Consider the following 72,089-nt stretch of genomic DNA (forward strand, 5'->3'; position numbering starts at 1 on the left):
ATTGTTTCCGCATTAACGCCTATTCATAATAACAGTCCAGTTTTTGATGAAGAGGTGACCACCGAAAACCACAACATGACATCATGCCGCGATGGTCACCGCTCACAAAACCTTTTTTTTACATATTTTTACTGACCACTGCTTCGGTGGTTACCTCTTCACAGAAAACTGGACTGTGAATAAGCCTTTAAGGCCTATGTCACGAGCCGTGGTGAAGAGCAAACCACCGCCACCGCTCCAGCCCTTCTCTCTGTTTTACTCACCACCGCTCAACGTTATTTCAGCTCCGGTGGTCACCTCACCACCGGAGCAGTGGTCACCTCACCACCGAAAATCCAGACTTTGAATAGGCCTTAACCTAACCCTAAACTCAGAGGGAAGCCACGGGTGATGCACTCACTCCTTCTGATTGGAAGACACTACAAAGTCTGCTCTTCGCTGGACTCTAACCAGTGGATCAGATGTTATTTGAATGTCAGATGTAGCAGAGTAAGCATTGTAGTCAATAGACAACAAAGAAAATCACATACGTAGACTGCAAAGAGAACAATAGTGTGTCACAGTAACTTTCATCTGTATTCACCATAATTGGTGAATTTACGTTGTTCTTTTTAATGAATGTTAAATAGTTTACAAAGTGCTGTACAGAAGAATAAAACTAAAAATACACTGTAGCTAAACGCAGAGAACAGCAAACACACGAAAAATACAAAGCGGATACAAAACATGGACCGCATAGAAACTCAACCGGGGTTAAAAGCCAAGGTGTAGAGGTGGGTCTTTAGGTGGGATTTAAAGGTCTCAATGGAAGGGGGCCAGTTGGGGGGGGGGGGGGGGGGGGGGGGAGCGCATTCCATAATGTGGGGGCTATGATGGAAAAGGCTCTATCCCCTCTGGTATAGACATACAGTAGGTTTTCAGGTTGGGATACCAGTTTTATCCAATCGGGAGAGAGAGCTCACATAGGATCCAGGATAAACAAGTGTAAATGGATCTAAAGAAATAAAAACAAAAAGAGAGAAACATTGTGACGCTTTAAAATTTAAGCTGATAAATCATCGTTGTGGCATTCTCTCTCCTGATTGGATACAAACGGCATCCCGACCTGAAAATATATTTTCTGTTTACCAAAGAGCTGGAGAGATGGGGAGATCGACCCTGTTACCAAACAAACCCTCCATAGCAATTACTATTTGAATATAGTCTGGCTCCCGATAGCCACGTTCATAGAAAGAAATGTCAATGGAGTGAAACGAAATGAAAATTGCAGGCTGAGCTGAGTGAGTGTCAGGCTAATTTGAATATAAAGCTTTTAACTTTTAAACACATTACTAGGGTTATTATGCAATGTTGCCGTTTGCCGTTTTACACAAAGATCCTGTTTTTCTTTTCTTTTTTTTTATGAAATCTCTGCCAATCTCTTCTTTCTTCACTAATAAGACAAATTAATGTTTTCCCTGCATGGCCACCTTTGAAATCTTGGCAAATTAGGAATGTAGACGTGACATTCACAAAGGTTATTTTCTAGCGGGGACCACACTTGTTGCTATGGCGATGATCTTTATAATAATTGATTTAGCAATGCCTCTGGGGATATACTGTACTACACTATACTCAATGATGGCACCAACTGCTACCATTGATTGATTGATTCATTGATTGAATACTTTATTATAACAGTTAGCAGATTGTAGAGGTACGCAGATTACAACGATTGTTATGGATAACACAAGAAGCCTCCGGGACTTGTTTCCATTGATTGTGCACTGTGTTCCATTATGGTCCACCTGTCACCAACTGCTACCGAATGACCTCCGGTGACAGTTTGATTGTTTGAATGACATAGAAATGTACTTAAAAATGTGTCTACCTTATGTGGATATACAAAAGAGACAAAGATGTGCATGTGTGTGTGTGTGTGTGTGTGTGTGTGTGTGTGTGTGTGTGTGTGTGTGTGTGTGTGTGTGTGTGTGTGTGTGTGTGTGTGTGTGTGTGTGTGTGTGTGTGTGTGTGTGTGTGTGTGTGTGTGTGTGTGTGTGTGTGTGTGTGTCAATCCCAGGCCAGTTATTTTAATTTAAATTAAAGTCGTCTTCTTCTTCTTTCGGCTATTTTCCACGGGGCTCGCTTACAGCGGATCGTCTGTTTCCATCTGCTTCTTTTCTCCGTGATCCTCCAGCCACCTGCATGTCCTTCTCTCACAGCTCCATCTTCTGCATCCTTCTCCCAATGTACCCCTCCTCTTCTCTCCTCTGCACATGCCCCCCAAAACCACCTCAACTTCCCAATGTACCCCTCCTCTTCTCTCCTCTGCACATGCCCCCCCAAAACCACCTCAACCTCCCAATGTACCCCTCCTCTTCTCTCCTCTGCACATGCCCCCCAAAACCACCTCAACCTCCCAATGTACCCCTCCTCTTCTCTCCTCTGCACATGCCCCCCCAAAACCACCTCAACCTCCCAATGTACCCCTCCTCTTCTCTCCTCTGCACATGCCCCCCAAAACCACCTCAACCTCCCAATGTACCCCTCCTCTTCTCTCCTCTGCACATGCCCCCCAAAACCACCTCAACCTCCCAATGTACCCCTCCTCTTCTCTCCTCTGCACATGCCCCCCAAAACCACCTCAACCTCCCAATGTACCCCTCTTTATTTCTCCTCTGCACATGCCCCCCCAAAACCACCTCAACCTCCCAATGTACCCCTCCTTATTTCTCCTCTGCACATCCCCCCCCAAAACCACCTCAACCTCCCAATGTACCCCTCCTTATTTCTCCTCTGCCCAAACCACCTCAACATCGCCTCTCTTGTTTTATCCCCAAACCTTCTAACCACAACCTGGGCTGGTCCTCTAATGTAGTCCTTTCTGACCCTGTGTCAATCCTTATCACTCCTAAAGCAATCTGAGAACTCAGCAAATAAAGGAAAATTGACGTGAGTCAACAGTCTGTCTCGAGAGACTACTTCTATAGAGAATCGTAGAATCCTCAATTCTAAATTAGGCTTAAAGTGTTGGGGAAATAATGTGCGTTGCTTGTAGAAGATCTCAGAAGGCTGCATGGGTCCAGTTAAAGCCCATATCTAACAGTAACAGGTATACTGTCAATTAGAAGACTATATGCAGAAGGCTGGGTCCAGTTAAAAGCCATATCTAACAGGTAGGTCTGTAACTTGTTCTGAAGGATGCTAGGTTTTGACCTGCAGCACAAGGCCTGTTCCATCTCCCCCTTATTGATAGTGAATGGAAATGAAATAAACTGTCAAACTCTAAGTCTCAGCTGAACGTCACAGCGTTTTGGTTAGAGAGCGCATCTGACGTTGCTGTAAAAAGCATGGTTTATTTCCATGTTGCTAATATAATTCAAATATTATATATTTTATTTTATTTTTATTCAACCTTCATTTAATGCATTTTATGAGGGAGTCATGGCCAAGAATAACCGCGACAGAAAGTTTCAACAATAATATAACATAAAAACAGCATAAAACAACAACATACATAGGTTTGAGTAACCTTAAAATGACCCCATACTGTACCATTTGCACACAGACAACCCATGGATTCAGTAGATTTCCTGTTTTAAAATGATACAGTTGTTGAACATTAAAGGAGCATTTCACCCATTGGCCATATCTTCAACCGTATCTTCATATTATTGCTCCTCCATACTAATGCTCATTATAACATCTGGCATGGGCAGGTTTTTGAATTGCCCACAGAGCCCTCCTCTGAGACACAGACCAAATAGACTTGAAATGGTGCCATTAATGTAGCCTCCGCAACCACCCCGGTGGCGGAAATCACTGTGATTTCCGTGACTGCAGCGTGGTTGTAGGCTACCAGGCGGACATTAATGATCAGTGAGGATCAGTTATCTGAAGATATAGGAATGGGTGAAGTGATCCTTTACATTTTGTCTGCAGCAGCGTGCATGCAGCAAGGTGCGGAAAAGTGGCCTATAAGAACAGAGTGTTATTCCAAGTAGGAATTTATATAACCAAGAATGGTATGGAATGGCATTGTAAATTAAAACTTATAGAGGGTACGCACGTGACATTATCATCATACCCGGAAGTTATGCAGGAACGACTACTGAGTGCCAAAAGTGCCAAAAGGGTACTTTCTGGCCTTGACAGCCCATACTTCCAAACAGAAAAGTCCTATGCATTAAACAACGTTAAACAACATTAAACTCACTTTGTCAGTCGATTTGCCACTCACTTTATGCATGCGGCATGCACATATACCCTCTTGATTGGCATCCTGTACATAAAGCAGGACAGTCCACTTTTGAATAGTACACGCAGCGGTGACTAAGAGCTGTAGAGTTTGTAATGAATATACTGTCCTACATGTAAAGGCATTCATGTACACTACACATAGCACCATGATCAATGACAGGTAAAAAGGCCATTCGACTTCACTCATTTCTCTGTGACGTGAAAGGAAAAGCAAGACTTGTTTTGTATGATAAAATTCAAGCATTAAAAGATTAAAAGGTCTTCTATTAAAAACCTTAAATATTTAAAAGTAGATACCAAATCAGATTAATATTATGATATAATATCATAATTTGATATACTGTGTGGGTCAACGTAGGGTTGGAGGAATATCATAATTTAAAACGTTTCCCTCGATTACGATTAACAAACGATTGTTTATCTATTCAGTGAAAATAGCAGATCTCACAGCGCATTGCGATTCAACGCAGCGCGAGCTTGAAGTGCATGCCACCGTCGTGCAATATAAAAATAATGACGTATAAAAAGCTGCTTTTCAACCTTCATGAGCAAGATCAAGTCGGTTATTGGTTCTATAAATGTTATATTTGCCCATACTAAGGTCAAAGGTCTCATAGAGCCCCAGGTGAACAAGGACTACATAAAAGTGGTTTCCATGGCATCCAAGGGCTGATCAAGACAAACAGCAGGGCAGGCTGCACTCATCTTTGTGTTTACACACAACCTGTCCTACCATAGCTCTGGACATGTGATCGCCAAAGCACAACAACTTTGGAGGGAACTAGGCAAGACAGTGAAGACAGTGAAATTCAGTAGGGGTCTGATTTGATTTCACAGTGCTTCATTTTTCACTGTGTGTGCCTTCACGGCCAATTATCTTCTCCTCTGGCTCTCCACTCTCCATCTCCCTCTCTCCATCTATCTGTCTTTCTTCCTTTCTCCAAGGCAAGAAGTGTCAGTCAGTCAGTCAGTCAGTCAGTCAGTCTGTCTGTCTGTCTGTCTGTCTGTCTGTCTGTCTGTCTGTCTGTCTGTCTGTCTGTCTGTCTGTCTGTCTGTCTGTCTGTCTGTCTGTCTGTCTGTCTGTCTGTCTGTCTGTCTGTCTGTCTGTCTGTCTGTCTGTCTGTCTGTCTGACATCTCTCTCTCTCTCTCTCTCTCTCTCTCTCTCTCTCTCTCTCTCTCTCTCTCTCTCTCTCTCTCTCTCTCTCTCTCTCTCTCTCTCTCCCTCCCCCTGCCTGCCTCTATTCATGTTACTGGGCTGGACTAAACAGCAGGTGGTGCATGTTGGGAGCACAGGCTCAGCTGGATATGGGATTTACAAATCAACAACACTTCTTTGACTTCTGCACTGAAGACGGACGCTAGGCAACAGACCCAACATTAATCAAAAAAGAGTAAAGTAAGTCTTGTTCGTGAGATCTACTTTCTCCCTTTATTGTGAATGTTCAGATTAAAATCCTTACTGTTATTTATTTAACTGTGCGAGAGTACATGTGTACACTCTCAGAGACGCAAATGCATTCTGGTTTGGGTAAACTCTGATTTTGTACTTTGTACTTTGTACTGTAAATTAACTTTAATTTAGTGGTTAAATGCATTTCATATACCTACTGTGGATGAATTGATGTTGGTGCTTCTTTTGGTGTTTGATCAACCTGTGTGATTTCTTCCTAACTGTCTAGACAAGCTGATCTAATTTTGTTTGTAAAGCAGTCAAAAAGCAAAATTGCCCCTTGTTAAATATGATCAGCTTGTTGCATAGTGATATTTATAGATTAATGTATAAAATATTTGTACCGAATGCTGACATACAATGTATGTTCCTATAAACTAAAAAGATTATACTGGGCTCAAGCACTCTCAAATATGGCATGTTTATGCAAAATCACATTCAATTTAATGGAGATATCACCAAAATATGAGAAATATGATATTATGTAACAGTGTCATTGAACTTTGTTGAAACATATACCTATATAGCCTAGTAGCCAAAAAGTGAACCCGGACATGTTGAGTACACCAACGTTTTATGTTATAAATGTTTAGTATGGGTCCCCAGCATGTAGAAACTGATGTTATAAATGTTTAGTATGGGTCCCCCTCCCCAGCATGTAGAAACTGATGTTATAAATGTTTAGTATGGGTCCCCAGCATGTAGAAACTGCCGGATGCTAACTTGCATATGTTGAGCAATTTTCATAATTGGCATAATATGTGACCATACCATTAACAACCTATAGAAGGCAAAATATGATGACATTTGAATATTTTGCCTTCTATAGGTTGTAATTGGTATGGTCACATATTATGCCAATTATGAAAATGTACTCAACATGTCCGGGTTCACAATGGGGCTCTATGGGCTGGCTACTAGACTAATATTGTTTCGCAAGGGTATACAAATGGCATATTATGCAAAGCTTTTATGCAAATCCTCGTAGGCAAACTAGGCCTTCATATTATATTAGTAAAGATTTTCCTCGGGTTGAAATAAAGCTACAGGAGCTGGAAATAAAGGTCACGGTTTCCTTTGTTCAGCCACATTATTTGTGTAATCACCGGGAAGTCGATCTGAGAGTCTTGGATAAAGGTACCCAGGAAATGTGGGTCATATTAGACTGTCACGTAAATGAACATGAATGATATATTTCATTGAATTACTAAATCCTGAAACCCATTTGTGGCACGACAATACAGACTTTATCAATATAACGTGAAAGAAGGCATTTTATTAAAGATGAACGTGCATCGACCGGGGCCAAAACAGAGTTAAATGTTTTGTTTTGATAAAATACGTTTTCCCAGCATCACACCAATTAATACTAATGGGGTGTGGACACTGGACAGGCCTGTGTGCAGTGGTGGAAAAGGTACTTGCGTTTCTTACGTAATGCAATGCAGAAATACTCTGCATTGCATTACTTTATAATAATAATAATCACAATTTACAGTACAGAGTAACTAATAAATGTTCAAATAAATGTGGTTAAAAGTACAATATTTGCCTCTGAGAGAGTGGAGTAGAAGTAAAAGTAGGCTATTGGAAATTGGAAGTAAAGTAAAAATACTTTTAAATTGGGAAAAGTAGTGTACTTGTATGTAAATGTACTTAGTTACTTTCCATCAGTGCCTGTGTGTGACTGAGCAGGGGATTGGCTGAGGATTCTAAAGTGGCATTTCAATGCATCTGTTTAAGTCTGGCGCTTGAATTTTAATAATATACCTGCTTGCTGGTGGTCAACCTCTCCATTTTACACCCCTCTCACAGCTGTGCAATTATGTAACCCCAGTTCTCCTCATGAGCATCCGTATCCTCTTACATAACATCCCTTTTGATTCATACAAAATGTATTAAAAGGCATTGCACCTAATTCTTTAAGTAGGCCTACTCTCATGTTTGACATAAAAAGTATTAATACTGCAATGCAGAAATACTACTATATATTACAAGTAGAAGTCCAGAATTCAAAAATGCACTTGAGTAAAAGTATTGACATCAAAATGTACTTAAACTAAGTACCAAAAATAGAAAGTACTTACTATGCAGAATGTCATGCCATTTAGAGTTTTCAGATGTATACAGATATTTTGAAAATAGCAGATCTATAAGCTCACAATGCGTCACATTGCGATGCATTGTGAGCTTGTAGATTGGCTATTTTCAAATGGCCAAAATGTATATAGGGCTGAAGTGGCTAACGCATATGTTTTTTTATAATAATCAAAATTTACAAAGTAACTAAAGTTTTCAAATAATTGCCTCTGAAATGTAATGTAGAGTAGAAGTAAAAGTATTGAAAATTTGACATACTCAAGTAAAGTAGGCCTACAAATACCTCCAAATTGTACTTAAGTAAATGTACTTAGTTACTTTACAGTACACCACTGATAATGAATTAATCGTCTCTCTCCGCTTCACAGCTCAGGTGTCACAGCGGCGACAGCGTCACTGACGGAGGTTCGTTGAATAAGGATGCACATGGACTTGAGGAGACAAAGCAGCACTAGAGTCACGGCCTGTGCAAAACAAACCGCACAGAAAAGACGGAAGAAGTCCATCCCTTAATCTTCGGGTCCACAGCAGCAGCAGGTTCTGGTCTGGCAGCCTGGAGGATGTTAGTCTTAATCACATAAGAAGGACGAGGCTGTTTGAAAACATGGAGGAGGTGCTGGTGGTGGTGGGACTCGTCTCATCCAATTGCAGGTGTCTGTTGGGTTAGGTGAACCCTGACATTAGACAGCATGGGGTCAGACGCACCCTAAACTCTTCTTCGTCGAAATGACCTGACTTCTGTCAGCATGCAAACGCAGCATAAATGAGTCACCCTTTCGATACAGAGAATTGGGGACTACTAGTGCAATTCGAGTATGTGGCAGCTATAGGTGACCCGTATGTGACCTATGAGCCGGGACATTCCAAGAAAGGACACGCTAGCCATCATGGAAGTGCAGACATCCTCTTTGGTGTGGATTTATGCAAACGGCACAGAACAGGCAAACGCGTCGTACGGCTACAACAACACCCCGGAACTGACCGAGAACACGGACGTATATCAATATTACGTTATTAGCCTCTTCCTCTCGTGCCTCTACACCATCCTCCTCTTTCCGATCGGATTCATCGGTAACATCCTGATCCTTGTGGTGAACCTAAACCACAAAGGGAAGATGACCATTCCCGACCTCTACTTCGTCAACCTGGCCGTGGCCGACCTCATCCTCGTGGCCGACTCCCTCATCGAGGTCTTCAACCTGAACGAGAAGTACTACGACTACGCGGTGCTCTGCACCTTCATGTCGCTCTTCCTGCAGGTCAACATGTACAGCAGCATCTTCTTCCTCACGTGGATGAGCTTCGACCGCTACATGGCCATCGCCGGCTCCATCGGCAGCTGCCCACTGCGCACCCTGCAGCACGCCAAGGTCAGCTGCGGCCTCATCTGGATGGCGTCCATCCTGGCCACGCTGCTGCCCTTCGCCATCGTGCAGACGCAGCACCGCGGCGAGCTGCACTTCTGCTTCGCCAACGTCACCGAGATCCAGTGGCTGGAGGTGACCATCGGCTTCCTGGTGCCCTTCTCCGTCATCGGCGCGTGCTACTCGCTGATCGTGCGCATCCTCATGCGCTCGCGGAAGCACCGCGGCCTGTGGCCGCGCCGGCAGAAGGCGCTGCGCATGATCGTGGCAGTGGTGCTGGTCTTCTTCATCTGCTGGCTGCCGGAGAACGTGTTCATCAGCATCCAGCTGCTCCGGGACCCGTCAGCGCCGCAGACCGCCGCCACCACCACCACCACCACCCTGTGGCACGACTACCCGCTCACGGGCCACATCGTCAACCTGGCGGCCTTCTCCAACAGCTGTCTGAACCCCATCATCTACAGCTTCCTCGGGGAGACGTTCAGGGACAAGCTGCGGCTCTTCGTCAAGCAGAAGGCCAGCTGGTCGGTGCTGAACCGCCTGTGCCACCATGCCCTTGACTTACACATCCCTGTCAGGACTGGGATGAGTGAGGTGTCGGAGGTGTGACTGACTTGAGGCCTATTCATACTCCAGTTTTACGGTCATCACCTAAAACTGGAGTATGAATAGGCCTTTGCACATGCAGTACAGTATGAACCTTTATCTAAAGCACTGACTTACACATCCCTGTCAGGAGTGAGGCGTCGGAGGTGTGACTGCAGAAGACTGGCTGAAACGTTTGCCAGAAATAGCCGATCTACAAGCTCATAACGTGTCGTATTATGGGCTTGTGGATGGGCAATGGTGAAGAGATTTTGTGTATAAGGAAACAAGAGCAGACCAGGTACAGAGCCAACTCAGGTCCGTTTAGTATACAGGGTTTAAGGGGTTATGGTGAACATTTGAATGCACAGAAGCCAGGGGTACGGTTCCTCATGCCCAGTCCACATATTATGCTAAGATGTGATCCGTATTAAAGTTATGTAATCTCGCCATATCATTCAATTTGTTGTTTCACTTGCCGCTGCTTAACCGTTGGCCCCTTTGCTCTTCAAATCCCCAGTGTGTCCTTACAGCGATTAATTAACATGCCCTCCAACTTGTAAAACATTTAAAGAGATGACACACTGTGTGTGCACACACTGTAAACTGAAGGTTGAAAATTACATGAAAGGTTCCCCTGTGAGAGATCCAAAAACGTAGTCATATATTTCATTATGTCTGATGTGAAGTTTAGCATTTAACTTACACTATGAGCTCATTTACATTTTTTTTTATAACTGCCATAACAGTTTGCCATGACATTTTGCCGTGACATTTTATGTCCATTGGTAAATGTTCGGTAATTGTATTCTATTAGTCCTACACTGGTTTAGTGTATTTAGCATGTTACGTTTCAGAAAGCTGCAATATGGTGTTGGTGCAATATTAGCATCATCCTCGTGAGTACAACTAACAGAGACAGCTAATTGACTCTTGTCTCTGCTTTTCTGAAAGATGTACTATAACTATTATAACATATAACATATACGTTTGTCAGGGTTGCCACCACCTAGCGTTCTAAGCCTGGACCTTTTTGTTTTGCAGATTGTACTCTTGCGTAAACTTCATATTGGTAAAGAGTTTTATATTTGGTATTTCTATACCATACTCCCATACACCCATGCATTACCTGGGTAAAACTGCATCCTTCTATTTTATTTCTTTGCAGAAATCTGTTCCCTGATGGCACATAACTGTAAATGTGGATTGTAGAATGCAAGAAATGATAAATAACTTAAATAGAGTGCTCGTTATTTACAACTGAATCCACATATAACTCCCACATAACAAAACGGCATGGAAAATCGTTGTTTCATTTCATCTTATAAGTCACCACATTTCAGTGGGATGCTCAGCTAATTATAGTCTATTGCCCATGAAAACAGATTTAATGTATTTATACGGTAGTTCACATAAATAGTTCTCAGAAAGAACACTAATGTGTAGAATAGAAATGTCCTTAATGTATTCATAGTATTCTCATCGCGTCATTTGCCATAATACAGTATGGCGCATCATAGCTCGGCATGGTGGTCATTTAATGATAACCACCTGCTATTTAATTACAATCACCTGTTGTTTGTGAGGTGACCAAGATCAACACCACAACACCACTATGCAATGATGACATGAGTCAAGAACATGAATATGATCATCATACATCATACAGCAGACTACATGCAAATGTTATATGAAAGGTTATCATGGATTTCATCTTTGCTATACCAGAGTCTGAGAAATATGAGCGATCATTTAAAAAAGGCTGCTATAGTGTTATTACCTCACTCCAAAACTCAGGAACCAACAGACAGGTGATGCTTGCCTGGAGGGGGATAAGACTAAACACATTAATTGAGGATACATTACACAGTAAAATCAGTGTTAGTGTTCATGTAATGTCTCTGTCTCTGTGAGAGTGCATGTTGTACACAGTTACATTAATTAAGGCTCTGGATTTTACCGTGCATTTACTCTTACTCTTACGGTCACGTCCTTTCATCTAATACCACTCAATATCATTGACCAGAAATGGACTAGAGAATATCTACAGACTTTCCAATGTATTGACAGTTTTTTCTATGTTTTGCATTATCACTACAAAAAGGCACTATCTGCTGTTAATACTGTTACGTGTGTGTGTGTGTGTGTGTGTGTGTGTGTGTGTGTGTGTGTGTGTGTGTGTGTGTGTGTCGCGCTCTCGCGCAAGTATCTACAACTTGTGTGTGTACTTAAAAGTGTGTTGGGTGACAGTGAAAATGCTGCACCGAGAGACGGCTGTGTGACTGGAAAAAAACAGGAGCCCAAACCACACAAGCTGTTATTCCAGCTGTGACAATCCCTGCAGCCTGGGAAATCAACTGAGACAACTGTTTGAACAATTGTTGATAGGAGGTCTGCAAAAAAATGTCAAACTTGTTGTGGTACATGATACCAAAGACCCTAAGCTTTCACTCTTGTTTCAATTACCAGGGGTTTACATTACATAAATGACTGTGGCTTGTACAGAGTCTTCAACATGGTTCTCATTTTCACACATTTGTCTTTTAGGCTATAAAGCTAAACTATAGGTCTGAATTGAGGGATTTTGTCATTTGGATGTATAAATAAGCATTTTAGTCCTTGTATAAACAGGTTATAGGCATACAGTATGACTCCATGCAGGAAAGCAATAGAGGGGGACCAACACGGCAGGTTGGGCTATAAAATGAATACAATAAAGTCTGCCAAGTTCATGGCATATAATGAATCAATACCTAGACAGGCCATAAGAACAACCGAGTTCAACCCCCAGGGAAATGGCAGATGAGCCATGCATTACACACATACAGTACAGTATACATTCACACAACACACACACACACACACACACACACACACACACACACACACACACACACACACACACACACACACACACACACACACACACACACACACACGCACGCGCGCGCACGCGCGCGCGCACGCGCGCGCATGCACACACGCACGCATGCAGGCAGGCCCTGTGAGAAGGGGTTGACAGTGGATTGGGTCTGCAGCTGAGACCACAGACCAAGGTTAAAGGTTTGTGGTGACTGACGTCATCGAAAGCAGAAAGGGTGCAACTTTTTTCTTGAATACATTTGTAATATTTCCTCTGACCGATGCTAGATTAAACAATTGCTCTTCATGGAGGGACATACTGTAAAAGTTCAAATCCACCTCTTGGTTATTCTTAGCTTCAGTAGGAAGCTGTCTGCATGGCCCAATTCTAAGCATGATTGCGTTCACAGATTTAGCCTCCAATGCATTATTAATGTAACTATAGGCCTATTCCTGATTTTGTTTCTTTGAGAGAAAAAAAACGAAAAAGAGGCCAGTGGATCAAAGTCCTCTCATCTCACAAAATACTGCCAAATGTGAACATGGCTTCATTTTAATTCTGTTTAAAAACATCAATCATCTAGCTGACTCATTGTGAAAATAATCAGTCCCCCACAAGGAAGATCCACTTGCATAAGGTCCTTTGCGTTGTCAAAGTGCAGAACAACAGTGGAGTGTGGGCTGCATGTTGAAGTAATTACAACTGGATAGTTGAGGGCGTATGAATAATTACAAGGCAGTGCACACTGCGGACCCCATGCAACTGAATAATGGATTAGATTTGTAATTGCATTTGTAAATTAAAATCCTTCTACAGGAAAAAGAGTTGGAGAAAATAGATTAGCTCCCCAGGAATACGGATCGGAAAGGAACGTATGAGATCTACACAAGCTGCAGTACTGTCAAGCAAGTACACATTTAATCTTGAGATTGACTGACCAAAATCAGCTGCTTTAAGTAAATAACCCAAGTCTTTAATCTCCAACTATAAAAGGTGAAAATGAGTCACACTTCACCAAAATCAAGATATATGAAGAGAAGGTATACGGCCATCTACTGCATTGGGAGCCAAACTGCAGCCGTGGAAATACATTGTATAGTCAATGAGCCAGGTGGACCAGCTTAGAACAAACACTGTTTCTGAACGACTTCGACCTTTGTGAAATAGTCGGCCCAGGGAAATAAAAGAAGATATATCACACATTGTTTTCTGCTGTGTTGCTTTATGTGCACACTGTATACGTTTATTGAGATAGAGAATTTAAGAGCACAAAGTACACGTTTCTGAACGTGCCAATGTATCTGAGACTATCCATCAATCATTGACCACCTGCACTTATGCCTCACTAACATTTCACAGTGTGCACATCGAAAAACAATTGATTGGAAAACAACCTGTGATATGTTTTCTTTTTATATATTCCTGAACCTTTCAGAAATAGTGTTTGTTCACAGGCTGGTCCAGCCGGCTGTCCTAGACTTCAATGTATTTCACTGAGTGTCCGGTTCCAGTTTTGGCTCGCAAGTGTGTCAACTGTCAATGGCATCTGCCCGGCCCGTATAGGCCTACTGCTTGACCAAACCACTACCAACTAGAAAAAGTGCCCTTCCGGGCACAGGTCTCCACCAGGTTATCCACAGATCCGTGCAGTTAGAGGTAAAAACACTTTTCGGCCAGTTATAGCGCCACCTTGAGGCTGAGTTGAAATTGTTCATGTGGCATTTCGTCCTCGGCCTAGTGGGAATGTGGGTGCACAATTTCACGGAAATCACGCGATGTGTTCATGATTTGCAGCATTTTGTTTGAAACTGAGCACTCCTGTGAACTTTGGAAGCCAATCTTAACCAATCAGGATGGAGTCTGATAAATCTGAAAGACCCGTTTCGTTGAATGGCTCTAGAGAGACTGTGTACCAATTTGCGTGATGTTTGGACAAAATCTGTAGGTGTACTGTGCAAAAACTTGTTTTGCACAAAGCGGCCTCCTGGTGGCGCTATAACAGGCCGTTCTGGAAAGTTTGGGGCAGAGGTTCATGGTTGGCATCCAGGGAGTGTGTGTGCAAAATATGGCATCGACCGGGTTAACGGTGGCCGAGATTAGCTGTTCACGGACACACGGACACACGGACACACGGACGGACACGCGGACGGACGGAGTGCAAAACATACTCTCCCCACATGCCTTCGGCCTGGTGGAGACAATGACAAGCACTTAGGCATTACATTGCATATAGTGTACATTTAGTTCCACAGATACATATTGTGAAAATAGCCAAACTACAAGCTGCGAGGCGTTGTTGTGAGCTTGTAGTGCTATTTTCGGCTATTTTCACAAAGTTTGTTTATTTCTATATTTGCCAATTTGGCCAATTTGGATGTGTGCAGAATGCAGATAGATACCCTATAAACTTATATGCATAAACCGGCCAGCAACTCTACATCTGACCTCAAACCTCAAACCCTTACATCTCCATATATGGAGCTGACCTGTTCTGACATTCCATATGTTGATCCCCCCCACCCGTCCTTCCTGTTCTGACATTCCATATATTGATCTGACCTCATCAAACCCTGTACACTCAAGACACGCTCCATATATGGCCACTTTGGCCAGTATACAGAATTCATTCCATATGTTGATCTGACCCCCCATGCCAAAGCGCCAGCGCTCGACCAGCAGTCTGCCGTCACCCAGGCGGATGCGTGCAGCCGTGCACGCAACCTCGCCCTCAGGACGTCTTGCTGGTTTACTGTTGAGCGAGAAAACAATATTGCATATTAAGCTAATCAATCTGGCTTAATTCATGTGAGGGGGAGTGAGTCGGGGACTTGAAATTACTTTGAATCATGAGTTTCAATCAAAAATGAATTTCAATTGCAGTACTTCAGTCTGCAATTGATCAGTCTCATTATTTTATATAGGCTATGGTTGTCAAAGGGTTCCTTGAGGAGGTTCAAGGGGATCCCCAACATTGTGGGGTGCCACATGGTAAAAAGTTTGAGAACCAAACACATGCTTTATGATAGGCTATAAATGTCCGGGGACATAGATGCCCCGGGGAGACCTCCAGGGGTCCTTGGAGGGGTTCCAGGGGCTCCTCGGCTAAATTTGCTACCTTTGCTATTAAAATATATATATATCTTACTGTTTTAACAAACTTGAATATTAATTTGAAATGTTTTTTTTTATATTTTTTACACAAACTGTCTCTCCTCCATGGGGGTCCCACATTTTCAAATGGGGGGGATTCAGGGGAAGAGGTCCGCGACCAAATACAGTCATAGCTCTATATTATATCAAAGTAGAAAAAAAGAGGAAGGAGCGGCCAGAGTAGACATCTTCAACAAGGTGCTCTAGTCTTTGGTATAGCCTACAACTGGGTGACAGAATTGATGCAAAAAAAAAGAAGAGACCAAGGCACTATTGTAGAAAAGTAATTAAAGCCTAAACCCTAAAGTGGCTCCTGCATGCTTTAGCCACTTTTTACTTTTCTGGAAGAGTGCCCTGGTGTCTTCTTTTTTGCAGCAATTTGGCTATTTGGGGCCCTCCCTTGGCACGAAAAAGTGTGGGACCCACTGCGTTACAATTAATGAACGCACAGTGCCAGCCAGGCGGCCGGCGTGGGGCGCTCTGCTCCTGTCTGGTGTCTGCAGAGTGCAGACAGACAGACAGAGAGCACTGCCCGTCATCACAATACGTGCATGCAGAGCAACAGATCTGCGCGCCTGCGCATTCCATTGTTTTGACTGAAAATGCCGTCGGTTTCGAAAACGGCGGCCAATGCTTCTCCTCAAACTGAGAAACCTACCCACTATACGTAAGTAAAACCAACGCTCTCGGCCGGAGAGCTAAAAAAACTCGCATTTGACATACAAAACCAAACGCCTTTGCAACGTGCAGCAGCGGCCGTCTATTGTGCAAACGTTTTATATTCCCTTTTCGGCGTCAGCCCTTGTGTGTGTGCGTTAAAAACATGGTGCTTTTCCTGGCTTTGTGACACACTACCTACATGTAGCACATTTCCGATTTGCAACGCTAAAAACGAGCGTGCAAGCCTGGAGGAGACGTGGAATGTAATACAATTTAAATGATTCTGGAGCCTGTAAACGCGTATAGGGGTCTTTAAAAGCGACTCGAGGAGTCGAGAAGTTGTTGTTTTTGGGGGTTGCTGGCTGGCTAAATGATTAGCCAGGAGGAACTCGCTGCTTGTAAATAGCACGGCCTTATTTGAAGTTCCTCCTTCTTTCTCGCTTACGTACGCACAGAAGTGAACGTACGCTGCGCGGGCGCCGATGAGGGCTGCGCACGAACGCGCGCGTATCTCTTCTGTGAATTGCCCGATACGGCAGTAACCTAAACACCTAGCGCGTTGGTTTCAGCCAGGCTGCTACTACTATAATAGTACAATAATATTCCTTCTGTTATTTTGTTGTATTTTCAATTCCATTTCAGGCAGCTTCATTGGCATGGGAAAACACGCGTTTTTACATTGCCAAATTAAGTGCCAAAATATAAAGAACTCTTTAGGAGAATCATGGGTATATAACTATAGTTGGAGGGGGCGGAGGCAGAGCATTCATTGTGTGTTTAATAAACAGATATTGCGCAGCGTAGTTATATACATGTTATATTATATACAGGCCAGGGTGTGTTTCACATTTCTCTGTAATATTGTGTATCTTTGATTGATTGAATACTTTATTAAAAGTTTGCAGAAAAAAAGCACAGGAAAGTACAATTCAATACAATGTCTGCTGGGGATTTATAACCCAATAAAGCACTGTAACTTAATTGTTTCCATTGGGGTCCTTATTCAATTCACTTTCAATTCTGAGGATGTAAACATGCCTTTAATACATTGCCAAAGCAATTGTCAAAATATAATAAAACGGTTGAAAATGGGGAAAGTAGTCGCTGGTACTGCTACAGCATTGAGTAAGAGGCAGCTAATGCAATATTGCATCGTTACCTCCAGAGTCCACAGCATTTATTTACTACAGAAGAGACATGTTAGAAGAACTGTTACCTTTTCAAAACATCTTGACCACTCCGCTCTACTCTTCAAAAAGCTAAACAGATCAACACATATCAAATATGTATCTTTAGTTTATTTATAAGCTCACACATATATCCCCAACTCTATTCCCAAACATTTTACCAATTACTTTCAAACACATTCTCAAGTACACAATTATATGTCATAGTCAGTTAGTTTTCCATCAAATACAGATACTACACTATACGACAAATACTCTAGCGTTGAATGAAACCAAATTAACCCTTACCGGTCCAATAGGTAATTCATTTCACGCTCTCAAGAGTTAAAACATCGTTGTTAAACATCCCTATTATTTAATTTACAAGAAGTCTACAATTAGAGAATGTAAAATAATTGTTATTTTGATTATCAACATTTGCCTGTTATCTCTCCTAATGGTACCAACATCAATACAGCATTGAATTGTGGACAAAATCTTATCAAATGGTAGTCCGTGGCTCAAAATAAATGCTGTATCAATAATAGACCTTGACATGAAAAGGGTTGAGAAAAAATTGTATGTAATATGTGTTCCTTGCAGCTACCTGAAGGAGTTCCGTACGGAGCAGTGCCCGTTGTTCCTGCAGCACAAGTGCACGCAGCACCGGCCCTTCACGTGTTTCCACTGGCATTTCCTCAACCAGCGTCGCAGGCGGCCCATCCGGAGGAGAGACGGCACGTTTAACTACAGCCCCGATGTCTACTGTACCAAATACGACGAGACTACGGGCATCTGTCCCGATGGAGACGAGTAAGTGCCATTTATTTTTGTGCCAGAGATAGGTGGTGGTGGTGATGTTTTTTTGTGTGCGAACTGTGAAAATAATTAGTTATTTTTTCTGTACTAGTTAGTGCTGCATGATTCTTGCTCAAATGTGAATCTCCACAAGATTTGAGATGACGATTCTCACATGATTTTAAAATCTTCCCATGAAAATATCCCATGTCTTTAGTCTGTAGTTGCTGAACATTACTACGTTCAAAATGTGGCACCTGGAGCCAACTACTGTGGCTTTAAACAGACAACATCAAAGTGCTTGACTTAATCCACTCTTAAAGTCTCTCTTGTAGCCAAAACACAAGATTAACAAAAATGAATTGGTGCAACTAGTGCTGCATGATTCTTGCTCAAATTGAGAAATGAGCTCGCATAGGTGTCTGAATCTAGATCTCAGATCTTTTTTTACTGCTGTTCATATGCTTCATGACTTTTTAAAACACCAATGTTGTTACAAAAATGAAATCAAAATAGTTGCCCTACAATATGGATAGCTTTTCAGTAGGGTGCAGAATACATAGGTTCAAGGATGTACTTTATTGTTACATCTTGTGTACAGTTACATACGAGTAAAACCTATTTTGGTTTGGCTTCCTTCAGACAATGCGTAGACAATAACAACAGTAGAATAGTAATACAAATGTAGTATTAAGTAATAAAGAAAAGGAGAGAATGCAAAAAGTGATTGTCATTATTAATGATGGTAACGTTTCTTTCAACATTGTTAATTATTATTGTGGGGAAACGTTCGTGGCAGGTTGGTGTTCGTTTTGTTTCTGGTGTGAATGGCAGCACTGGCTCTGACTGAATGACTGTGGTAAACCAAGCTGTGTGTGGACACACCCCCTGTTTCCTGTGTCCTGATTGAATGGTCTCCTCTCACAGTCCGCTCTCATTGGTCCACACATACACACGCACACACACGTAGTATTCTTTGTTTACATTATTAGGCCTTCCCAATAATGACACCCTAGCTCACTGTTTGCCAAACAGTGGGTCGGGACCCACATGTCGCGGACACATTTTTATGCGTCCCTTAACCTTTTTCTTTTTAATTATTATAAAATGTCAAAACATTTTCAAAAAATATTCAGTTTTCATGAATTAATGCCAAATTAAATTCTTGAATAAGTATTGAATAAATAATATTAAGAAATGCCATAACTTTGAAAACAAATGTTTTAAGAAGTAGTGACAATACGGTATCTCCATATTGCAACTTGTTTTGTCTTTGTAAATGTATGAATGCCCTTAATGCTTAATAATAGCAACTAGCCAATTTACAAGCCCACGGTGGAATGCGTTGTGAGCTTGTAGATCTGCTATTTGTGCTATTTTATGTGAAAAGTATTGAATCAATAAAGTATAAAAAAAGATTGATATTAAATATTAATAATATCCACATCAACCCGGCTTTAAAATAATACATGATACAAAAATAAAATTCTGAAAGTAACAGTGTTGGACTGGATATGAAGGCGACGATCTTACAATGCTGATTGTCTTACTCTTGTGTATAACAGTTGTACCCACAGAGTGCAGAGATTACAATGCAGACTGTATGTTGTATAAATAGACAGTTGGAGCCACACAGTGTCGATAACACAATGGTGATTGTATTGTGTATAATAGTTTAGAGCGCGCACACACACAGTGAGTGCAGCTCTTATACAGTAATTCAACTCCGCACATAAGAGGCAGGTTGTTAAGATTGAGTTACCGTACTGCATCCTCATCTTCTGCTCCTCCTCCACCAATGGCAGCTATTTCTGTACAACCTTAAGTGTTACTATAGCAACTGTTGCCATTACAGATGAGGCAAATTTGTTCGATTCAACAATCTTATTGGCTATGTATTTTGAAAGGCACGGACTCACCCTGCCAGCTCACTCAAGGTGCGGAATGGAATGATGTCCATAATATTAATTTTAAATGTAGTGTAGTGATAAAACATGATGAAATGAAACAAAACGGGGAAACATATCGCATCCTCGTGTTTTACATAAAATTTTTTAACATTCTATTCAACGAATCTATTCATTGGTTTGGATGAATGAGATATTATTAGTGGTGTTCACTGGTGTATTATATACATCTACGTATAGAGGGTGTGCGCATGCTTAAAGTGAATGGCCCATCGAGTGGCAAAGCAACATGCAAAGTGAGTTTAACATTGTTTAATGTTGTTTAATGCAATCAGACGTATCTGTTTGGATGCATAGGTTGTCAAGGCCAGAAAGTCGTTTTTTGCCAGTCAGTAGGCATTCCTGCATAACTTCCGGGTTTGATGATGATGTCACACGCACACCCTCTATATGCTTAATACATCTTATTAAGCATATTGTTGCAGAAACCATATATCCATATTTCAACTTCAACAGTTTTCTTCCTAAATCAATGACACGTGTTGTGAGTGAGCTTGTAGATCTTCTATTGACGTTGTTTTTATAAACATTTAGAAAGTTAAAGTGGTTAAATCTATCTGTGGGTTTTATACATATAAAACCAATTGGCCAACGAAAAGAGCTTGTTGTGACAAAATCTGTGCTGCACGAGATCATGATTCTAAATGTTTTCAGGAAAATATGTATTCTTAAGTCTAGTGTAAGTGTAGTGTAAGTCTAGTGTAGTTGGTTGCTGAACATTACTACATTCAAAATATGGCACCGGTCCGGGAGCCAACTACTGTGGCTTTAAACAGACATCATCAAAGTGCTTGACTTAAAGTATCTCTCTCGCAAAAACAAAATGAATTGTAAACAGTGCTGCACCATTTTTGCTCAAATTTCGAAATGAGATCGCATAGGTGTCTGAATCTAGATCGCAATAATTGTATCGATTAATCGTACTGCACTAGACTAAATCATAACTGCAGTTGTATGACTGAATGTGTGCACACTCTTCCACACAGGCATTGTGTGGAAGAGGATGATTCTACAAATGTCTTTGTAAATCTAAATCATGACCATTTTCTGAAAGACCTGTTTCTATGTCACAAAGGGTTTCCCGCCCAGAATGTGTTGATCAAAAATGTGAACATTGTTGTCTGCTTTGACTCACTCCGTTTTCCACACTATCCCTTGTCCCTTTCAGCTGTCCTTACTTACACCGGACCACTGGGGACACCGAGCGCAAGTACCATCTCCGCTATTACAAGACTGGCACATGTATCCACGAAACGGATGCCCGCGGGCACTGTGTGAAGAATGGCCTACACTGTGCTTTTGCTCACGGCCCACACGACCTCCGACCCCCAGTCTACGACATCAGGTGACAATCAATGCGTATACATATCAGCCTCAAAACATTTGAGGATTTCTTTCCATGTTGTGCAATGGGAATAACAACTGGCATATCAGGTTGTTGCATAGCAACAAGATACACAAAGGATTCAAGGGACATGTCTGTACGTGCACCCTGTGAACCCTCAAGTTGAGACGTTCCTTGGAGAAACATTTGAATAGTTTTTTCTTCTATTTTTAAAAGATGCTTTTAAGCTTGTCTTAGAGGTTTGTCGTATTTCAACAATAGAGATGTGGTGTACAGACAGAACTAGTGAAGCTGGTTTCATACGCTACACTTTGGGATATATTTGGACTAGATCAACTATTGTGAAGTCTTCTTATCTGACTGACGTAAGATTTTTGTGCACAGAGAGATCCAAGCACAAGAGGCCCTCCAGAACGGACAGCTGGGATCTGGAGAAGGCATCCCTGATCTTCAACCTGGCGTTCTGGCCAGCCAAGCTATGATAGAGAAGACCCTTACAGAGGACCCCCGGTGGCAAGGTGATTGATTGACAATGTACAGAAAATACACGTGTGTGTGTGTGTGTTCTTTTTTAGCGTGTGCCTGTATGTACATGTGCGCACAAGAGACATGGGTGCATAACACAAGTCAGGAGCATATGCAATAGTAAAAAGATACAACATTCATTCAATGTACAATAGTTTAAAAATAATGGTAAAGATAAACATTTACAAAAAATAAAGACTGGGGCAAATGTTGAGGACCTGATCAGACGTTTAACTGTCAGATAAGGTTTTCTTTAGTCGACTTCGTAGACATTTACTCTCTTAAATCGGCATTGGCACTATACTTTGACTCCTCTTTATTCCATCTACAACAAATCTCTTTTTCCTAAAAGATTGCTGACGTTAAAAAAATGCTACATTAAGCTATGCGTCACATTGTGATTTGTAGATCGGGTATTTTGATGGTTAACCCCAGAATAGGGATGCTAGGGTTCACGTGGTTAAATGAAGAAGAAGACAATAGAATTAATCATATTTCATAATCTTTTTTTTTTGCAGACACCAATTTTGTGTTGGCCAATTACAAAACGGATCAGTGTACCAAGCCTCCTAGACTATGCAGACAAGGATACGCGTGCCCTCACTACCACAACAGCAGAGACCGAAGAAGAAATCCACGCAAGTTCAAATACAGGTGAGATGATGCCAGTCTTTGGGAATATAAGCAAGATTACGTTGTGTGTAGGATTTGTATGTAATAACTATGAATTGCACGCTTGCAGGTCAACTCCATGCCCTAATGTGAAACACGGGGACGAGTGGGGCGAGCCCTCAAAGTGTGACAGCGGGGACGGCTGCCAGTATTGTCACTCCCGCACCGAACAGCAGTTCCACCCAGAGGTGGGTGGGTGGGTGGGTGTGTGTGTGTGTGTGTGTGCGCATATATGTTTGTTTGCTCCAGATTTTGTCAGTAGTCAGTACTTGGTTGAAACGCAACATTATTTTTGGCTCTTTTTTTAAATCATTTGTTTTACAGAGGACTCAAACTATGGTTGAATTCAAATCAACCTGACATGAATGATTGCTTTTGTATTGTTTCACAAGTTAATGTAATTGGTATGATTTTGATTATATATTATATATTCCCTTTTTGAGTGGTGCAACCACTCCTATAGACAGCTTTGTGTGTGGCTGTGTTGAAGCACGGAAATAGCGTTTGTTCACCACCAAGTGTCACTGTTGCACAGCCTAACACACACACACACAGACACACACAGGCCAGGGAGGTGGGCAGTACAGCACAAGTACAGTACAGCACCCCTCACTTCAGACGGGTCTGATTTCGGTTTTTAGACTAAGGTGTTTGAATCTTTAAAAACGTTCTGTGGACAGGTGTTGAGAACTAGCACTCGTGCTAATACAGTGTAAGCAAAGCATCTACACATTGTCCATTATTGTCCAATGTGATTGTGATGTTAAATAAATAAACACAACATAACATGTATTTCCATCCTCTTTAAGATCTACAAATCAACCAAATGCAATGACATGAGGCAAACTGGATACTGCCCCAGAGGTCCATTCTGTGCATTTGCACATGTAGAACGTAAGTGAAGTTTCAGTCACTTCTATTATCATCGCTGTTGGCCAGAAGAAACCTTGTATGTCTATTGTCTATTCATGTTCTTTTCATGAAAGTAAGTTTGCAATGCACACTGTGAGCTTCAGGCGTTGGCACTAAGGGTTGCCCACTTGCCCCTGGTAGGTAAATAAAACCTTTCGGGCAGGTGGAGTTTACTTTCAGGTTGCCCGACTCGGGTAAGTGCTCGTTTGACAGGGGACGCAACCTTCTTTAAACACAACACAAGATATCTGTCTAAACGCCTTAACGTGGCCTGAGATATTTGATCGCACAGCCCCAGCAAGTAAAAAAGTGTTAAATTGAGCGGTAATTCTATCTATCATTTAATATTGAACCTGTGAGTGCCTGTGAGACCTTAGTGTCAACCCCCTGAGCTCTTAGATCTGCAATGTTTTGCTGTTTTTGAAAACATAAATAAATGCATTGAAAGATCCCTATACTATAATGACAAAATAGGAACTGGTTGAAAGTGATTATGTCTGTCTGTTCTATGTTGTGTGTATTTCACAGTTTTAATTTATGTCTTTTATTTTTATGTTTTCTTAATCGATCCAGGAATTCCCTCCACAGAAGAGACCATGAGTTCGCTCATAACGGCGATCCAGTCAGGATCTCAGTCTCAGCAGTATTCAGAATGTTGTCCAGTCAGCGAGTGGAACAGTGGAGGCAGCTCCACCAACTCTGCTAGCAGCAGCAACGGACAAGTAGGAAGTGTATGTTGTTGTTGTCACGCACGTCATGCCAGGGCCGGGCGATATATACACGACTTAACCCATTCTGACCTGAGATCAGATTCTAAAAATGTCTGCTATTTTTCAATAGCTAAATTATAACATAATGCTAACACAAAGGGGTTCCTGCCAAAAATTGGTTAAAATTTTTAACCAATTTTCACCGTTATTTGCAATTATTACGAACCACAAATGAATTGCCCGCCCTACGTTATACTACGTAACGCCTTAACTACTTTGGCATTCTCTAGCATTATGCTTTGCTTCAAGTTGCGTCATTTTCAATATTTATTTTGTTTTTGCTATTGCAATGTATATTTGTTGCAAATCTTACATCATTGTCCTTGTTTGCTCTTCGACATTTCATTCATGAGTTTGAGGAACAGAAGAAAGTTGTCTTTAGGTTTAGGTCGTAAGGTTACTTAAGGCCTATTCATAGTCCAGTTTTAGGTGATAAGGTGACCACTGAAACCGTGGTAAAACCAGTGTTTGGGTGAGCAGTGAGTCGCTTACCACCGCAGCGTGACGTCATGTTGGGAGTTTTCGGTGGTCACCTTATCACATAAAACTGGAGTATGAATACATGCCTCAACATTATTTATTTTCTCCTGACCTAAAGGTCTCTAGACTCTAAACTTAACGCCTTCTTACTCAAATTATTTAAATCCAGGGATATTTCTATAGTATTATTTTTGGGGATCAGCATTTCATTAAGATCCATGATGTGCGCTTCTCTTCCTCAGGTGTCATGTTCTAGTAGCCCGACCATAACGCCCAGCTCAGGAAGCAACAGTGTGTTATCCCCAGTAGGAACAACCCCCGGCAGGCCCAAATCCTTTACTAACGGTAGCTTATGTTCAGAGTCCAGCACGCCCGGCGTCTCCTCTCTGACGTCTTACTACTACCCTAAAGCTCCGGGCTTTGAACGAGAGGATCAGGTACACAACAAGACTCCCACTCTAAAGTCTGTCTAAGGAAGACTACTGACTGCATAACTTAGGCCCGGATGCTCGTTTCTTTTGTCAGAGTTCTCTGTCTCTTGTCTTTGTGTTTCATTGTCATTGTTTTATTCATTGTGAAATGTCATGCTAAACGCACTGCACTAGTCTCTTAATAATCTAACAAGACGGCGGCCGCAGCTGATCACATTTCACTTTTGCAGGGGTAAAGCCTACTCTATGCTCTGTCGCACGAGCGTATCGCAAAAATATCAGACCCACAAGCTCACAGGGCGACCCAATGCAGGGTTTTGTCAAGGGTTCGATTAGCTGTTGCCACCCTTGGTTGAAACCGAGAACCATGACGACTGAAAATATAATGGCTGTTGAGGTGGATTGTCCCTTTTCATTACCGTTGCCAGTGTGTAGCTACCACTGCTGTTCAAAGGTCTCTGAAACCCATAGATTGCACTGCCGATAACGATATCGCCCTCAAACTATTAGGCTATTGGTCAAATTAAATATTTGACCAATTCTTAGCCCAGAGCTATCATTGGCTCAAGCCTAAAGGTGCGTTCAGACTTGGATGGTTAGAGCGGCGCGATTATTTATTTATTTTTATATATATATATATATACCAGTGTGTGTGTGTGTATATATATATATTCATTAATTCAGGTCTGAACACAGCTTAAGAGCTGGCCCATGGTTTTAATCCATTTAGACCTGGTGTAACTTATACGTTGTTTTAGTTTTACCTTAAATGCCGTATGCGACCTCTGTCACATACACCTGTGTATCATATAACTTTTCTTTGTTTTTTGAATAAGGTTTTCAGAAAACCTCAGGTTAGGCTTTAGAAGGCGTTTTTAGAATCGGCCTCGGGTCTAAATGGGTTAATTTAGCCACATCGTTGTCCTACCTTGTTGCCTTGAATAGCTTTTTCGTAGAATTTATTGCCCATGCAAGTTTGGCATACAAATTTAATTTAAGTTTATGTTGTTCTATCTAAATGGATTTCCAGACATGAAGGCAATGTGCATACACATTCAGCCTAGAAGCATGAGAAACATGGAAGATACAGTGAAACAACAATGTAACGTTTAGCACATTAGCAAATGCGTTGCAACATAGAGTAGACTGTTACATCGAGGTATGTACGACTGTACGTAGATAACCCCCCTCCAGACCAAGACTTTGCTAACTGGCTTCAAGTCAGGAGTGTCCAAGGTTGGAATCTGAAAATCATGTTACTTAATACTTAGCCTGCCTTAGGGCTAAGAATTTAGCAAATGGTTTTTTGGTTTACAAGGCCCTTGAATAGATACAATGAATGTGGAGGTTGTACGTCGTTTCTAACCTACTGTATGTATATGCATGAATGTACATTTCTGACACCACTTTAAGATAATGACCTTTGTTTGGCATTTTTCTTTTTTGTTACCCAATTATTTTCAGATTAAGAACAAGGGACAGATGGATCACAAATTTATGGACCAAGAAAAACAGGTTTGTGCTCGAATGACTACAGTATACTGTTTAGATAGTAGTGTTACTCAGTGGTGTTTTGTTCGTAGAATAAAACACCAGCTTAAGTACCCACTACTAACATTATAACAGCTTTAACTGTTTACCTGAATGCACCTTCTCATACAAGCCGAAACATAGCAAAATAGCTCCAGTAGGCTACCTCTTCTGTGGTGTTCTGCATGCAACAAGAATGCCGCCTCCTCCATCAAGACCAGATTTGTCCAAAGCAAACATTTTACCATAGTTTCGCTACTTCAGCGCAGTAAAGAAGTTGTCTGATTATTTTAATTTTACTTTTGTGTTTGTGTGTCTAAAACTCATACACTATAAACACTACTACTACTAAACATAATAAGCAAATAAACAGTTCTGTGTGCATGCGCATGTGTTTTGTGTTTTGTCACACAAAACACCATTACACCACTGGTGTTACTACATGGTTCTGTAAACTGTATATAGTATTTTAGTGTTGTTTTTACAGCATGGCTCCTCAGGCGAGCTGTGTGGAAAGGGACTGTGTCTGGCTGGCACTACTCTCGGGAACCAATGTCATCCATTAATTAATTATTTTCTCATGCTTCCCTTTTCAGACACAACATAGTGTTTTTTCTGTGGTGAACCCCATGGCATCGAGCATTACCTCCAGTATGACATCACATAGTGTTTTTTCTGTGGTGAACCCTATGGCATCAAGCATGACCTCCAGTATAACATCAAGCTTGGCCTCTAGTGTTGGCTCGGATAGTTCATCACCCACCACCTTATCCACGATGAACGTGAAAGCCACGCCTTTCTATCCCGGGAGCAACACGGTGGAGTCTGTTATAGGTGAGAACCTTGTATACGTTTTTTAAATTTTTTGTTTATTCGATGCAGTTGTGAACAATAGCCAAGTAAGATAAGATACATATCTATTGGCCAATCAAATGGTTCACTGCAGCTCAACAGTCAGTGTGAGGGGTGGTCAGGAGATATCTGTGAGCTCTGCGTTTAAACTAAAGGCTTGAAGGCCATTGTCTGTGATGGAGTCCACTACATGCTCTGGTAGGCTGTTCCACACCTGGACAGCAGTGTGGAGAAAAGTTCTGTCCAATGTCCGTGTTTTGGAGCCTGGGGGGTCGATGCAACTTATCGATTAATTTGTTAATTGATAACCTTATTGATTGATTAACTGGTTAGTTAATAAGCAGCGTTTTATATATATATATATATATATATATTATTTTTTTATCTTCATTTCCCTCAATAATGTCTAACATAAAAATCTACACTTTGCTGATATACAGAGTACAAAAGGCATATTATATCCCTTAATCAAATATTTATTTGACCATTTGAGATACATGGCCAGGCAAATGCATCTTTTATGAGGAATGAAATGAAAAGTGCACTGTTTTATCTGTCACATCACATGCAAAAGCAGAGATGTTTGGGTGGCTACCAAGGTGGGGGGGAATTTTCTTTTCTTTTTCTTTCTTTTTTTTTAAGATATTTTTTGCGGCTTACGCCTTTTTTATTGTTTGTTTTTTTGAAGGGACAGACAGTAGGCTGACAGGAAACGGGAGAGAGATGGGGGAAGACATGCAGTAAAGGCCGTGCCGTCTCGGGAGTCGAACCCGCGGCACACTGCGACTGGATTACCAGTCGGGTGCCCAGGCGGTTACACCACCGCCTGAGCCGGGGGGACTTTTTTTAACCGGCTCACGTGGGTGTTCTTTGGCCACACGCAGACAGCATTACATTAAATTAATTGTTAACGGTTAAGTTTAATTGAAGAATTTCGGAACGGCGATTAACGGCTATCCCTAAGCCTTATACGGGTTTCCTTTCTCACCTGCGCTTATTTCTGTTTCTTTTAATAATTTTACTATTTGTACTGTTGTAATTGCGTGAAATAATTAATCAAATAAAAATTAAGTAAAGCAAAGACTGATCACTTTCAACCTGATGTTCAAAAATAGCAGACCTACGAGCTATTTGTCACAGTGTGTCAAACAGTACCTTGTAGGTTGGCCATTCTACTGTTTGTCTTGTCATACAACAAAGTGTAACTTAGACTGGTCGACGGACGTGTTCAAATGTCCACCGTCCTGTATCTTACGGTCCATTGTTCTGTTTCGTCTTTGTCCTTTTCTTTTAGGATCGGCTCTTGACCTGAATTTTAGTGACATCAACGTTGCGTCTCTCGAAAGGGAGTTAGAAGAACAGGGAAACGGCTGTTTAGGACTAACGAGTAAGAGCTCAAACATGTTTATTGATTCTTCTTTACAACATAGTATTTTCAAAACAATTATTCACATATATTTACGAGCAAGAGCTCTTTAGTAAATTATATACATGTGTTTTCCTTGGCCTGTCGTCCCAGGTATTTAATACACAAAACAAAAACCACTATTCATGTACTCTCTCTCCCTATAGGTCAGAGGTTGCTAGCTGGGTCCGCCCCCGTTAACATTCCTGGCTCACTTGCCCGATCCGCCTCCTTTAATTCCTCATCATCACTCTCCACCTCCCCTTTAAGTTCCCTTTCTCAGTCCCTGTCCCAGTCCCTGATGTCAGGGATGGTATCACTGCCACATCAGCTAGCCAAACAACACGAGCACGGCCTCCTGGGAACACACAACTCCAACTCCCAGAATTCTCTGGGTAAGACTGCGAGGATGGAATGGTTTCATTTATATTAGTCTCTACGTCTACAATACACCAATGGATCTAAAAAATATATCAAGGTCTTCCCTTAACTCTGACGGTATAAAAAATTACAATTGGAAGCAAATGGACCCACTAGGGTCCATTTGGTTACAATAGTAGACGGTACACATTCGTTTAAAAAAGTAGATGAGAGCAAAGATTAAGAAAAAGATTAAGACATGAAATAGATTCGGTACGGTACTGGGAACAACCTACCGTATCTGGGTATAATAAAGAATTCTATTCCGCAGTTTTGTGTTGGTTATTAGGCTTTCCGCCATGGAAACAGTGTTTGAAGCATTTAAAATGTTTAGTTAGAGAATTAAATTAAACTTGAATCAAAACGTAGTCATTGCTACTCTGCGAGGTCATGCAGCGTTAAGTGTCTTTTCACACGGGGAGCGATTGACACACACGCATAGTTATTCATTTTCACTGAGCAGTGTGGGCAATTTGACACGCGGGTGCAATTATGCTGACGTGTTTGTCCTTTTCTCACGCCCACCCGCTACCAAAAAATGTTACTGTTGAACCTTATTCTACACAACACATATAAACAGTGCAGTCACTAAATCAGTTTCCCAAACGCCTATTTGTGGCTCGCGGACACAATGTTATGGGTCCCCTTAGTTTTTATTTCCTACATTTGTTTTTTAATTATTATCTAAAAAAATAAATCCCCAAAAAGCAAAACTGTTCATGAATTAAAATTTAAATTCAATACCCTTTTCAGTAATTTCATGAAGAATTAAAAGAAAAATCTAAGAAATTCTATAAATTAGAACAAATATTGAAGATGTGGTAGATCGGCTATTTTCACTAGTTTGGATCCCGGGGCGAATATCTAAGTTCTCTTTTTTGGGTCACGGGATAAAAGCTTTGGGAACTACTGCTCTAAATCAACAGGATTGTGCTGTGTGTTACACATTAATGTTTTGTGTATGTAATAAACCCTGCGTTGTGCTCCCAGGGTTGAACGGAGGAGCTGGCAGCATATGGGACTTTGTAAGTGGCAGCTTTTCACCGAGCCCGTCTCCAGTGTTCAGCAGCCTGGCCTCCTCCGCCAGCAACAGTGCTGATCTGGCCCGCCTAATGAGAGAGCTGGATGAAGCCAAGAGGAAAATCAAACAGTGGGAAGAGGCGTGGCATCAAGTCAAACAGGTCAGTGTTAAACCTCCTGCTCAAAAAGCACAGAACTCGCAGCAACAACAATGACACGTCGGTGTCATTTGAAGCACTACGAGAATACCGTCTCGGTAATTAACACAATGCAATACTATGTAAGCATATATTATAGCGGGCAGTAGTACGATATATTGTAAATCAATTAACAGCTTGACTGCGCAGGGATTAAATAATCATGATCTCAGATCTCCCTGCCTAGTTTTCATTAAGAGCCACTGCGCCGACATGATCGTTGCTTTTCATGAAAATCCGCTTTAAAATGGTGTAATCGCTTGTCATAGACTAGTGTTGAAAAATATTCCAAAGTGGCGATCACAACAACAGCGGAGAACGAACGCGCCCGCTGTACGCCACCGCCGCCATTGCAAGGCATTGGGCCTCAATTTCCCAGAACCCTTTGCATGCCAATGCGACGTCATCAAAACAATTCCCCTATCGCACTCTGTCAGATGGAAACCCTGTAAGTCTTAAAATTGATTAAAAATGCGAATTAAACAATGAAAGCATAACTTGTGTAACTCGTTATTGGGAGGGGAAGCTGTTCTACAGTCAATTAACTCGTGTGAACTTGCGTAAGTGAGGGAAAGTGTTCAAAATTGATTCAAAATGGTGACAAATGGTTGCTCAGTCAAACCCCCAAGTCCCCTTGGCCAAGGGAGATATTAAAACATCTGATCTTCAGGCGGAACTATATAGTTGTGCTACTCACTATATATACAGTATATATATATATATATATAGATGGTGTATACCAACAGAAGCTAGCATTGTTTTGTCACAGGATTACATTTCACTTTGGTCTTCTAGGCATGTGAAGCGTGCCAGAAAGACGCGCACGATGCGAAGGACCAGGCCAAGTCGGCGGAGGCAGAGCGACAGCTCACGGAGCAGAAGTGGGAGGAGACGGAGCGCACGCTGAAGGAGCTTCAGGGGGACTTTGACGTGCTCTGTCGAAGCCCCGGGACGACGCCTCTGCTGCGCAGCTACGGAGAGCTGGACAAGCTGCCCTTGTCCAAGCTCCACTCCCTCCAGAGTCAGCTGCGTACTGACCTAGACCTGATAGACGGGGTAAGACAGACTAGATCCTCACGCATAGCATTTCACTTGTAGCCGCCGATCCATTTTTTTCTTCTTTTTTAAACCAGTCTATCAGGACAGACATCACTCAAAATGTTGTCATCAAAGCATGTACATTTGAAATGTTTGCATGGATTATGTTTTCACGAGTTACTTGCAACTGATATGCGTTCTTTTCTCCCCCTTAGGTAATATATCAGCTTCAGTCAAAGAAATGTATAGTTTGCCAAAAGCATGATCGTTGCGTTGTTCTGCAGCCTTGCCAACATTATGTACTTTGTGAGAACTGTGCGCCTAGTAAAACAGAATGTCCTTACTGTAGAACAAAGATATTGAAGTGGTGTTCTACTATTCAAGGTACTATTTAAAGAATTAGCCCTACTAATGCATATTATGCTTTACATTACATTTTTCTACATAGCAACTTGTTTAATATAGTGATGGAATTAATAATTTATAATTGAGTAGAATTACAAAAATGATGTTTGACTGATGAACTAAGATCCGTTATGATTTGGACTCCAAAAGGGATTCCATCTTAGGTTTTTGCTCATTTTAAAGTTTGCCCTCTGTCAATACCACCCTTTCCAATGCTCTGATAGAAAAGCTATGCAGTTAGAAACCACAATAGTGACATCGCCTTGCAATGCTCATTTGATTTCCATTATATATTACTAATTTAATGTTTGAGTGGCGTGCACCACAAACTGCACAAACCCTACTGGAGTACTGACACGGTGATTACACCTGTGCCCCTTCTCATCTAATGCATCCACCAGTATATGAATTTTCTTTTATTTGCACTCGTCATCAAGCGGTGTCTGAATTCTCTACATTGAGCGATTAGTGATTTATCTTGCAAAAAAATGCAAATATTGCATTTTCCATCCATTACTTTCTTGAAGAATATGCAAAGTCACACGTAAGTAGAAAGTTAGGCGGCTCATGGAAAGTTGCAACACTGTCCTTTTTATTTATTTTTTCAAAAGACCTTTTTCACTTTTCCAGGTTCCATGGTAACCGGTGACATAATTTAACTCAATATCGCCTAGTAGAGCAGCTTAAAATATCTCAATCTGTTTTAGTAAATGAGAATTACTCTAACTATCACAAGTCAGCTTTTCATTTTGTCTTAAAAAAACGTCTGGCATTGATTTCAAGCAATTTGAAAAGACATCGCAACCACGGCATCCCCTGTGAAAAATGGTCTCTTTGCATTAACGGAGTGAGGGCCGGCCCTCTTATTGATCACTGCTAATTAAGCTACTGGTCATCATAGTTCTCTGATAGTTCTGATTGTATTTTCTCTTTACTGCAAAAAGTAAGGACAAATTCCAGAAGCCAGGTGACAAAGCTGAACAGTACAAAGCATAATGTATTACATTTACAGCATGTATATTTTTGCTGTATGGGGTTAATAATTCTCCAGTATTTCATTTTTCAAGTGGAAAGTAAAATAAGGGTGACAAGTTAAATTAACGGCATATAAAAATCCGTTTTAGCAACACCCGTAGTGGATCGTAAAAGGGCATGTGCAAGGACGTCAAAATATCTTATAATGCTGCCAGTAAAATGCTCTATGAACTACAAAATGCATCACAAACTTATCTGGTGGTGGTGTGAAATATAAAATGGGCAAAACACACACGCAATCGTTATTCGCTTCAAAGGGGAATCTCACTAAATATAAGAGTTGCCATGTTATTTATGGCAGTGGTTCTCAAACTAGGTTCCTGGCCGGGGACCCCCAGGGGGTCCTTGACGAGTTCAGGGATTGTAATTCCGAGACTGTCTGATGATGCGTTCACACGGGCAGACGCAACGACGTAGTCTGCCATTCTTGTCAATGGAAGCCAGCGACGTCACGCTTGTAGCTGCTGCAAAAGCTACAACAGCTACAAATAGTAGTGTATCTTTGCGTCTGCCCATGTGAACGCAGCACAGCATCAGAATAAGGATTTTGCCAGTTGCACCATAAGAGATTTGCGTTGTTAAATGTATGTATAATAATAGTATTAATAATGTTCAAAATATTTCAAAAACAGCAAATCTACAAGCTCAAAACACGTCGCTTAGCAAGGCGTTGTGAGCTTGTAGATCGTCTGTTTTCCGGTAGCCAAAGTGGCATTAAAGTGTTTAAACGGATTGTGGTATTTAGCTGGGGACCCCCTGGGAGCCGCCTCAAGGGCCCCTGTGGGTCCCCGGACAGCACTTTGGGAACCACTGGAACAAAATTGTACGTAAAGGAACTTGTAAGGAAATTGATCAATCATGTGACTACTGGTATTTAGTGGCATACCTCTTTAAGTACAACCCAAATTTTCATTTAATGCCGTGATTTGTATTTTAAGCAACCAGTCAAGCATTATTGTGACCGACCCAAGAAATTTGATTTCTTATTAAAGCACTTTGTTGACCTGGGGTAATTTGTTAAAGGGGATGTAGAATCTTTGCTTTAAGCTGCTTTGTAGTTTGTTCCTGTTCTTTGTTTTTAGATTTATATATTTTTTTCTATATAAGCTGATGTCTGAGGCTTTTGTGTCAGTGTACTGTGAAACATAATTTGAATGTTTTATGTTTCCTACTGTTAAATCATGGTATTGTTCTGTATTAGTTGGCTTTCATAGAAAAGCACTTAATAGTTTCTACTTTAATAGTTACATTTATTTAAAAAAAGTCAATCAAATAAGTGCAAACTTAAAAATGCATTTTAGGCATAACCAGCAGCGGTAATATCAGTGAGGCACATGCTAAAAATGTTACGGCATTTATTCAATCAGTCTGTCTTTAGAGATTTATATAGCCTAGTCAATAGAGGAGCATGTATTGTATTTGCTAAAGCCTGAAATGGTAACATTTTGTAGAATTCCTAGCCTCTTGACCTTGTCTAGAACATATCGGCCTCTCACTCTCAAGTGCCTTTGCCTTCCTTAGATGAAAAGTTATGTTTGAGATTGTCGAAGCGAAAACACCAGTAGTTAAAGCTTGTGCACATGTTTCTGCACAACAAACGTCTACTTTAGGCTAGCAGAGGCGTTCACATACTGTAGAATATATAATTATATATGCCATAATGTATTTTGGCCCCGATCCCCGCCTAAGTATTTCCGCGGACGATAATTGTATGAAAACAAATTGTGTCGGTGCCTGAGTCCTGACAACAAGCTAAAACATGAAGATTAAACCCCCCAGTCCTTGGCCGTGGTGCTCTTTGGGTGCAGCTTATATCATGTTTTAAATTTCATTTTTTCAATTTAATGTTTGAGAGTATGCAAACATAGGAGATAATATATGATCTTGTATAGCAAGTTAGCAACAAGTCAAAAGGCTTATTCTTTTTTTTCTTCAAACGTTAAGTGATTTAATTCATATTCTTGTAATACATATTTTGCAATGTTGAATGAAGAATTCTGTGGTTGACATGTAAGTTGCATCTTCAATTACGACAGTGTATTGTGCTTAGGTTACTCTAATTGAAATGACCTCCTACTGTGTTTGAAAAATCTAACAAAACGAAACAAACAAAAAAGACAATGCATTTTCTTTTCATCTTTGCTTTTCGGTTCGATAGAAAACCATGTATTTTCCAGGTACACTTTTTGCTACTTACAAATGGGAAAATTAATTGTTTACATTCAGCAAGCAACTCAGAGGGAAAAAAAAGTTTCTTCAAGAAAGTATGGTATTTTGCTTTACATTTTTATTATATGGCATAAAAGGCAGGCTAAACACTCATATTGCATGTGATATGCGATATCTTAACCAGCTTAAAAGAAAGAGAAAAAAAACAGTTCACACTGTCACACTGCCAGAATATTTGTATTGAGTCATTTTTAGTGTACTAAAGGCTTCTTAACTTCACCTCTGCGAGCTCTGCTGCTACTGGAAAAGGTATTGGCGTAGTTTCTTATAATACATGTAGATGTTTGAATGTTTATTATGCATACACATAGCTCAGACTGTCCATACCTTTATCTGCATCAGACTTGGCTAAACCGTATTTGATTGAATTATTCTCTGTGTGGGTCAAGTTTTTGAGTTACATTTTTGGTAGTTCTTTCCGTAAAATGGCTTTAGTATGGCGATAACGATAACAGACCTGCACTGTTGTGCAATGTCCCGAGTTTTCAATTGGTTGAAGTCAGTTATATTTCGGTTGGCCTGCCAACATTAATCTTTGCTCCACTGGCTTGCAGCATTTGGCTTTAATATGCCCCCATCCTGATTAACTTTGTTAACTTAACGTTGTTACGTTCTGCCTGTGAAGGAAACTTAAATCCACTATGTCCACTTTTAAAATGAACCAAAGTGGTGTTCTCTACTAGTGACTATTCAAATGGGTATTGTGCTATGCAGACCTAACCTTTGTTACAAATCAATGGCCGGATTGTGACGCATTGTGAGCTTGTAGATCAGCTATTTTCAAATGGCCGGAATGTATATATTAGGGTTGAAGTGGGTAATGTATGTTTTTGTAATAATAGTCAAAATGTATCTGGATCAGGGCATCCTGTCCAAAATTCTAAGGTAGTTGAACAGGGCGCTGGCCAACAGCAACACCCCACAGTCGCACAGAGCTATTACTGTTCATTGTCCGAGTATGGCTCTGTGGTGGTGGGGGCCCCGACTACCTTTTTTCACTGACCAAAATGAAATAAAAACTAAAGCTATGATGACTAAAACTAAGAAATTTCATCAAGAAAAAATAAGACTACAATGTTATGGAGGGACTAGTGGAGAAGAGATCCAGCAGATCTAAGAGACAAGTTGGTAGAAATCTTAAAAATAGCAGATCTACAAGCTCACAACACATCGCAGACCAGCTGTTTTTAGCAGTGCAGCCCAAATCAATCATTACGACGCCATCAAGGCCTGACGAAATACATTTTTGGCGACAAAATCAACTAGATTTTGTCTACTAAAACCAAAACCTTTTTCAGATGACTAAAATATGAATACAACAAAATTACATTTTCTTCAAAAGACTACGACTAAAACGAAATAAAAAATTGCTGTCAAAATGAACACTGCTAAATTAACACAGATAAATCATGCCTAAAGCTCGGGAGGAGAGGAAAGGTAGACTTGACATGGACATGACTACCAGTTCAATTTTATACAGTAGGAAATATGGCAACAAGTTAAACACTGTAAAACTGGTGTGGGTTCTGTTTTTGGAGAAAGGATTTATCACTTTTAGCTTTTCATTAATATGATTACAGTGATGAAATGACAGAGAACTATACCCATGGCTTTTGCTTACAATATTAATGGACTTCCAAGTCCTTTTTTGTAGTTTTACCAAAGACGCCTGTATTGTTATTTCTTTCGAATATAATTTAATTTCATCCATTCATTCATTCATTTCTCATTTCTTTCTTTCTTTCTTTCTTTTATCAGCAAAACTTCTAGTTTGATAAATCACCTCATACCTTAAAGTAGATTGATATGGTTATTCAGTCACTGATATCCTGTTTTTCTTTTTTACTATCTAGTTTAGCTGTAATTGTACTCGGCTGTTATACAAATCAAAATCGTGGGTTGAATTCTGACTTGATGTCTCTGTGTGTGAATTTGATTTAGCATAAATCTATTTGTGCAATATTGGCGAGCACATGCTGACTGTGACTCAGCTTTTGTCTACAGTGAAGGAAAGCCAGAGAGGAGTTGGGGCATTTGTGTTAAATTCTAAAGTGGCCATATAAGTTAAATATAGAACTATTTGAAGTATTTCTTTTTTTATTTCCCTTGTTTTTGCTCAGCTCCATAGTGCTAGTTGTGCACTGACTGTATGCTATCAAGTTAGGCCTAAAATGACTGTCGGTTTCTCTCTCGCCATTGGACCGTTTGTTTGATTGGCTAATGGTTTTACTCTTCATCCATAAAATCACCATGAAGCAACGGCATGTGGTCAAAATGGATTTAACTTTTTTTTTATATGAAATTACAGTTGGTTCTTGTAACAAATCTCAATGGCAGATACAGACCTTACGTTGAATCAGTCTATGAAATTGTTGCTGGCCCCTGCTTACCGTCTTTCCTCAGAGTGGTCGGCTAACCTAAATCTTTTGAGCAATTATCTCGGTAAGCTCGATCGGCTTACGTGTATATTGTTATAACATTTCTTTGTTAAGTGTGTTACATTTAATCTCTATAGTGGACCAATTACATTTTTTCAAGTACATCGGTGCCTTTTTATAACGATTTTAAAACAAAATCATTTCAAATTTGGAACATAGGGAATATTGCTCTGAGATGCATCTCCACATTCTACAAAAGCAGAAATGTAACAAAGACCTATACGACAGACCACAATTAGATTTGAAATGTCAGTGCCTTACAGTATTTTTGTGGACCACGTTTTAAGGAAATTGACCTGTAAACGACGGCCTGTATTCCGGGGCCAATTGAGCTGAAAAGTGTATCACTGTTTGCATAGAACTGTTTTTTCCACTGAGACGGTTGAGCAGAATGACGCAAGAGACACGATTGAAGATCCCCTCTCAGTCTGTATTTGCCATGCCATTAGACAAACCATTATGACAGCAATACCTACCATTGTTGAAACAAACTCCTTCTGATCTCAATTAGTCTTTTAGTGGCACCAAAAAACAAAACAAAAAAAACAAGTATTTGTGAACAAAAGCACCAAATAGACTCTTGTAAATGAACTGTAATAGATGTGTTTATTATTATGCTCTGCATTGGAATAGTTTAATCTATTTTGCATTACTGTTAGTTGTTTTGTGTTGTCTTTTGTTTTTAATATTATGAAAATGGAGCCTGAAGATTTATGCAATCTTGTACATGTATGATGTATGGAGCTGTTCAAATTTAGTAAAAATGATACTTGTACAAGTGTGGTCATAAAATAATCTGAATGTGGAACCGCTTGTTCCATATATGCCGTAGAATTTCAGTAGAAATGTTATTTTAACATTGAAGCCCTGAAATATTGAATGTATTTGTTCTAAATTAGATATTCAATGAATAGGTCACTGGAAATATTATTATGGAGAGCAGTTAATCCAATATGATGTAGCATCTAGTTGTGAATTGCTATTCAATAAAAATAATAAATTTATAACAACTAAAACACATGCACGTTTTCAAGTTTGTGTATGTGTAACGAGAGAACGAGATGTGTTTTTCTCAGGCTAATGCAACGATTGAATAGAGAGCAATGTGTTAACCCATTAAGACCTGAGACCAGATTCTACAAATGTCTTCTAATCCTCGGTTTTCCAAAAAGAAACCCTGTGTTTCTATGTCAGTGGTGCTCCAACTATTTTCATGTCAAGGAGCCCCAGAATTGTATGTATTTGGCCGTGAGCCCCATATGAAAATATGATGTTCCAGGGACCCCCCCCCCCCCCCAGAAGCAAAGATTTGAGTTAAAAATGTTTGCTGTGAAAATATATTCAAAGATTTGAGCCACATTTTCACAAAAAAAAAAAGCTAATCTACAAGCTCGTAACGTGGCACTCGGTGCTGCGCTATGTGCTTGTAGATCTGCTATTTTTCAACAGATAAAGCTTAAAATACTGGTTAAAAGCTATAAGGTGACGCAGATGTGTCCTTAGGTCTAAATGGGTTGAATCTGAAAGTGCATTTCGCAGATGTCAGTGGGTTAGATATTTATTTACAAATAAACATGTACCTTATTTTGGTGTATGGATATGTAGGACACATAATTCTGATAATCCTAGAACATATCGTGGTTAAAATATTGATATTTTTGTCTTGTAAACGGCAAGACCTTTAGCTGAAAGTCTCATAGAATAATAGACATTTGTTTTCTACATTAAGAATTGTGTACTGCATAATATTTTGTAGTGTATATTTACTAGTTTGTTAACACTTGTTAAAAATGTCACACTACAGTTATGCAACGGTTTACAGAATTCACTTTTATTTTTTATCATCTTGGGGAATTAAACTCTTTTTCATCTGACATTATAATAATGTGTGCAATACTTTTTGTCTCGTGAACTCAAAAGTGAAGAAAAAAATCACCCGTGTGAACTGAGTGGTGCAACTCCCCCCTCCTCTCTCTCTCTCTCTCTCTCTCTCTCTCTCTCATTAGCAGGCAACAGAGCAGCACTATCTGGCACAGCGCCCCTACTGGTACTAATAGTCATATACTCGTTCTCATAGTTCATGGTATATATGGACATTGCTGGTTGTAGGTGTGGTTGCACCACTCAAAAACATGAACTATACCGTAATGTTTCTTCTGTAGGGCCCCTACTTGAATAGCAGACATACTGAATTTTCTTTTAAATCAAATGCACAAGAAAACTAGAAAAAGTGCCCTACTGGGCACAGGTCTCCACCAGGATGAGCAGATGTGAAGAATTCCAGGCAAAGGTTTTTCCTTGGCCTCTAGGGAGTTGGCATAGAAAGTTATCCACAGATCCGTGCAGTTAGAGGTAAAAACACTTTTGGGCCAGTTATAGCGCCACCTTGAGGCTGAGTTGAAATTGTTCATGTGGCATTTCGTCCTCGGCCTAGTGGGAATGTGGGTGCACAATTTCACGGAAATCTCGCGATGTGTTCATGATTTGCAGCATTTTGTTTGAAACTGAGCACTCCTGTGAACTTTGGAAGCCAATCTTAAGCAATCAGGATGGAGTCTGATAAATCTGAAAGACCCGTTTCGTTGAATGGCTCTAGAGAGACTGTGTACCAATTTGCGTGATGTTTGGACAAAATCTGTAGGTGTACTGTGCAAAAACTAGTTTTGCACAAAGTGGCCTCCTGGTGGCGCTATAACAGGCCGTTCTGGAAAGTTTGGGGCAGAGGTTCATGGTTGGCATCCAGGGAGTGTGTGTGCAAAATTTGGCATCGACCGGGTTAACGGTGGCTGAGATTAGCTGGTCACGGACGGACACACGGACACACGGACGGACGGACGGAGTGCAAAACATACTCTCCCCATGCCTTCGGCTGGTGGAGACAATAATGTAGACTGTAGAGTATGTTTTTGAGTGGTGCAACCACTCCTACAACCAGGAATGTCCGTTTGTATCCATGAGCACGAGTGGTGTGCGCATGCGTGAAACCAGCAATGGCCAGCAATGTCTGTGTGGGGTAATGCTGCTTGCGTGCATTTATTAATACCAGTAGGGGGTGCCAGAAACAGACAGAGGGGTAGTGCTGAGAGAGAGAGAGAGAGGGGGGAATTGCACCACTCGGTTCACACAGGTGTGATTTTTATTGTATTTTTCAAAACTAGTGCTCTTTCTCAAAGTGGGGTTCGTGGACCCTCACGGGTCATTGAGGCTGTTCCAAGTGTGTACAAATGGAACTGAATGGACACATCTATTTGGTTCCATTCGTACACTTGTTTATGGTGGGCCTTCAAATAAAGTTTGAGAAGCACTGTTTTAGATCATAGTTCTAACATGAGGGTGGTTGAATACCGTGTTTTAGATCATAGTTCTAACATGAGGGTGGTTGAATACCGTGTTTTAGATCATAGTTCTAACATGAGGGTGGTTGAATATACCGTGTTTTAGATCATAGTTCTAACATGAGGGTGGTTGAATACTGTGTATTAGTGCAGATCAGGTTTTTATGCTATTCTTATTTAATTAGGATTAATTGTATAACATCAATACCATGTTACAATATTGATATTGAGGTATTTAGTCGGACCAATTGTTTTGGTTCACGATTTGAGTAAAATCGAAAATTTATTTTTCTACATTAAAATATAATAATATATTTCAAAGTTGTTTTTGTATAGTTTAAAACAAACTAATCTAAGAAATTCCATAAATAAATAAACAATCATTAAGAAGTAATTAAAATTGCTCATTTACAAGCTTGTGTGCTTGTAGCTCTGTTATTTCCACTAGTTTGCATACGCAAACGTCTGATCTCTCTTTTGGGTCTCGATCTGAAAGGTTTGGGAACCAACCAGTGTCCTTTAGGGTGCATTCGGTCCGGGAGCGCACTCGCCTTTTAGTTTGAATGAATGAATGAATAGTTTATTTCGATCTTTCAGAGAGGGAGACATTACACAAAAACAGTTTACTTTTTCTTTTGTGATTGAAAAGGCATAGGCAGAAGCTTAAAGCTTATTAGTGCCTATCCTTATCTCAACGTATTCCAAAATACTGTTGAAGATATGCATAACAAACAACATATAAACAAAACAAACAAATGTCATTTATAGAAGAATAGAAAATTAAACAAACCAAAAGCAAAAACAGAAAAACAGACAACGAGAAAAAAACAAAAACAAGGAGGAAAAAAAAGACAAAAAACCAAAAAAACAGAAGCTACAATGTTATACTAAGTCCAACACTATATGGCATAAACATAGCTCAGCTCCCCACTCATTCCAGGTTATATTTATGCAATAATTCCTGTTTGAGCCTCTTTTTAAATTGTTTTAGGTTGTTGCTTTGCTTTATTGGCTCAGATAAGCTGTTCCACAGCTTAACTCCATGAATAGAAACACACATGCTCTTTAAGGTTGTTTCAACACTTATTTGTTTGAAGTTTAGTTCCCCTCTCAGCTCATACCTCCCATCCCTATCCCTAAACCTTTTTTGGATATTTCCAGGAAGCAGATTATGTCTTGCTTTAATTAATAATTGTGCTGTTTTAAAATCAACTAAATCAAAAAACTTTAATGTTTGTGAATTTAGAAACAGTGGATTTGTGTGTTCATAGTAATTTACTTTATTGACTATTCTTATTGCTTTTTTCTGCAGTAAATATATTGGCTGAAGGTTGCTTTTGTATGTGTTACCCCACACTTCCACACAGTAGGTGAGATATGGTGTTCTAAGGGTGCAATAGTGGGTGTATAGTGATTTAGACTCAAGGACATTTCTTGTTTTGCCCATGACACCAATTTACAATTTACAATTTAGGCATTTAGCAGACGCTCTTAATCCAGAGCGACTTACATTAAGCAAGAACAAAAAAGCATGGGAATACATCACATAAGAACATTTATCATGAAACATGCGTAAGCTAAGAAAGTAACAGTGGAATATCTATATGATGAAACTATACATCTATACTACTATGCTATACTTATGTACTATGACTACATACAATGCAATTATAGTGCTGTCTACATAACATGCTATAAGTCTGTATCAAATGCTATCTACGTCTACAGAAATGCTATCTCGCTAATTTAGACCGGATATAATTAATGTGGGGTTTCCAAGAGAACTTATGATCTATTATTACTCCTAAAAACAGATTATCAAAAACTCTTTCTAGTATGATATTATCAATTTTTACCTCAATGTTTGTGTTCATCAATGTTTTTTGTTTGCCAAAGACCATATATTTAGTTTTTTTCAGATTAAGTGATAATTTATTTTGATCAAACCATACCTTTAATTTGTCCAATTCAATTTTACCACCTCCAGCAGCTGCTGAATGTCTTTTCCAGAGCAAAATATATTGGTGTCATCGGCAAAGATAACACATTTCATGATACTGGATGTCTTACATATATCATTAATATATAATATGAATAATTTCGGTCCTAGTATTGAGCCCTGCGGCACTCCACACGTGATATGTGAACAGTTTGATTTATACTCACCCATCTGTACATACTGTTGTCTATTTGTGATGTAACTTTTTAACCAGTTTAAACCTACCCCTCTAACACCATATCTCTCCATCCATAATTGTTATTATCAACTGAACTTGTTAGTTCCTCTATTAAATCAATTAGTGCCATCGATGTGGATCGTTTTGCTCGAAAACCATATTGACTGTCTGTCAGTAACTGGTGTTTTTCTAGGAAGCCACCTAGCCTTGCATCAAATAGTTTTTCAAGGATTTTTGAAAATTGTGGCAACAAGGACACTGGCCTGTAGTTAGTGTATATATGTTTGTCTCCTGCTTTGTAAATGGGAATTACCTTTGCTATTTTCATTTGGTTAGGAAAAGAACCAGTCACAAATTATAGATTACATATATATGTTAATGGTTCTGCAAAAGCGGTTATAACTCTTTTTATGAGTGTCATGTCAATGTCATTGCAGTCATAGGAGATTTTATTTTTGAACTTATTAACTACTAATTACATTTTTATCTGTACCTGTTAAGAAAATTGTAGCTGGGTTTCTATCTATATCATTTTGTTCCACACCCACACCCCCTTGTGGAGGGTTTATTTCTTTTGCCAAATTTGGTCCTACATTCACAAAAAAGTTATTAAAGCCATCAACCACCTTATTCATATTGGAAATGGTCATTTCATTCTCCATAAAGTAATCCACATAGTTGTTATTATTAGTTCTCTTCCTAATCAAATTGTTTAATATTTTCCACGTGCCCATTGTTTATATTTTTTTCTAACTCTATATTATAGTATTGGTACTGGTTCTGTATTTTATGAATTCTCTATATAAATTATTCTTTTTTTTGCTGGCATTTTGCAGTCCTCTTGACATCCAGGGCTTATTCTGGTGTTTTGGTTGATTCCTACATTTTGTATGGCAAATTGTGGCTAGTTGCCACCCTGCCAGTAACTTAATGGCAAGATGACCACCGTGTGCATTCAATGGTCTATTGAATAATCAAACATGAGTATTCTCAACATTTTGAGCACCTCAGAACATCTGTAGCTCCAACAGTTTAGAAGATAGAGCTATGTTTTCGGGTATTGTTGTTCGTGGGGGGGTCATATGGGGGTCTTATTTGCCAAGAACAGTTGAGATATTCTCTCCTAAATGAAGTGCATACATATCTTACAGGTCCTAGACTAAGAGTACAGTATCTGTGTAGTTTCAGCATTGTGTTGCCTCTGGTTCTCCTCTAGTAGTGCACACATCCTCCATGCCACCAGGTGGCAGCCTAACCCCATCAGCTGCTCCAGCAGGCACTTTGTCTGGCTGGCACAGACAGAACACTGTTTATCATCACAGCATGGACTCTGTCTGTTATAAACACACACAGAACACTGTTTATCATCACAGCTTGGTCCCTGTGCCACACAAAACAAACTGTTCTGTGTTATTCCACAGCGCTGTTGACAAAGCTCACTGAGTCACATAAATATACACTCAATGTTCCAAATTACTATTAAAAGGGTCCTTTATTTTATGTCATGTCAATCAACACCCATTTACTCATACAAAGTAAAGTTTGAGATTTGAGCTAAAAAGCATTTTATACTTTTTTTGACCTGAGTTGACTGCTTTCCCCCTCTACACCAAATCTCTTATCCAAAAATAGCTAATATCTAAATAAACCCACTCTTCTCCAAAAATAGCTAATATCTAAATAAACCCACACGTTTGTGAGCTTATAGATTTGGTACTTTTGGCTAATCCTCCCAGAACAGGATGCTGGGGTTCAAGTGGTTGGTTACGGTTAATACTAAAATGGAAACCCGCAGGTGACCTTTTCAACAGATGCCAGGCAGGGGTGCAGCCTTGTTTTTGTCCAGGACTACCATGCACTCGGCTGAGCGGTGCGCAGGAGTTTGGCCAGAACACTACCGATCCCAGACTCCAGCTCTGAACAGAGACACACAGTGAGTAGACGTTGTGGATGCGATAGTAGGTTCATATTGTTGGTTTTGAGACTGTGTGTGGGCTTAGAGCAGGGTTTGGAATTAAACTGCAGTCAGTCCATTCCTTCCTTGATTTTGTGACAAACCACAGCACCTAAAAGGCCCTTAAAACAAGGCTCCAGACTTCCCAAAACAAACTGGTCAGGCTACTACTTGGCCTTACTCCTAGAACCCACCTCACCTCTGCCCATTTTGATAAGCTGGAATGGTTTAGGGTTGCTAATAGGGGATTCACACTATGGTCCCGGGTGCGCACTCGGGACCACTCGGCAGATGTTGTGGTAGTGTGAATGATGCGTACCGTTCCCGGGAGCGGATCGCCCAACCGTCCCCGGGACCGCATGGGGGGGCGGGTCTCTGGACCGTTGAAGTGTATTCAGATACGGATCGTTCCAATGTGAATGCATGTGTACCTAAAGAAGGAAGTGGACTGTTTTTTTTTAAAGAACGTGACATTATCTCTAGTCGACGAGCCAAGCGTCAACAAAAAAAAACACAGCCGCTGCACGACGCGTAACACCAGCGCATTTCTCAACGCCGCCCTTCTCCTGTTGTATACACGCAGCACCGCAGTGCGCGCTGATCTTATTCTGCGGACTACACGTGGCTCTTGGGCTTTGCTTGGCACAGTTTCCAAAGTAAAACAAAATAATAATAATAATAATGCTAAAGTAGAATCCATAGCAAACTAATACACTGGAGCACAGAACTGACTGACACAGTGAATAGCAGGCAGGCTGACAGTGAAGTAGTATAACGGCAAAAAGCCAAAGAGGCAATGCAATTCAGTGTGTCTGGATTTATTTCAGACAATGTCGCACAGTTGATGGTCAGTGTCCGGGCGCGCCAGCCATCAAGCACACCGTCATCAGGAGAATTAAAGTGTGTTATGCAAGTGTACCCGGGTGCGCTGTTGAATCTCGGGCAATGTGAATCATGGCCATCGGGGACCAGGCAACCGTATTCGGAAACGGTTCCAATTAAACGGATTCAGTCCGTCTCAGTGTGAATCCCCTATAACAGAGCACAGCAACTTGCAATGGGTCTGGTGTACAAGATTCACTACACCACCAAGATATCCATGTACCTGTCAAAATACTCACTTAATGTCAACGAAGTCCACACTCACAACACCAGAGGGAGTTCAACTAACCACGTGCAACCCATATTCGGCTCAAACATGGGATTAAATTAATTATGCCACTAAATTGTGGAACGCCCTACCAACAGCCATTAAGAAATGTGAATCCCTAGACTGCTTCAAAACCGCTCTCAGAGAGCACCATGGCTGCAATTCGAAACTCCCCCACCACTTTTTTTTCTATATATTATTATTATATTTCTATATAATTTTTTTTTCATATATTTGTACAGTACGTCTTTAAATATTCTGATGAATTGAAAATGGAGTACACTGATGTAAACAAGTCTTAGTACTTTTATGGTTTCATCATGTACCCATTCTACATACTGTGAATACACTTTTCAATCAATCAATCAATCAATCAAACAAACATAATGCTTGCGCAGAAAAGTAGACATGTTTAACTTACTGGGGAGTGGGGACCTTCTGTCCAAGGATTCAGGTCCATATCATCATCATCAGTAGCAAGTGGAAAGCTTTCAGTACCTGCAGAATTCCCAGTGGCATCCATCCTCTGTTGCCATAGTAACGCAATGCATGTTTTGAAAGTGAATATCGGGCCTTGATGGCACTCTGAGGTGCCGTTTTATTTATGAGATGGATTACCTATAAGTGTTTGTGCTTAACCAGATGGACAATGAAATGCTACTTTGCTTAAAAAACTATTAGGCATTGCTTAAATTGATTATTTGGACGAGGAGCATTGGAGCTCCTTCTGTGAGTCACCAGTGGAAAAACTAATTAGGCGTTGCTATTGTTGGTTTTAGCCATTAAGACCCGAGACCAGATTCTACAAATGTCTATTGTCTTCTAAATCATGACAAGCAAAGATTTGAGTTAAAACGTTCTGAAAGAATATATATTCAAAGCTTTGTGCCACATTAGCTAAAGTATAACATAATGTTTAAAACACCAAAAGGGGTTCCCATCCTGAATGGGTTACCAGATTCTACAAATGTCTTCTTAAATCCCCCAAAAATAGTGTGTTTAATATTATACAGTGGCGCTCCACATTAAACTAAAGGACTTGTTCAGTATCAATTTAAATGTCTGAAATTATGCCATTTTCTTCATGTGGTCCCAGTATCAGGATTTTAAATGGTGTTACAACAATACACAAAGGCTTAAAACATACACTGAAGTTATTGTTTCTATGATGTATTTAATTTTCACATGAATGTACAGTTTGCAAAGGAGCTCCAAAACATACAGTTTACACATATAGTATGGTTGCATATTATGGTTCATTGTAAAAATATAACTTGAACACAGGCAAACATAATCAAAGAAAATGCAGTGTCAGAAAGTGGAATCTTCTGTCAGTTATTAGATTGTATTTTATTGTTTGTTAAAGGCCCATCATATGAAAACCCAGAATCATATTGCACACCTTAATAGTGAGTAAATCAGAACCTACACTAAACGATACTCTTATCTTGTCTAATCTGTACATAAATGTTACAGTTCCAAAGTAGATTACTTTAAACTTTAAACCTGGCATCCTGCTATGTTGCACATAAGAAATAAACAAAATAAATGTCAACGACACAGGACATGTTGGTTGGCAACATCCCGTAGGTCGAGGCCGTCCAGGCTGGGTGGGCTGGCACATGTAATGTTATTGTAGATGGTGACAGTCGTGTCGGGCTCCTCGCCCTCCGCGTGAGTTTCCACTTGCCGGGGTATCACCAATGGCTTTCTCAAGCTGTACAGTCTGAGTGGAAGAGCATTGCAATCACATTGCCACTGATTCCCTGTCAGCAAAAGTTTTTCCAGAGTTTCTGAGAAATCAGGGACTATGCTCGTCAAAGCATTGTTTCTTAGGTCAAGATAGCGCAGCTTAGGCAATAGCTGTTTTGTGCCGTTTGGCAAGAATTGTTGGAAAACATTGCCAGACAGTAGCAAATATTCCAGATTCTTAAGACCATAGAATGTGTGGGACGGAACGGTCTCCAGCTTGTTGAAACTCATATCTAGCCCCAGCAGGCCTACCAGGTCAACAAAGCTCTGGCGTTCCACTATGGAGATATTGTTGTGTTGCAGGAAAAGCCGACGCAGTCCAGAGAGTCCAGTGAAAGCTTGAGTTGTGACCTTGGTTAAGCAGCCTCTGTCCAGGTGAAGGCTGTGCAGCTTTGACAAGCCTCTGAACACGTGGTCTGGCAGGCTGTGGAAGCAGCTTCCAGACAGGTTGATGACGGCCACGTGAGAGAGGCCAGTAAAGCTGCCTGCTTGTGCCTCCTGCACCTGGTTGTGCTCCAACTCCAGATTGCCCAGGTGGCCCAGCCCCTCAAAGATCCTCTCCCCCAGAGAGCGGATCCTGTTGTAGCTCAGCCGTAACTCCTCCAGGTACTGCAGGTCCCGGAAGGTCCTGGGCCGGAGCCCGGTGATGGAGTTGTTGGAGAGGCGCAGCACGTTGAGGCTATGGAGCCCCAGGAAGGTCTCGTCGTGGAGGCTGGTCAGCCGGTTGTTTGTGAGGTCCAGCCATTGCAGGGACCTCATGCCTACGAAGGCTCTGGGCACCACCGTCATGATCTGGTTCTGGGCCAGGTAGAGCTTTTTCAGCTTCAGCAGTTTCACAAAGACGTTCGCTTTGATCACCTTGATGTAATTTCCCGTTAGATCCAGCTCCTTCAGCTCGGTGAGACTTTGGAAGAGCTGTGGCTGCAGGTACGCCAGCCTGTTCCCCGCCAGGAACAGCTCCCGCAGCTCCACCAGGTCGTGGAACGCGGTCTCGGGCAACACCGTCAGCGAGTTCCATCCCAGGTTGAGCTGCCACATGTGCGAGAGGCCCGCGAACAGCCTCTCCTCGATGCGAGAGAGCTGGTTGTTCTGGAGACTGAGGGAGGCCAGGTTGGGCGTATTCTGGAAGATCGTCCCCGGCAGCGACCGCAGGCGATTCCGCTGCAGGTGAATGTGAGCGAGCGATGCGAGCGACCTGAACACCTGGGGGTCGAGCGTCGCCAGCTGGCCACTCTGCAGTTGCAGAAAATCCAGGTTGGTGAGATCCTTGAAAGAGCCGGCCGGGAGCGAGGTGAACAGGTTGCCGTCGAGCCAGAGAGAGTGCGTGGCGGGCGGGAGGTCGGGGGGGACCTGCGTGAGGTTGCGCGCGCTGCAGTACACGTTGAGTTCCAGGCTGTAGTCGTCGGGGAGACACGCGCACCCGGGCGAACACGGGACCGTCTCCTCGACGCTGGTCTTCTCCACGCCCCCTGCCGTGTCGGGGTCCGGCAGCACCAGCGACGTTCCCAGCACCCACCCCACCACCAGCAGCACCAAGGCCTGCATACCAGCTGTGGACACAATCAGTGCGTGCTGCGTTAAGCCTCAGAAACATGCACACTCAGTATGTACACAACATGGTCAGATTAGGTGACAAGAGAGCAGATATACGGTACTATATTGTCGCTGTTAGGCAGAAATTTGCTATCTTGAAAAACAATAATAATAATAACAACATAAATTAATTCCCCATTTTATGCTAAAGTAACAAAAGTCAACGATCGAAACCTTTCTAAAGTTTTTCACTTATAAGGACATGCCCAAAATAATTATGGACGCTAGGTCGAATGTGGTCAGTCTGTCACTCAGTCGGTGGGTTTTATATATTTTTAAACGAATGAAAAGAACAGTATTAACAACAGCTTGCGCCTAAATTAACTACATTTTATCCATCCGTCTGTCCGAACACAGGTTATTTATTTTTAATAAATTTTTCTACGTCCTGAAAAGTAACCGTTTTTGGTTTTGAACATTCCACTTGACAGCAACCTTATGTAATGGGATCACTTTAGTTGTGTGTACCACTCTAAATGTTAATTATGTTACAGACTATATAGTGCCTACGCTATGCTTGTGTTCCTCTCACCTTCAAGCTTGTTGATCTTGATTCGAGGTTGCAGGCGTTAGGTGAAATACTGAATGACTAACCTCTGTGCAAATTGTTTGTATGCAGAACAGAGACCCTGGCAAACCCTACAACACTCTTACACCCACTGGATTTGTACAGTTAACCCGTTAACGTCCACATGGATTTTGTTGTTTGTTTGTTTGTTTGTGTGTTAAATTGCATGCAATATTATAAGCGATATTCTCTTAACCCACTAATAAGACCTGAGGACGATTCTACAAATGCCTTCTAAATCAGTAGTTCTCACACTTTCAAGATAAAAAAATGTTTAAAAGATAGCTGATGTGCAAGCTCGCAGTGCGGCACAGTGACGTGCTGTGAGCAAAAATCTTAGGACGTGATTTAAAATGATTTGCGTGCCTGGAATGGGTCACACAGAAAATAATAATATGTACAGTACAAGCCCACAACGCATCGCAGCATGGAATCCTTGTTCGTTTATTTTCCTCTGCTTAGTAATATGCTTCTTGTTCCTAAAATCTAAAATGACAAGGATGTTTCCCAGTTTAAATGGGTTCGTTTAACACATTTACAAAATAAGTGAGACTTTATTTTCTCTTAGTGACAGTCTCAAGTAGCATGTCATCAAGCAAAAAAGTGTATTGTTAAATTGCCCATAACCTAGTTATCGGGATGATGTGATTGGGCCTAAAGTAAAACACAGATGTAAATGTTCCCTTAGCTTACCTGGTTAAGCTGGAGGATTGCCGTTAGATGTCTGAGCGTGTATTGTTCTTAATGTAGTCTCTACACATTCTGTACTAAACGAGGCAACAAGTGAACATGTTTAGTTAGATGGCCTTTGCTGTTTACCAAAGCCAGGGCCACAGAGTGCCACAGAGTGCAGTTTACTGTACTGGCAAATAGATAAGATGGTGAACTCATTGCTCTGGACCTGCATGGGAACAAAACCACATAATTTGGTTTACAAAGGACTCCTACAGTAGGAAGGAAGGGGGTGATACAGTATATACAGTATAATAGTGAAGGACATTACACTGACAGACTGTGTAACTAACACACTGGTTCCCAAACAGTGGGTCGGGACTCGGGACCCATTTGCGGGTCACGGACACATTTTTATGGGTTTTGGTTAATACATTTTTTTGTTACAATAAAACATTTTTCATAAAACATTCCCAAAAAAGCAAGATTTTTCATGAATTAAAAACAAATTAAATTATTTTTCCCATAGTCAGTAACTCAGAGAGGCTTATTGTCGGTATCAGCCAGCCAGGGTGTGGGAGTCTATCCCCGTAATGCTGAGGTGGAGCCAGGGGGGCAGTCAGACAGATATTTCGTGAAGCCACTAAGGAAATCGGAACTTCCTGAAAGTTCATATAATGGTGTTGTGGCGCTGTCATTGGGCCCAAAAAAAACCATCGCTCCATAGAGGTCCATGTATTTGGGCCCAACTTCACCTAGTATTACCTTAATAAACATGGTCATGAATACTTTCTGCTTCCAGTCACTAGTTTAATGTCTAATTTCTAATGTTATAATATTCTTTTTGGAAAATTATGGTCCCATTTATTTAAAGAAATGACCATAAAGTCACGTATGTTCTGAGGGGCGTGGCTACCGTTACAGTCTATGAACGGGAGCCACCCCCCGTTCAGTCAAAATAAAAACCAACGAAGAGTAAGGGGGGAAGTCCCGCCTCGTTGTCTGGGCCAGCCAATGGCCAGCTGGGCCCAAACGGAGCCAGCCAATGGCCAGTTGGGCCCAAACGGATCTAGAAATATGGCGACTTACAGTGCAAGGAATTACAGGCTTCATTTTACATCCATGTTAGACCCGGGGAACGCTTTGTCCATATTTTTTACAGTCTATGGGTGAGGCGCAACACCTACCATCAGCTCCCAGTACTTACCGCACGGCTTCAACCCGTGCTCCTCATACACTGAGTTGGCATTTTTCCCAGTCATTTCATGAAGAAACAAAAGGAAAATCAAAGAAATTCCAAAATATATGATTATAAGTACTGGTGAAAATAACCAGTCTTGTAGATCTGCTATTTTCACTGGTTTGGGTCCCAGGGAGGCATTCAGTTTCTCTTTTGGGTCACGGGTTTAGAAGTTTGCGAACCACTGGTGCAACATAATAGGCTATGCCTTTATTGCTGTAGGGAAATACAGCAATAATCAATCGCCTTTTCACTTGCCACCTTGTATCTCCTGTGTTATCAGATTGAATGAATGAATAAATAAATACATACATATTACATACTGTACATACATACATAAATAAAACACCCACCGCCTCTGGGCAAAGCAGTTAGAGAGTTCATGTTGACCTTAGTAAGGGCATTAACATTGGGTGGGGAGATAGAATATTTGGTTTATTTATCTTACCCTGCAGGATAAGGTTAGTTCCAGAGGTCCATTTCCGAATCACGTCATTCACGACACGGTTTGTTTCAAATGAATGACTAACTTTCTGTTTACTTTAATTACTGGTATCTGCGGGTACTTTTGGGTAACCATGAACTGTTCATTTTCTGAAGGATTGACTTTTAACCCCGTTAGAGCCAAATTGCCCAAACTATCAAGACCATCATCATGACATTTGCATATTTCAAATAAATGGGTATAGAGCGTCGCAGTCCCGCCCCCCACCGAACAAATAATTAAAAAGAAGAATAACGCTAAAAGTAAGTGTTGTACCCTGCCATTTTTTCTTCTTTGTAATTATTTGTTCGGCACCAAAAATGTTTTTATTGTCATGATTTGTCAACTCGGCTGTTGGCTTTGTCCGAGGCTTAAATGTCTTTAAATAAATACTTTTTGAAACCTCTATGGGAGGAATTACACGCGTGCGTGCGTGCCGAGGAGAGAGAAAAATGCTGACCCGCAAAATGTGAGGGAGGGGAGAGGAATTTGGAGAAATTGGAACTCCCTGACGTTCTCTGTTGTATAATCATGTAGATAACACACTGAAGGGTTTTAGTCAGCAAGCATAACCTTTGTGGTTACAATTGTGGGTGAATCATGTTGCTAATTTGTAGCAGCAGTTAGGGAAAGTTAACGAAATGTGTGGCAAATCTCCAAAAACAAAAGCTGCTTACCACTAGCTTTCTACAGAAATGTGTTCATAAAGGTGTCTACTATCACCTCTCAATTTGTTCCCAGCCAACTCCCTTGTGACAGCTGCTGAAAGTTGGGGTACCATTAACAATCTATAAGGCAACATTTTAAAAGTTTCATTATGCTTAAGGAGCAGAGTGAGGTGTGTTTCTGAATCTGAACCCATTCCAAGCATTCATTTTGCACGAAAAACACTCCTTGGGCTAAATTCACCCATAGCCACCCAAATGTGCTGACCTCATCACATTTGTGATGACGGCTATGGCTATGATCAAAAGCTGTAATTTTCAAATAAATGTAGAGTAAAAGTACAATATTTGCCTCTGAGATATAGTGGAGTATAAGTAAATGTATTGGAAATTTGAGTTATTCAAGTAAAGTACAAATGCCTCAAAATCTTAAGCGTACTTGCGGTAGTTACTTTACACTGGTAAAGTGGTCTACTTTGAGGCACTGTGTGTACACTGTTCTCTCTACTTGTGTACTCTGTTTGCTCACTAGGCTGCATCCTCACTCTGATCTCGCACTTGTATAGTCTGGTAGAGTGTCTGCTAAATACATCATTGTAATTGTAAATTGCACTTAAAGGACCACTTCACTTTTCAACCTATCTTCATACAACAGGTCCTCACTAATAATCATGATAAAATGGCATGATTTTTTCTACTCAGTCTGTGTCTCATAGGAGGGCTGTGGGCAGTTTAGAAACCGTCCTCCACCTCCAGTGACATCATCATTAGGCAGATATCTTTTTAAACAAGATTTTTTTACAAAAATGTTTAGATTTTCATTATCGTGAGAACGATGGCTTCCATTTTCGCATTGCAACTTTTCAGGACTAGAAAGCCTGCAGTTTCTATTAGCTTGTATTCCCCATCGATGATGTCACTGGAGGACGGTTTCTGAACTGCCCACAGCCCTCCTATGAGACACAGACAAAAGTAGAAAAAAATTGCGCCATTCTTTCAATTAGTGAGGAGCTATTATAATGAAGATAGGTTGAAAAGTGGTGAAGTGGTCCTTTAACTTAGATCTGCTCGTGAAAGTGTTGCCTATAATGCAGACTGCTGTGCTGTCTGTAGTTCTAGGGTCGGGGGTTTCACTGTTGTTCATTACCCACCAGACTGTATAGTGGTGGAAAAGTGATTCAAGTTTTGTTCTACCAGTAGAGGGCACTGCTGATCTTTCGTGTTGATCAGAACAGATTCATGAACCTGAATCTGAATCTTTGTCTGAATAAGAAGCACATTAAAAGTTATTATTATTGTACTTTCACCTTCAGTCAATTCACTTTAGTTGAAAATAATAATAATAATCTATTGGGTTATACAATTACAGTCAATTGATGTCAAACAATTTCTTGATAGCAAGTAAGTTAAAGTAATCCTATACCAACATCCACACACACACACACACACACACACACACACACACACACACACACACACACACACACACACACACACACAAACTATCCATCTAGTTGCTGTGAGTTGACTATTTTCAGTAGTCGTGGAAAAAAGTACTCAAATATTTTAAGTATAAATACTGCAATGTAGAAATACTCCATTACAAGTAAAAGCTGTCCTTTTACGTTTATGTACTTGAGTAAAAGTTTGGTATAATGTACAAAAGTAGAAAGTACTCACTATGCAGAATGTCCCATTTCAAGTTTTCAAATGTGAGTATAGCAGAACTACAACCTCGCGACGCACTGTAAACTTGTAGATCAGCTATTTTCAAATGGCCGAAATGTATATAGAGCTGATGTGGTTAATGCATGTTTTGTAATAATAAAAGTAACTAGTAACTAATGTTTTCAAATAAATGCAGTGGAGTAAAGGTACAACTTTTTCCTCCGAGATGCAGTGGAGTAGAAGTAAAAGTATTGGAAATTGGAAATACTCAAGTAACGTACAAATACCTCAAAATTGTACTTATGTACAGTAATTGAGTAAATGTATTTAGTTTAGTTTAGTTCATGGTGAGTGGCAGAACCCGCCACAGGCTGGGAGTGTTCCACTGGGCATGGCAACTTTACTGCTTTCTCAGCAGAAGTGAACAGGCCTGAAAATGCACGTGATGAACGCGCGCTCGCTGTTCATCACGAGGAGAATGGCCTGAGGGATGGTGCAAAGACGCAGCATAATGCAAACTCCACATTACTTACCCATACCGTATTATGCATATGGTTTCTAACTTTCTGCATGATATTCATGGTTCTATGGATGATTATTGAGGTCCCTGATGGTCAGCTTATTTACAGAGCCGACCCTGGTCAAGTACATTTTTACTAAAGAGGGTTTAAGTGGTTGAACTAAGTTTGTAAACTGTTGACCTCCTATAGGCCCTATTCTATATAGAATTATTTGGGGAAATCAACTCTTTGCCATGGATAGATTGTTTGTGCTGAATGCGATCAGATGAAAGCCTCCGTGTAAATGGAGAATGCTTTTATCCAGGCAATTCTGTCCACAGTTTGAGCCTCACAATTGTACTCTGTGTTTCCTATAAGTCTGACCAAATGTCATCTTTGGCTCCCCAATCATAGCTCCTGAGTGGGAGCTATAGCATATAGGCTGGCATGCACCCAGGCCCAGCGCCCATTGAGCTATACTTTCAACCAACAATAATGTTAGAGGGGACAAACACCATCAAAAGCACCCCTCTGCTTCTCTTAGACTTCTTCTCTTAGCAACTTCTCTAATAAACGCTAAATCGCGCTTCTCTGTCATTCTCTTGGCGACACACAGAAACACTCGGTCAGCACTTATTAGAGATGGTTGAATCATTAAGCAGTCTAAAAGTGGGTTTTGTTGCAGAATGACTCACGGAGCTGATAGCATGTTCGGTACTGGTGTATCTGTACCATTTCAAACAACGCTCAACTGCTAGCCTCTGTTATTCCCTCTGGAGATAAGTAGGCCAGGCCATTATCCGCATATTATCCTCTCAAAGAACCTCCAGAGAGTCAGTCATGGCTTATTGTTTACAGTCTGCCGACATTGACGTTGACAGTCTTTCAAGCAGATGTCTTTACATGGTGCACGGCAAATTCTCTGCGATAATTGAACTCCAGTAGTGTACAAATGATATATGGGTACATTTCTACACTCCCAGAGTTACACAGATTTTTCTGTGAGTCTTTCCTGTTACAAGCATACTAGGCTCATCAGAAACTGCTTTAGGAAGGGACGACTTGACTTTGATGTTTGAGGACATCATTCTAAGATGATTTCACTGCATTATAGCGATTCCCTGATTAAGTCACGTGGCAAACCGTATACTAATTTACTGACCCTTATCTATGTGCTGTTTTCATTACATTTTCCTCCTTGACATTTTGAGAATTGGTTTCCAATTAATTGTCACTGAGCACATTCAGATTATTCAGGTTACTGGGTGGCATCACAAATTAGAGTGTGTGAGCCGAGGAAAAAAGCTAGTCGACGAACAATTTCTTTTTCATAGTTTTAGCTGAAGAAATGAACAATATCTGAATCCAGTCTCCCTGGGCTCATGAGACGGCGGCAAAACAAATGTTTGTGTCTAGTTCAGTGTCTAGTTCATTATTCTACATTGATTCCCTGAGCCGCTAGACTCTAGCGGCTCAGGGAATCAATGTAGAATAATGAAACGATACAGAGAGAGTTCAACGGCAGCCGGCCTAGTATAACAAAGTATACAAATGGTCCTTAATTGAAGAATCAATAGAGGCTAGAGGGTATGCGAAATTGCGCAATGCGCATGCATGAAGTGAATGGCAAATCGAGTGGCAAAGTGAGTTTAACATTGTTTAACGTCGTTTACTTTTCCAAACTTTTCTGTTTGGATATACAGTATGGGCTGTCGATGCCATAAAGTCGTTTTTTGCCACTTAGTAGGTGTTCCCGGCTTCCACGCATAACTTCCGGGTTTGATGATCATGTCACGCGCATACCCTCTATATGCTACAGCTACACATCGTCGCATATGTTTCTCAGTCTGTGCTGAATATTGAAGCAGCTGTCTTGTATCTTATGAGCCACATTACCACTCGCTACAGCAACAACGTTGGATGACTTTTACATGAGTAAATGAACAGGTCAATACTAACTTTAAAAGGACCCCAAAAACTTTGCTTTTCAGAGCACAACACCCGAGCGCAACCAAACAGAAAATCTTCTCCCCTTGATCCCTCCATAACATTTTAGTCTAGTATTTATTTGTTGATGAAATATTGATGTATATTTTTGTCATAGTTTTAGTCATAGGTAGTCACAGAACATCTTTCGTCGTAGTTTTAGCCGACAAAATCAACACTGGTTGCAAGTCATCAGGCCATACTTCACAATGTCTGTCTCCAGTCCAGTAGGCTCCTTATATTTCACAGTCTGACCCCGTTTCTCAAGCGACAGCTCTGCCACACATAATTTGGTCACCCCCATGGTACTGTACTGAATGACCTGCCAGCGCTTTCTTTTTATCAGGTCAATTTATGTTCACATTCATCTCGTCTCATTCTAACAGCACGTCTGCAGTGAATTGTCACCGTAACAATTCCCAGTAGCCTACATGTAATGCACTTCTTCCCAGCCAGAACGCCTCCAAGGACCTGTCTGTTAGGGACCTGCTCCATTGTGGCAGTGGAGAGATGGACAGACAGCCTAATTGGAAGCTTAATCACGTCTGGTTGTTGGTGGTGTCCAAAGGCCCAGAGGAGAGAAGAGTTTGGAATTAAAACGGACAGAGACGGATGGCCTAGAATTAGATCACGGGTTAATTCCCAAATGTTTTCAGCTTGATACCTAAAAGAGAGACCCAACAAAACCGAATATGTTTGCATACTGCTAGCTTGCCTTCAGCCACTAGCAACTTGCATGATTTATAATGACTGGAGGCAAAGCATTTCAGCAACACGCAATGTAGACAAAGGCTTTATTTAGAAACCTTAATGTTCAAAATAAAGTTTTTTCTGCAGTACTGCATTAGTATCCTCCTAGTGTGCTACATAGCTATTGTATTGGTCATGCTTGTTTAGTTAGTCTAGTTTAGTTTTTCCACTGTAGGCCTACAACCAAAACAACAAATGAACAACAAAAGAGGGAGGACGGTGTTGTCGGACTAATGCCTGTCGGACTGTTAGTATGTCGTGGCCCAAGCTGCTTTGCTTGCTTCTGGGCTGGTGCTCTGATCTGGGCTGTGCGACTCTGCACTGTCACTGACTTCATGACCATTCATTTTAATTGGAAATCCAGCTAGTAGATTTCAAGATGTATTGTTTGGGAACAAAGTGTTGGACAGACAGACAGCCGATATCGGCATCGGCCATCCTATAAGTCCCGCTCGTATAGTGTGGTTAAAAATGTATGAACCAATTTATCAAAGTTCCTTTGTGACAGCAATATTGGTATTATACACAGCAAATATGTGCTTCAGAGCTGACAAATACTAGGGCCATAGGCAGTTTTTATTTAATTTATTTAAAGACCTTTTAAGCGTCGTACGAAGCCAACTCTTGTCGTGACAAATCATGACAACACACACAATATTTCGGGCCAAACAAAGAATTAGAAAGTAGAAAAATCCGCTTTTTTTGTTGTTTTTCTTCTTTGTAATTATTTGTTTGGTCCAAAATATTGTGTGTGTTGTCATGATTTGTCACGACAAGAGTTGATTTCGTACGACGCTTAAAATGTCTTTAAATAAATTAAATAAAAACTGCCTATGGGGAAATGCATTGCGTTTTCATTTCCTGGGCCGTTGGTTGTTCTGAAAGGGGGAGGGACTGCGCCGCTCTATACCAAGTCGCTGAGGTGAAGATTCTTCATCAATGTCTTCATCGTTATGCTAACATGCTGTCTTCATCAGTGTAGTATGTCAAACTCACAGATGTTATAGTTCATTTCCAAAGTGATCAAATTATTTTGTGCAATTAAATGGTCAGCTAGATGATGATAAAAAGGTGAGTATGTATACCAATGATAAGTAGGCCATTTCAGGATATTGTTTACTAATGAATTACATGTTTCGGTCAGTGACGTGGGTGTCTGTGGGGGCCGGAGGGCCAGGGCCCCCATGAGGATTTTCGGGGAATTGCACCCAACCGCACTGAAGACAGTCAAGACACTGTCCAACACCGCCCTCCCCTGGCTAAACCAGGCATGGGCCCCCATGAGGATTATGAAAACTATTCGTTTCTACTTTGGTGTTTAAACTTTTAGCATTCCTACTTTCTCTAGTGTTAACTCTAAACAACTATCCTCTATCTCTCAATTCAATGCAATTTAAATGAAGGTGAAGTAAACCTAAAATGCACTAAATCGCGGCGAGTTGGTAAACTGGCGAGTTCTCCAGATAGAGAGTATGTTTCTCACTGAAATACCATTACTGCTGCTTTGCCTCTCCAGATGATTGATAGTGTTGTATTCCTCGCTCTCAAGTTACATGATAGGCAATTAATTTGTTCATCTCTCCCAAGTCCTCAACAATCACTTTAAGGAGTACGTTGGTTGTGTCTAAATATAAAAAGGAGATTGAATTTGAAGATACCTGAGGGACTGAGTCGCTAAACCATGCAGTATGTCTTTGCACATTGTTTCCGTTAAGCTCATTGCATGCAGTAGGATTGAACATGTTTAGTTTTCAGTTCCCAGTTCAGTTGCAATTATCTCTTGTGGATCGTCTAATTCATGAATCGCACAGGTTGAGAGTGAGAGTGAGCAGGTCACATGTTTTCCACACATCAGCTCAGAACATATCCTTTTTGTTCCGTGTGACTGAATTAGGTTATTGTGCTGATAGAATTTCCAGAGGGGACCTCCTCGGTGTTATAGGAAACATCATTCACTAATTAAAATGATCTCTCTTGGCATTTTAAAGAAAATGACGACGCTCCCAGAGGCTATTTTAAACCCCAGTTCTAATGGAGTGCATGATTGTAAACAGGACTCATTTGTGGTAACAGGTGGAAAACATGTACGTCCAAAACCAGTGGCGTAAAGTAACTAATATAGGCCTAAGTACAATTTTGTGGTATTTTCACTTTCTTCAGTATTTAAAAAAATCACACCCGTGTGAACTGAGTGGTGCACAATACTACACCCTGTAGTTGACGTTGATATTATTATTATTATTAGGCCTATTCATCCCACAAAATAATTATCTATGAACACCATTCATATAACCTCAAAACAAAATACACTAGATTAGACCAGGCATCATCATCAAAATCACTATTTATACTGGTGGAAAGAACCTCACAGAATTGAGGTTATTATTAATGATAGATAATTGTCTCCACCAGCCGAAGGCATGGGGAGAGTATGTTTTGCACTCCGTCCGTCCGTGTGTCCGTGTGTCCGTCCGTGAACAGCTAATCTCGCCCACCGTTAACCCAGTCGATGCCATATTTTGCACACACACTCCCTGGATGCCAACCATGAACCTCTGCCCCAAACTTTCCAGAACGGCCTGTTATAGCGCCACCAGGAGGCCGCTTTGTGCAAAACAAGTTTTTCGATGCCATATTTTGCACACACACTCCCTGGATGCCAACCATGAACCTCTGCCCCAAACTTTCCAGAACGGCCTGTTATAGCGCCACCAGGAGGCCGCTTTGTGCAAAACAAGTTTTTGCACAGTACACCTACAGATTTTGTCCAAACATCACGCAAATTGGTACACAGTCTCTCTAGAGCCATTCAACGAAACGGGTCTTTCAGATTTATCAGACTCCATCCTGATTGGTTAAGATTGGCTTCCAAAGTTCACAGGAGTGCTCAGTTTAAAACAAAATGCTGCAAATCATGAACACATCGCGTGATTTCCGTGAAATTGTGCACCCACATTCCCACTAGGCCGAGGACAAAATGCCACATGAACAATTTCAACTCAGCCTCAAGGTGGCGCTATAACTGGCCGAAAAGTGTTTTTACCTCTAACTGCACGGATCTGTGGATAACCTGGTGGAGACCTGTGCCCGGAAGGGCACTTTTTCTAGTTTTGTATATTTTATGGGTGAATGGTCCTTTGACCTTTTAATCTGGTTGCCCTGTGTAGTGACTTCACGCTGTCTTATGGCGTTTAGTTAGTGAGAATTATTGTTGCACTGTCTGGCTGCATGTAACTGACCTTGAAGGTCTGGCGCTTCCCTTATCAGCCTCGCCATGGCTGAGACTGACAATTTATCCTTTAAAGCCGAGTGCCAACCTCTGTGCTCTTCCGGTTTAGGATCTGGGTTTTTCCATCCAGTGCCCAAAACTACATATCCCTGTACATTGAGTAAGATGTTCCTCGGTCTTGCCACGTCTACTTTGTACCATTCTCCATTTTGTATTGAAGTAGTATAAATACTGTCTCTCATTTTGAGACGGTAGAGAGAAACCATTTACCAACCAGACCCCAAGGGGTCTGTATTTGATTGTAAATTATTAGGCTGAATATGTGAATCTTGTTCTGTCTCTCTGAAACAATATATAAAAATGACTAAAGCCTCACTTTGATATGGATGTCTCTCCTTGGGTGGACTCAGGTAACATTTTGGTATTTATTAGGTAATCCTCCTGAATGTAACAGTGTTTATATTGGCTATTTACTTAAAGTATCCTGGTAAAAGCTAAAGTTAAGTATATATTGTAATTGGATTACTCCTAAAAGTATTTCCAGAGCTCCGGTGCATCTTAGCTCTCTGCTCCGGAGCGTTCCCAGTATAATAGCTCTCAAGCTATCGAAGCTATTTATAGTCTTTACATTTTAATACAGTCCTTGCATTTTCATCTCATGATGGGATAATAAAATACCCATCAATTAACACCCCCCACGTCTCAAGGACACGACTAGGGAGTGCTTCTGTTCTTGAGGCGGATGAATGCTGAAAAGAACAATCTTAATAGAAAGTTAAGCTCCATTTCCCATTTCACAGGCACAGTAATTAGTTTATGGTGGCAATAAAATATGTGTTGTAACATGAGGAGAGTACGTGGGCTCTTCACCTGATGACAGATAAACTGACTGGGCTGTGAAATGATCAATGTGGACCGATGACATTAATTAATGAATTAATGAATTACTAGAAGTGTTCATACTAGGACATTAGCTCTGTGTGAACAAAGTCTACGGATACATGCTTGCTGCTCAAGATAGCTTACAGGCCTAACAGTGGTTCTCAACCTTTTCAGGCTGCAACGCCTCAAAACTTGGAAAGAGTTACGTGGATTACAGATGTACGTACAGAGACTATAGAGCGGTGCACGTCGTTGGAGCCTTTACAGCGGTGAGGCTTTTTTGGGACGGTTCTGGACAACCGTGAGTCTGACCGACTCGACACCGAGCACTGCACCTCTCAATCTCAGATCAAATGCTTGGCTGCGCTATGTCGTACCCACAATCAAATCTGAGTCGGGGGGGGTGGGGGGGGGGGGAGCCTTGCATTTTTCGGGCCCTGGTCTTGGAATGACCTACAAACCAGACTCAAACTGGCTTCTGTGAGGTTTAAAAGGATTGTCATGGGCACATTTCCCAGACACTGCTCCTGCCTCGACGTATAGGAAATGTTTGCTCTAGTCCTATATTAGGTTAGTAGCAAACATTAGTAATTTACTCTTTATATACAGTAGGCTATATACTTTTTATTGGTCCTTTTGGTAGTTATAGAGGGTATGTGTGTGACATCATCATCAAACCCAGAAGTTATGCAGGAATGCCTACTGACTCTGAGTGGCAAAAAACTACTTTCTGGCCTTGACAACCCATGCATCCAAACAGAAAAGTCGTATCTGATTGCATTAAACCACATTAAACAATGTTAAACTCACTTTGCATGTTGCTTTGCCAATCAATTTGCCACTCGATGTGCCATTCACTTTAAGCATGCGCATACCCTCTATTCCTTTTCTTTCCTCGAGCTTCCTACTGTAGGTAGTGCTTACAAATGTTATTTGTCTGTCCTAAATGTTGTCCTGTATATTTGTTGGTACTGGCAGAGCGTAACATTATTTGCCTCTTCGCTTGGCCAGTTCAAACTTGTAAAAGATGTGTTTTTTACTGATTAAATAAAGGTTAATTAAAATAAAAAATATACAAAAGGTAATGGGGCACACAACGTGGCAAGAGTGAGTTTTCTTCTTTATTGTATCTTTGCATGTCACAAGAACAAACGTTTCAGCTATCCAGCCTTTGTCCGAGTCAGTGTCAACACAGTACACTGCATATGCGTGGGTAGTGGTGATCTAAATGTACAGATGTGAAAGAAGGGGGGGTTTTTTTACCAGCGCTCCACTTCCCAGTGCCGCACCCCATGTTTCAGCACTCTCAGCATAGGATTGTTTTGGCGGAGCGCAGTGGGCACCTCAAGTAGAAAATATTTCAACTTTTGAGACAAGAACAAGATCGCCGCTAACTAATGTCACTCTTTTTGACTGACCAGTTGGAATCAAGGAATAGGCGACACTAGAAAAAAAGCATGGCACATGAGAGGCTAATATGGGCTCTATCTATGCACACAGGATAACTCTTCCTACTTCCGGGCCGCTTCACTACTTCCTTCACAGGTTACCAATGATAGTAATGAAGGCCCTGTTCCATTTGGTGTGTGGTTCTCAAACTTTTATTTTTAAGGACCCCATAACACTGAAAGTTAACACACCCGTACGGGGCCATTGGGAGTGGGACCCACTCAAGGACACTTTGAGACCCACTGGTGTAGCAGAGTGTTTCCAGTGAGCCTACATGCACAATAGCAGCACCCTGACTCTGTTTGACCAGAATGGCGAACAGAGCCTTCATTAGTATCATCGGTAACACCTGTGAAGAAAGTAGGGATGGGGCCAAAGTTCTTTCCAAAATTGCAAGTGCAACTGGGCACCCACACACTCCTATACTACCCTTCTCTCACAGGCGGAATCTTCATCCAGATCTGCAATCCAGCAATGGTAAGAACTCGGTTTCTGGCCTCCATGTTTCAGTTACTTCATACGTTATTTTGGTTAGGCTATTTGTGCAAAAAACAAACAAAAAAAAAACAGATGTCATTGCAACCTAACAGCAGCTTTCACCATTAGGCTACCATTAGGTGACTCAGCCAGGGTTGTTCAGACCCTGGCTTGTGTACCAGTAGCATCGGTCCACTCCCACTGATCACTCCTGATCCAAAGCCATCTGGAGGCTCTCTCTGCCGCCTCCATGGTGGCTGGGAATAATCCAAAGCAGCTAGACCACCTTGTAAAATAAACATGTTTTCCGTGTACACAGCCCCTAAAGCAGCATTTCTCTTCTTAATATCGTTGCTGTCAGGTGAAAACCTCTGTCCAAAACTTTACATATTTGAGCGGTGCCTCCACTCCAATACAGAGTTGTGTGTCCCGCTATGTACAGTATGTGTACTGTAAGCTGCAACCATAGAGCTGCAACACGATAACTCGCCGGAACCTGGCGTTCCTGGGGATCTGGATGTTGCGGGGACCCCCCGGGGACCCCCACACGGTACAGTTGCATCGCTCACTTCACACAGGTGTGATTTTTTTATATTATTATATATATTATTATTAACACTTCAAATTGTGAAAATCTCACAGAGCATCGCATGTAATATTACATGAAAGAAAAACATAAAAAGCTTAATTGTAGAGATACAAGATTTGTGCATGATCTCTCCAGATAAGTCCAGGAGCTCCTTCAAATCACTATTATGAAAAGAATGTTAATTTTTTGGTTTTCTCTTTTAGATACTTGTCTATGAGATACTATCGTGTCTCATAGACCTCACAGAATGGGGGACCAACATTCTGTAGTTACGTTTTTGTTGTATGATTGATAACAAAAAAATCTATCCTATAATGCATGTTGTAAGCTCAAATGTAACTTTAGGCTGAGGAGAAATGTGACAACCAGTGGTACGCTTCAGCATAGTCCAAACAAAAAGGAATGCAGAGTATTGGAGATTTCAAGTGATTACAAAGCTCTGGGCCCATCATTGTCACTGTACATTGAGAATGTGATTTATTTTTAGGGGCATATCATTATATTGGTCTTACTATGAATCAAATAATCATAACAATAATTCCACAGTTAAAGCTGGGCCATCAAACACTCAATATGGTATATAATATATGATTATCCAATACGCATGCTGGTATAAGAGGCACTATGACGCCAATACAATACCGTTTCAATACTCTACTGCTACGCTATACAGTACTTGATTGACCGGAATCCCCCAAGGATCTATACTAGGCCCCCCTAGCCCTTTTCCCCCCTCTATACACACTGCACGTCGCAGTCCAATTGCACCAGCGGTGGCCGAACGGTTTGCGGAGCGGTCTTGATATCGGAAGGTCGCTAGTTCGTATCCCTGGACCGGCACGTTAAAATTACCACCGCTGAAGTGCCCTTGGACAAGGCATTGAACCCCTACCATGAAATGTTCTATGAGCAGGGCCTGGCTGTAAACAAGTTCTTGAGCTTAGTCCAGTTACCCTGGGTAAACATAGTACCTTTCCTTTCCTTACCACGGTGAGAGCTTTTAGATTGTATTAGAAGACATTTTATTTTCACATAATGTTGGCACCGGAATACACGCTTAAAGGTTCATGTGGTTAAAGTGGATTTTTAAACTACTGCACATACTGTATAGACTACTAGAGTATGAAAAGTGCTAAAACAGTTTTCTACGTTGTCTACAATTCTGACAGAGGAAATAAGTACTCACATGTACAGTACAGGGAAGGTTTCCAGAAAAAGCTGATTAACCATAGACACATATAAAGGCTAGATGGCTCAAGGCGGAGTCTCTGACGTAGTTCACCCGGTGGCCATCTTGCTGAGGGGCTACAGTACAGTATGTTCAATGGCAGCTCAAACAAAAGTAGTCATAACTCGCTCAAATCTTGACAGATTTTCAAACGGGTTGGTTTAATACAAATGTTATCAACGTGGCTATGATTCAGGACGCTTATCTGCTTCATCCTTTTTTGTATTTATAAAAATGTCATATAAAAGCATAGCAAGTTAAGTTATGGTTATTTAAAAAGTATATGCCCATAGACACAATGTTATGCTGCCCCTCGGTAAGATGGCCACCACGTAGCAACGTCACTCTCATTGTCCAGCAGCGTGGGTGAGCCATCTAGCTTCATGGTATTAACAACACATGACAGGTTTCTGTTCTGATACTGTAGATAAATACTGACAAATATAAATATGTCAATTGGTTAGTCCAATGACTGCAATGGATCAGTGTCGGACCATACATATTCTCAATATTCATATTAATTATATTGAATACTGATTGATCTCTATATTCATCAGTGTAGCTTTCCACATGCTAGATGGATATAGTCTCTCAAACAACTCTTCCGCAATCTTCGAGAGCTGCCTGTATAACTGCGTCTCGCCTTGTTTGTCACTTCTGTCCACAGAAATCTGTTTTAAAATCTCTTTAAATTATGTTTTTGAATGTCCATTTCTGCTAAGCAGCAAACTAGAAAGAAAGGATTTGACTAACTTTATTTACAGTTGATTATGTTCTAATAATCTTCATCGCTTCTCATTTGAAAATCGTATGAGCCAACAGAGACTGACGGATGGATGTAGCACTGTCTCAACCATTGTTTGTAGAGGGAGTGCACTGAATACATGCATATCTTATCTTCACATACATGGTGATTCACTACAATACTACTCTCTCTCTCTCTCTCTCTCTCTCTCTCTCTCTCTCTCTCTCTCTCTCTCTCTCTCTCTCTCTCTCTATCTCTCTCTCTCTCTCTCACATTCCATGAAATTCTCTCTCAATTTGGTTTGGTCCTCAGACAGTCACTACTGTTTTGCTGTTGCTGACAAAGTAGGGCTGCGCTGGCATGTACCGAGCAGCGTAAATCTCATCGATGTTCTCGGAGGCGCTGTGGGTCTTATAGACGTGCGTCTGCCATCGCTCCGTGGCAGCGTCTTGGCCCTCCCAGCCCTCCTTCGTCAGCGTGTCCGGGTGCAGGCCGGCCGCGTCGGGGCTCAGAGTGAGACCGTAGGTGGCGGTGGTGTTTCTCCTCGTGCCCTTGTGCCGACGTCCGTCCTGCCTCGGTGCGAGACGTTTGGGCGAGCTGTAGGGGTTGCTGGGTTCTGGCTCCACGTCCGCAACTCTCATCCTCGGGAGGCTGCTCATGGCCGTTATGTCCACCGTATGCCGTCGGTTGGTGTAGAAATTCTCATTGGCTTTATCGGCTGAGAAACGCGCGCGCACACACGCGCGCGCACACACACACACACACACACACACACACACACACACACACACAGACACATGTTTCAATACAATGCAAATATCAAGATGTACATTCGCACAGCGGTACTGTATGTTAGTATTTTTTAAAGTCAGCCACAGTGTTGCTTGAATGAAGCAATTGTATGATGCGGTTTTGCAGCATGCCCCCTCAGTTGGCTAGCCTTGTGCGTGTGTGCGTGCGTGGGCAGAGATGGGCAAAATACATTGAAAATGTATTTTGATACAAAATACAAATACTGGGTCAAAACATTTATCTAAATACAAAATACATCTTCCATCCCCATCGAAATACAAATTACAAAATACAAAAAAGTATTTCAAATACGTATTTCAAATACATGTATTTCAAATACTGCCCATCTCTGATGGGCAAAATATATTGAAAATGTATTTTGATACAAAATACAAATACTGGGTCAAAAAATGTATTTAAATACAAAATACATCTAATTTCTTCCATCTCAGCGAAATACAAATTACAAAATACAAAAAAGTATTTCAAATACGTATTTCAAATACATGTATTTCAAATACTGCCCATCTCTGCAGCGTGGGTGCACGCTGCCAGCAGCCCACAGACGTACCTCCACTGAAAGGAAACTTGCCCACACATTGTGCATCATACGTCATGATACATCATAGATGATGATATGTCATATGACTGACATCATATAGATGACTGAGGTCACAGGCTGACTGTAAATTAACATGTGACAATGATCAACAGAGACCGGTGGAAGCAGCATGTGCCTCAGATCTCGAGGGCACTTCTAGGATGATGATGCTCATAACCAACCTCATGACATTACCATTTTACTTTTTTTTACCACTTTTTTCTCCCACATTTTGTCATCGTGCCATTGAATTTCTCCTCACTCATGTCTGTGCTGTCCAGCACTCCCTGATGACGGGTATCGCTCTGTAGGAGTGCACCATACAGTTTCATCCCCCCCCCCCCCCAAACACGGGCCAACACAGGTGTTTGTATATAGATAGACGATCGTCAAAACTGGACGCACCGCGGTGGATTCTACCATTACCATTTTACACTCACCTTTCCGTTTTTCTTTTTAAATCTCCCAGGCTCTCCAGGCTATGGGATACACGTTCAACAAGGCTATCAGAACGAAGGCACGTTGACCCATGTCTTATGGAAGTGCCCCAGGGTACAAGATTTTTGGACACAAATACATGATTTCATTGAGAGAATCATTGGTCAAGATATCCCTCTTGATATCCGTTTATTTATACTAGGGGATCCTTCTATTCTTAAAGATGTAACTCTTCCACATACGTGGAATGGATCCAAAGTAACAGCCATAATGCTGGGCAGGAGGCTGCTAGTCCAATTATGGAAATCAGCCCACGTACCGTCAATCACAGAATGGCATAACTTACTAAACAGTACAGCGTCATATGAAAGTATCATTCTCTATGAAAAATAGGATAGATCAGTTCCACCAGAAGTGGGACAGATTCCTTCTGTATGATAGCACTACGTAATGACAGACTACTGGCTGCCCCCCCCCCCCCCCACCTACAGTAGATCTTTGCCTGCTCACATATGTCTTTATTGAGAATAACACAGCCTCCCTCCCCTTCCTTCCCTCCCAGTTGTGTTTCTTTTTTCTTTTTGTAATGTGACTGTCGATTTGTGTCAAACCTTTTTTTCCCCTTATTTTTCTTTGTTTGTTTGCTCTGTATTGTTGTTACTGTTGACTGGTACTGTGGTGTTGTGTTGTCTGAAAAAGAAAATCCAATAAAATACTAATCACAAAAAATATATCTTTGCTGAAAATAGCCGATCTACAAGCTTACAATTTGTCAGCTGTTTTTACAGAATGTTTGCCTATTGTTGACAACTCTTTGCCTATTATGACATGCCCAGAATAGGGACGCTAATGTTTATGTTCATGTGATTATTAATTGTATCGTGGAAGGAAGAACATCTTATTTAGCGTCGGTGATGTATGTTCTTATAGAATTGTGGAATCTGAGGAATAAATGAAAAGAAAAGGCACTAGTCAATCAGGTGCCTGTGTGTCCGTCTGTCTTGAGCCCTAACCACACCAGAGGGTCGCCATACAACTCCTTGCAACGTGCAACTACTTGCAACCGTTATTCCCAATGGCAGTTGCAAGGAGTTGCAGTGGTGTGGTTTGTTTTGTTGCAAGGAGTTGCGAGTATTTGCAAGGAGTTGCAGCTGGTGTGGTTTGGGCCTTAGGATCAACTGACAATTGCTCCTGTCCCTCTGGCTTATGGGAAAATCATGGTATCTGATGAACATGTTAGGTTGAAGTTACGTTACGTTGGTATAATGTTAGGTTGAAGTTACGTTGATATTACGTTGGTATAATGTTAGGCTGAAGTTAGGTTGAAGTTACGTTGATATTACGTTGGTATAATGTTAGGTTGAAGTTAGGTTGATATTACGTTGGTATAATGTTAGGCTGAAGTTAGGTTGAAGTTACGTTGATATTACGTTGGTATAATGTTAGGTTGAAGTTAGGTTGATATTACGTTGGTATAATGTTAGGCTGAAGTTAGGTTGAAGTTACGTTGATATTACGTTGGTATAATGTTAGGCTGAAGTTAGGTTGAAGTTACGTCGATATTACGTTGGTATAATGTTATGTTGAAGTTAGGTTGATATTACGTTGGTATAATGTTAGGCTGAAGTTAGGTTGATATTACGTTGGTATAATGTTAGGTTGAAGTTAGGTTGAAGTTAGGTTGATATTACGTTGGTATAATGTTAGGTTGAAGTTACGTTGATATTACGTTGTCATAATGTTAGGTTGAAGTTAGGTTGATATTACGTTGGTATAATGTTAGGTTGAAGTTACGTTGATATTACGTTGTCATAATGTTAGGTTGAAGTTACGTTGATATTACGTTGGTATAATGTTAGGTTGAAGTTACGTTGATATTACGTTGTCATAATGTTAGGTTGAAGTTACGTTGATATTACGTTGGTATAATGTTAGGTTGAAGTTAGGTTGTAGTTACGTTGATATTACGTTGGTATAATGTTAGGCTGAAGTTAGGTTGAAGTTACGTTGATATTACGTTGGTATAATGTTAGGCTGAAGTTAGGTTGAAGTTAGGTTGATATTACGTTGGTATAATGTTAGGTTGAAGTTATGTTGATATTACGTTGGTATTATGTTAGGTTGAAGTTACGTTGATATTATGTTGTCATAATGTTAGGTTGAAGTTAGGTTGATATTACGTTGGTATAATGTTAGGCTGAAGTTAGGTTGAAGTTACGTTGATATTACGTTGGTATAATGTTAGGCTGAAGTTAGGTTGAAGTTAGGTTGATATTACGTTGGTATAATGTTAGGTTGAAGTTAGGTTGATATTACGATGGTATAATGTTAGGTTGAAGTTACGTTGATATTATGTTGGTATAATGTTAGGTTGAAGTTAGGTTGAAGTTACGTTGATATCACGTTGGTATAATGTTAGGTTGAAGTTACGCTGAAGTTACGTTGATATTACTTTGGTATAATGTTAGGCTGAAGTTAGGTTGAAGTTACGTTGATATTACTTTGGTATAATGTTAGGCTGAAGTTAGGTTGAAGTTACGTTGATATTACGTTGGTATACTGTTAGGCTGAAGTTAGGTTGATATTACGTTGGTATAATGTTAGGCTGAAGTTAGGTTGAAGTTAGTTTGATATTACGTTGGTATAATGTTAGGCTGAAGTTACGTTGATATTACGATGGTATAATGTTAGGCTGAAGTTAGGTTGAAGTTAGGTTGCTATTACGTTGGTATTATGTTAGGTTGAAGTTACGTTGATATTACGTTGGTATAATGTTAGGTTGAAGTTACATTGATATTACGTTGGTATAATGTTAGGTTGAACTTACGTTGAAGTTACGTTGATATTACGTTGGTATAATGTTAGGTTGAAGTTACGTTGAAGTTACGTTGATATTACGTTGGTATAATGTTAGGTTGATATTACGTTGGTATAATGTTAGGCTGAAGTTAGGTTGAAGTTACGTTGATATTACGTTGGTATAATGTTAGGTTGAAGTTACGTTGAAGTTACGTTGATATTACGTTGGTATAATGCTAGGTTGAAGTTACGTTGAAGTTACGTTGATATTACGTTGGTATAATGTTAGGTTGATATTACGTTGGTATAATGTTAGGCT

General features: G+C 40.9%; 4 protein-coding genes across 8 annotated transcripts in view; 2 read left to right on the forward strand and 2 right to left on the reverse strand.

Moving 5' to 3' along the window:
• Positions 1–8,557: 8,557 nt before the first annotated feature.
• On the forward strand, positions 8,558–9,763 carry gper1 (G protein-coupled estrogen receptor 1; the record flags this gene model as incomplete). The annotated part of the gene is made up of 1 exon (XM_083778990.1): positions 8,558–9,763. Exon 1 carries the CDS (start codon positions 8,639–8,641, stop codon positions 9,761–9,763), a length of 1,125 nt encoding a protein of 374 aa, XP_083635116.1. The 5' UTR covers positions 8,558–8,638.
• A 6,527-nt stretch (positions 9,764–16,290) lies between these two features.
• On the forward strand, positions 16,291–39,916 carry unkl (unk like zinc finger). Of its 5 annotated transcripts, none has more exons than XM_083780541.1 (16): positions 16,291–16,419; positions 18,182–18,391; positions 21,512–21,688; positions 22,073–22,206; positions 22,732–22,867; positions 22,956–23,073; positions 23,695–23,779; positions 24,371–24,528; positions 25,290–25,484; positions 26,943–26,993; positions 27,605–27,842; positions 29,155–29,247; positions 29,433–29,660; positions 30,676–30,866; positions 31,698–31,958; positions 32,156–39,916. In XM_083780541.1, the coding sequence occupies exons 1-16, from the start codon at positions 16,355–16,357 to the stop codon at positions 32,333–32,335; spliced, it is 2,520 nt and encodes an 839-aa protein (XP_083636667.1). In that variant the 5' UTR covers positions 16,291–16,354; the 3' UTR covers positions 32,336–39,916. The 5 variants fall into 5 exon arrangements, with proteins under 5 accessions (XP_083636667.1, XP_083636668.1, XP_083636670.1 ...); XM_083780542.1 differs by having other exon boundaries at positions 24,371–24,519; XM_083780544.1 differs by lacking the exon at positions 25,290–25,484.
• An 8,298-nt stretch (positions 39,917–48,214) lies between these two features.
• On the reverse strand, positions 48,215–49,960 carry igfals (insulin-like growth factor binding protein, acid labile subunit; the record flags this gene model as incomplete). The annotated part of the gene is made up of 1 exon (XM_083778991.1): positions 48,215–49,960. One exon carries the CDS (start codon positions 49,958–49,960, stop codon positions 48,215–48,217), a length of 1,746 nt encoding a protein of 581 aa, XP_083635117.1.
• Positions 49,961–67,448: 17,488 nt separating this feature from the next.
• shisa9b (shisa family member 9b) overlaps positions 67,449–72,089 on the reverse strand; it is a gene marked incomplete at both ends in the record, with an annotated part of 28,622 nt that continues 23,981 nt past the window's right edge. The window contains one exon of the mRNA XM_083778992.1: positions 67,449–67,858. Within this exon, the coding sequence (XP_083635118.1) occupies positions 67,449–67,858 (410 nt within the window). The remainder of the gene's footprint in view (positions 67,859–72,089) is intronic.

Source organism: Protomyctophum parallelum (genome assembly GCF_964188405.1).
Source record: "Protomyctophum parallelum genome assembly, chromosome: 13".
In the NCBI taxonomy this organism is placed as follows: domain Eukaryota; kingdom Metazoa; phylum Chordata; class Actinopteri; order Myctophiformes; family Myctophidae; genus Protomyctophum; species Protomyctophum parallelum.

What these genes read in the sequence shown, in the direction of transcription:
- unkl (XM_083780541.1), top strand. Translation starts at nt 16,355, where the DNA reads ATGCCGTCGGTTTCGAAAACGGCGGCCAATGCTTCTCCTCAAACTGAG. An exon ending in ATCTGTCCCGATGGAGACGA is followed by an intron (nt 18,392 to 21,511) that starts GTAAGTGCCATT and finishes TGTCCCTTTCAG; the next exon opens with CTGTCCTTACTTACACCGGA. An exon ending in CAACTCCCAGAATTCTCTGG is followed by an intron (nt 29,661 to 30,675) that starts GTAAGACTGCGA and finishes TTGTGCTCCCAG; the next exon opens with GGTTGAACGGAGGAGCTGGC.